Consider the following 72,089-nt stretch of genomic DNA (forward strand, 5'->3'; position numbering starts at 1 on the left):
GGACCTGGGCAAGTCATCATTCTCTCTAAGCTTCCGTTTCCCATTAGTAAAATGGGTATCAGTTCAGTTTAGTTCAGTTCAGTCAGTCATGTCTGACTCTTTGCGACCCCATGAATCACAGCACGCCAGGCCTCCCTGCCCATCACCAACTCCTGGAGTTCACTCAAACTCATGTCCACTGAGTCGGTGATGCCAGCCAGCCATCTCATTCTCTGTTGTCCCCTTCTCCTCCTGCCCTCAATCCCTCCCAGCATCAGAGTCTTTTCCAGTGAGTCAACTCATCGCATGAGGTGGCCATAGTATTGGAGTTTCAGCTTCAGCATCAGTCCTTCCAATGAACACCCAGGATTGATCTCCCCCAGAATGGACTGGTTGGATCTCCTTGCAGTCCAAGGGACTCTCAAGAGTCTTCTCCAGCACCACAGTTCAAAAGCATCAATTCTTTGGTGATCAGCTTTCTTCACAGTCCAACTCTCACTTCTATACATGACCACTGGAAAAACCATAGCCTTGACTAGATGGACCTTTGTTGGCAAAGTAATGTCTCTGCTTTTTAATATGCTATCTAGGTTGGTCATAACTTTCCTTCCAAGGAGTAAGTGTCTTTTAATTTCATGGCTGCAATCAGCATCCACAGTGATTTTGGAGCCCAAAAAAATAAAGTCTGACACTGTTTCCACTGTTACCCCATCTATTTCCCATGAAGTGATGGGACCAAATGCCATGATCTTTGTTTTCTGAATAACATCCCCAAATTACAACGTGGTTGAATGTTCAGTAGACAATGTGCAGGAGAAGCAGGAGAAGGCAAAGTTCATAAGGATGCTCTTTGCAGTAGATGCAGAATCTCAGATCCACCTCAGGTGACCAGATGTCCCGACTGGTCTAAGACAGAGATTTTGAAGGTGTGGAACTTCCAGTGTGAAACATGGGAAATTCTCAGACAAACCAACATGTCACCCACCACATAGCAAAATGGGAACAATACGAGCTCTTTGCTTACAGAGTGGGCTTGGGTCTCTATGAAAATGTATGGAACGTGCATGTTTCATTTCCTTCTGTTACCATAGTTCTCTGGTTCTGCCCATTGATTATCGTTATTTTCTAAACAAGGGAGTATGATGACTAAAGAAAGACCATGCTGCCCTTGTTAATCTCTGAAAGAAAGACTCCCTCCTGGGACTAGTGGCTGTGTAGGTGACTACCCTGTCCTGAGGACGCTGAGTGGTTCCCAGGAGTCCATAGGAACAGATTTCTGTGATGCTAAATTTAAGCTAACTTTACTCACCTGCTTCATGCCAATCTGGTACCTTGCAGCTGTTGGCTGGGAGAGGGCCAAGGCAGAACACTCATTTAATGACATGACGCAGGCCTTGAGCTGAGAGAACAGAGGAAGTAAACAAGTCAACTCTTCAAGTTGCTCCCAAGAAGGACACATGATTGCACAGCATCATTTATGGGTAGAGTTCAGGTTGTCAAGTCTGCTGACAATGCACAGTCAACAGGCCAGGTGCCTGGCACAGAGAAAACAGTACCATGTTAAATTTAAAGTATGTTGACTTTGAAATTATTTTGACCACCTCGTTTGAAATATTAAGCATTAATCATAGTCTTATTTCAAATGTATTTTCCCACCAATATCTCCTATTAACATATTCTTCTTACAAAATGGAAGGGCACAGCCTAGCAAGCTTTTACTTTAAAATTATTAAACCTGTTTGCAAATCCCCAGAATAGGATGAAAGCCTTCCTCACCTTGAATAAATATGTAAAACTACAAGTAAGTAATATCAGAAGATTGTGGTAGTATCACAGTGATTGGTGTATGAATGCTTTCAACATTTTTGTACATGTGATCGGACACGACTGAAGTGACTTAGCAGCAACAGCAGACCATTTTCATAATGAAATTTAGAGGGAAAGAAAGCAAATCCACAGATGCCAAGATAAATCCTCACCCTAATTCTTTTAAATCAGATCGGAAATGGCTGAAAGCTGTGACTTCATACACCTGGGTGGACAAGGGGACATTTGTCCTGAGAAAACCAGACCCCTCTCTGAAGTAGAAGCAAAGTCACACCCTTGCTGAGTCACTCCTGAGCTGTGACACTGCAGCATTAGGGAGTGAAAGTCAAGTGCATGTGATAATGGGCCCATGTGCCCGGGGGAGGCTGACATCACCACAGGCTCATCTCTTAGATCATCAGAGTGACCTGTTTGCTGGGCCTGGAAGGGAACAGTCAGCCAAGGGCTCCTCAGGCCAGCAGATGAGGAGCTCAGTCTTGGGAAATGATGACTCCATCCTCCAATGTGATCAGATTTTATCCTCTGGTTAACTTTTATTTGGTTAGTTATATTCAATAATCTCCTCTGGTCTGATCTCTGGGTAGCTTATGTTCACAATGATGTAACTGTCCCTTTTCTTTTCTTAGAACAAGAGCTGCTGGTCTGTGGACAAAGCCGGGGATATAATACCATATCATAGCTGGTTTTCTATATACAACCAGCTATTGACCCCATGTGAGTCCTTTAAATCACCTGGGCTCTGATTACTTCCTGGCACTCTGGTACTATATAAACACTGGTCATAGATTCACCATGAACTCCCCATGAGAACCGGATCTCCATCATATTTATACCCTCAGAGGCTAACCTAGTACCCTAAGACACACAAGGCTCACACAAAATAAGTATCGACTGAACTGAAATGAGGAACCAGCCACTACTGTGAATGCTGAGATTCTGAATGTGGTTTTTGTTCTTTCCTGCTTCCCAGGTGGCGCTAGCGATAAAGAACCTGCCTGCCATTGCTGGAGATGTAAAGACATGGGTTTGATCCCCAGGTAGGCAAGATCTCCCGAGAAGGCACGGCAATCCACTCCAGTATTCTTGCCTGAAGAATCCCCATGGACAGAGGAGCCTGCCAAGCTACAGTCTAACATGACTGAAGGGACTTGGCATGCATGCATGCTGCATACAGGGGTCTCACTACACAGCTGATGTTTGCTCTAACTATCTTTAATCCTTGTCACACCCTTCTGAGGCACTCACCATCACCCTCGTTTTACAGTTTGGGGAAACTGAGGCAGACAGAACTTTGTCACTGATCCAGGATCTGAATCCACACTGACTTGACTTCAAAGCCCACCCCTTCATTCTCATCACACTTCATTCTTTCCTCATGGGAGACTGTAAGTAACAACTTTGTCCACACTTGACAAAGCAAGAAAAACTGGTCAAATGCAGGCAAGGGAGCTCTTCTTAAGGTACACTCCAAACACCCTTTGCTTCCAGCTACCTAGAAAGAACAAAGAAACAAATAAATCTCCTCTTCGTTGTGGGCCTGCTGCAAGCTGCATCACAGTTTGGGGTCACCCAAGTGATGAGAAGTCCCTCCAAGGTGACACAAAAAGGCTGCAAGTCACTCAGAAATGGAAGCAGAGGGTCTTCAATACAAGGAGGCTGATTGATCGAGGCGTGGGGAGAAGGCACTGCAGACCATGACCAAACATTCATCTTCCCTGACCACAGCCTTTCTCCTCCCCAGCACAGAAACTGAGTTCTAATCCAGAGCGTGGCAATACCTGCCACATTCTGTCTCCATGGCTGTGGCTACCCTGAAATTACTCTTTGAAGAGGAGATAAAAACTTCCAGCTGGAAGAATGATTCCTAATATTATTATCCTTGAATAATAACTCTGATCTGTAAGAAAAAGGGTGAATCATGCAATGATGCCAGAAAGTTTATTCTGATCAGTATATCCCATTAGTCATACAATTGTCATGTCTCCAGCCTGAAGAAACTCATTTGTTTGTTTCTAGGCAAGTGGTATCCAGTCAGTAGGACCCCTCCATCATCTGGATTGTGCCAGACACGGTGCATGGTACATCTAGCCCTTTCTCCTCATAGCAATCTCCGAGTTAGGTATGCACACCCAATTTACAGATGAGAGAATTGGGGTTTAATGGGGCTTCCCAGGTGGCTCAGTGGTAAAGAATCCACCTGCAGTGCAGGAAACTTGTGCTCAATCCCTGGGTCAGGAAAATTCCTGGGTCAGGAAGATCCCTGGAAGAAGGAAATGGCTACCCACTGCAGTATTCTTACCTGGGAAATCCCATGGGCAGAGGAGCCCGAGGGCTTACAGTCCATGACTGAGCGACTGCGCACACAGAACAGCACCTCATAGCGAACTTTGAGCTTGATATGCACACCCAATTTACAGATGAGGAAAGTGGGGTTTACCTCTGAGATTAGGAGAGAGTATTTGTCTGTAATTTTGAAAGACGAATGCAACTTTTTCAACTTTTTGTTTTCTATTGGAGTACAGCCAGGAAACAGCGTTGTGATCATTTCAGGTGCACAGTGACATGACTCTGCCATACACACACGCATGAATCCTTTCTTCCTCAAACTCCCCTCCCATCTAGGCTGCCCTTAACACTGAGCAGAGTTCTCTGTGCTTATACAGTAGGACATTGTGGCTTATCTATTGTAAACAGAGCAGTGTGGTCATGTTGATCCCAACCTCCCTAAGTATCCCTTCCCCCTACCCTTCTCTTCCGGTAACCATAAGTTCATTCTGCAAGTCTGTGAAGGAAGCAGACAATTGAAATCGACTTCATAAAAGTAGCATGGCACCATGTAAGAGGACCCTGGCCCTTGGCTCAGTCACTCTGGGTTTGAAGTCCACTCACCAACTGTGTGACCTTGGGCAAGACAAAGAAACTCATTTACAGCAGCAACAGGCATGATATTGCTTTTATCCCTAAAGACTGATCTGAATCCCACTTTCCTATATTGCAGGCAGATTCTTTACCATCTGAGCCACCAGGGAAGCCCAATATGTGGGACAGTGTTTGATACACTGAAGGCATTCAGTAAAAATTTGGTAACTCCTAAGAAGAAATGGAATACAAAATAAGCAGAATCAAAAGCAAAGGAAATGAAATAACACTTCACCCGCAGAAGGTAAGACCTCATGGATCAGCTGAGCTGAGACTGGAATGGCATGGAAAGGGATTTGGACTTGACTCAGAGAAGGAAAGATGGAGCCATCACAAGTTCTCAAGCAGAGGAGTGGTCTGGTGAAAGGAGATGTATTTGGAGACCCCCCTGGTCTCTGGGACGTGATGATAATTTTGGCATCACTTTGGTTGCCCAGCTGCAGTATTGAAGCATTATCATTGTCTGATGCTTATAATATTATAACAGTTTTTCTTAAAGTAAGACTGGCTGGCAGTAGAATTCCTTAGGGAGCCTGAGAAAATTACATGATCCTAGGACCAGCCCAGACTTAAGAATTCAGGCACTCTTGGAGATAACACCCAGGAATTCACAGCCTTTCAAATACTCCAGTGGTTCTGATTCACACTGTCCGAAAGCCATTCATCTAAAACAAGGGGTTTTAAACTTATAGAAGAGTCCTCATCAGAGCGAATCATCTTATCATCATCAGAACTCTGGGTTTTCAAGGACCATTCATAGTATAATAATAAACCAAAGACAGTTGTAGCCCTCTTTCAAACTGCCAGACACCTAAAAATAAAGTCAGCAGGCAGTGTGAGCCTCAGAAAAGTGGCCACAGGAGGAATTACAATTAGTAGCTGATCCCCTGTTACAGGGCAGGACTTTTTTTAGACCTGCAGCTCATGCCAATTCAGTGGCCTAGGAATAGGCCCAACTGAAGTGCCGCTTACGCTAAACGGAGTCCTGGAAAGTGACCACGTCTCTCGCCAGCTCTGAGATGTGAAGCAGGACTGCAGAGCCGGTGGAGAGAAGTGGGAAGAGATTCAATCAGTTCAATAGCATTGACTCAGCACCTCTCAAGAGGAAGACATTCCAGGTAAATTGGAGGACACTCAGGTGAGAGCACTAAGGCCCAGCCTCAGGGAACTGCGATCCAGGGGGATATAAAAACCCAAGAATAGGATATTATAGTTAAAAAAAAAATGAATGATTAGGGGAACAGAGAAAAATAAGAAATTGATTTTAAATAGGTTAGGAAAGAAAGGCACTGTGGAAGAGGTTGATAATTGAGCAGGATCTCAATACCTTGATTGGGACTGTAACAGTGAGAGACAAGAATGGGCATATACAGGCAGAGAAAAGGTTCAGTTCAGTTCAATTCAGTTGCTCAGTCGTGTCCGACTCTCCGCGACCCCATGAATCACAGCACGCCAGGCCTCCCTGTCCATCACCAACTCCCGGAGTTGACTCAAACTCATGTCCACAGAGTCGTTGATGCCATCCAGCCATCTCATTCTCTGTTGTCCCCTTCTCCTCCCACCCCCAAACTTTCCCAGCATCAGAGTCTTTTAGTCAGGAAACTATGAAATGCTGAAGATTCTGATATAATGGATGTGTTGCTTTCTTTCTCAGAAATAATGGGGCAAGTGCCTAGAAAGAGAGATTGGGGACAATTCATGAAAGCTTTGAATTCCAGAAGAAGACATAGGAACATTAATTTGTAAGCAACACAAGAAACCCTATTAAAATAACCTTGAAAAAAAATGAAATAACCTTGATGACAAGTTGGAGAGCAATTTACAATGAGAATATGGAGAGGCATTTATCCATCTTTCTTATAGGTCAGATAAACCTGTACCTCCTTCTAGGCTGGGGTAAAGGAGAGAAGGACTGTATTCTTAGAATGTCTGCTTCTTCTGAGCTTTACAGCCCCAGAAAGACAGAAGGCACTAGAAAAATATTTGCCAAATTGGTTTGAAGGCAGGCAGATGAGCTACATTTATTGTCTAGGCAGCAGAGATCATGAAAGTAATCCTTCTTTGGGCAGCACTGATGGCAAAGAGATAAGAGAGGAGAGAATCCACATTTTTCTTTTCCTTGGCTTACAGCATAACTTCCCTAGCTTAGCCCAAAGGTTATGTAAGTACTGATTGCAAACACATGCTAATTTCTATCTTCCCTGTGTCTATAGCATTTTGACATGTGAAGTCTATATTTCTAAGCCAAAAATTTAGGCTAGCCTTATATCCTTGCTCTGGAAAATAGAATGTGGATGAAGTGGACCGGTTCTGAGCCTAGATTTCAAGAGGCCTTGAGCAGTTCTACTGTCTATTGGAAACATGCCACCTCCACGAACAGAAGCCCAGAGCAGCCTGTTGAAGAGCTGGAGACTTCCCATCAGATGGCATCTTATACCAGCCCCTCCCCAGCTGACGCAGCAGTTGGCATCTGATGCATGAGAACAGATAAGCCCAGCCAAGCCCAGCCTAGATTTACAGAAATATCCAGCTGACCCATAGACTCAATAATAATAAATAGTTGGGGTTTTTTTTTTAAATATATATTAGTGTGACTGTTTGGCAAAACAATAGTTAACTGACACAGTGTTCCTCTCGAGTTTCTCATGGTCAAGGAAGACAGATCCTCTCCGGAGATACACTGTAAATCAGGTTATAGAAAGAAAAAGCAGAATTTTGAGCATCTAGCTGAAATTGTTGAGAGAAGGCAATGGTAATCCACTCCAGTACTCTTGCCTGGAAAATCCCATGGACGGAGGAGCCTGGTAGGCTGCAGTCCACGGGGTCGCTAAGAGTCAGACATGACTGAGCGACTTCACTTTCACTTTTCACTTTCATGCATTGGAGAAGGAAATGGCAACCCACTCCAGTGTTCTTGCCTGGAGAATCCCAGGGACGGCGGAGCCTGGTGGGCTGCCGTCTATGGGGTCGCACAGAGTTGGACACCACTGATGTGACTTAGCAGCAGCAGCAGCTGAAGTTGTTATTTAGTCGCTAAATCGTGTCTGACTCTTTGGGACTCCATGGGCTGAAGCCCACGAGGCTCCTCGGTCCATGGGATTTCCTAGACAAGGGCACTGGAGTGGTTGCCATTTCTTACTCTAGGGGATCTTCCCCCAGGGATCGAACCCAAGTCTCCTGCATTGACAGGCAGATTTTTTTACCACTGAGTCACCAGGGCAGCCTGTCCAGCTGAAGAGGATTTGCTAAATAACAGAACTTTTTTATTCTTTCACCAAGCACGTTGACCATCAACCATGTGGTTAGTAGGCACTTAGTACTTAAGTATAAGCACTTGATCAGTGGTAACCAAAACAGACCCCACCCTTGCAGAAATCCCTTCATAATTTACAAAGTGCTTTCATAGCCACTAGTTCATTAGATTCTCATACTTCTGGAGAAAGGCATTCTTGTTAGCTCCCATTTACAAATAAGGAAATTGAGGGTGAGAAACGCCAACTAATTTTCTAAAATGATGCAACCTGTTAGTAAGTTTGCATGCCCCACTTCTCATCACTATGGAATGAGAAGACAGCCTATGGTTGCCCCAACTCCTAGGACCAGAGCTGCTGCTGCTGCTAAATCGCTTCAGTCCTGTCCAACTCTGTGCAACCCCATAGACAGTCTCCCACTAGGCTGCCCCGTCCCCGGGATTCTCCAGGCAAGAACACTGGAGTGACTTGTCATTTCCTCCTCCAAAGCATGAAAGTGAAAAGTGAAAGTGAAGTGGCTCAGTCGTGTCTGACTCTTAGCGACTTCATGGACTGCAGCCTACCAGGCTCCTCTGTCCATGGGATTTTCCAGGCAAGAGTACTGGAGTGGGGTGCCTTTGCCTTCTCTGAGGACCAGAGCAGTAGATCCTATAATCAGATTGCAAAGGGACCAATACAAGGACAAGGCTTCAAACCCACAGCTCTAACTCCAAGTCCTCCACTTGCCTTATAACATCAGCTATGCCTCCCCAAAACTTCTCGGGGTCTTCCCTACACAAGTCAAAGTCAGAGATAGGAAAGGAATTCATATTCCCCACATTGCCAGCTCCCAACTCGAGAGCTGAATGCAGAGAGGGTGTCTGCTCCGTGAAGTTACAAACGTCTAGGGATTCAAGCATGGCAGGATCCAGGTGAATGAATCTTAGCTTATAATGATTCAAATATAGATCCACTACTTAGAGACCAGCCAACAACAATTTCCCCCCTGCATTCCAAGAGCTGAGTGTCATCTAACCAATAACCCATCCTGGGAAGCGAGATATGGCCTGCAATTCTAGAGGCATCTGTGCCCTGAGCATATAATTAAGTCAGAGGCAAGTACAGCTGGTGAAAGTAGGGAGGCATGCATAAACTCTTCAATCTAGGAATGTTGGTGAACCCTGTCATTACATACCCCGCGTGCTAATCTATCCCACCGGGACTCCACAAACTCTGTGACTCTAACTGTTCTCCAGCTGCAAATGTATGAGTCTTCTTCTGAAAGACAGTAGCTTCCATCCTCACTCCCCTCATTGAGGGCCTTTCAAAATCATCACCAAGAAGATTCCTGAGTCATTGGTAAAGGGACTGAAATAGGTGATTTAAAAGGAAGAAAGTTAACATTGGGAGGTGGGGGGAAAGAGTAAGTTTTAAATTGAAAAACTCTATTAACTGTATTCCACATACGCACTGTGTGATATTTAGCAGGTTACTAAACCTTGAGCCTCTGTATCAATAACAAAATCTGCCTCCTATGACCACTGTCATTAGGAATACAATGGGCCTAAGATTGCTGGAACATGACAAGTGTTTGATCGGTGTCAGTCCCCCTCTTCTTTACAGATATGAAGTGCTCTGATTTTGCCCTCAAATAAAGTTAAAGCCAACAAGCCAAAAACTCAAAAGAAACATGTAAAAGGAATAAGTAAGTGAAAGTCACTCAGTCGTGTCTGATTCTTTGTGACCCCATGGACTGTCTATGGAATTCTCCAGGCCAGAATACTGGAGTGGGTAGCCTTTCCCTTCTCCAGGGGATTCTCCCAACCCAGGGATCGAACCCAGGTCTCCTGCATTGCAGGTGGATTCTTTACCAGCTGAGTCACAAGGGAAGTTAGGGAATACCATTAATTTGAAAGTACAATTTCATTTTAGCTGATGAACATTACCCTTAAATTCTTGATTGTTACTGAAATTCTGGACTTTTCGCTCCATCTCTCCAAATAAACCAAAAGCTAAGTTAGGGAAAAATTTTTAATGCTTTCCACAGTGTAAAATAATTGCAAATATTTTTTAAGTGATTTGAGAAGTAGAGATTGAAAAGGAAGTGTTCTTTTCCTTTTTCCTCTGATTATCAATATTCTTGTGAAAAAAAGGTTAAATTAAGGATGGCCAAGTTCTGGGATTCTTCTTTGAGTGTAGCCACAATATCACACTGTCCACTTAAGTAAACCGTAGCACTGTATCATGGAGAAGGAAATGGCAACCCACTCCAGTGTTGTTGCCTGGAGAATCCCAGGGACGGGGGAGCCTGGTGGGCTTCCTTCTATGGAGTCACACAGAGTCGGACACGACTGAAGTGACTTAGCAGCAGCAGCACTGTGTCATGGCTGTTTAACCCATTTGTAAAACTGACGTTTTAGTACTTTTCCATCTTAATCACATTGTGAATGTTTGTGACCCATTCAAAAGCAGGGATCTTATTTCATTCATTGTGTTCTCTGCATTTAGCAGTTTTTGACACATGGTACATAGTCAGTTCATGGCAATGGTGTAAGCAACAAACATTTCTTATTTATCTTGAGCCGGCAGGTTTGGATGTGCTGTTCTGATGTCATCTGGGCTCAGTTCATCTTGACTGGACACACAGATGCATCACTAACCAGCTAGTGGGGAAGCAGGGGCCTGTCTGGTTCAAGAAGCCCTCAGTTGTGATCATTGCGTTTTGCTCTCGGAGATGATGGAATCTTCTGAAAAGCAAAGGTTTAGCAGGGCAGCTTTAAACTTCTAAAGCAGGAGACACGGTTCGATCCCTGGGTAGGGAAGATCCCCAGGAGGAGGAAATGGCAACCCACTCCAGTATTCATGCCTGAAAAATCCCATGGACAGAGGAGCCTGGAGGGCTGCAGTCCATGGGGTCACAAAGAGTCAGACACGACTGAGCACACGATAGCATTAAGAACTATCCTGGGAAAGTGACTCCATCAGACATGTCCACAGGAGTAAAAAGGAAAGAGATAAGAAATCAGATGTTCTCTTTCCACATTCCTTTATGTTCTGCTAGAGGAAATATGCAGCGTTTCTAGAGGGCAACTTGGTGATATGTGTCAAAACGCAGCCTGGCTACTCATTTGAGCTTATGGCTGAAAGGTTGGGGAAAGGCTAGATAGAGAGTGGCAGGGAAGAGGCAAGGGAGGAAAGTTAGGGGGCTGGATAGGAAGGGGGAGGAGGTAGAGACCTGAGAAAGAGCCCTGCATCCTCATGCCCTCTGACCCCTCAGTCCTGAGCTCTTGCAAAGACAGCTGATGCCCTGACCCCAAGCACTGCGTCTCTCCTCACTTCCTGGAGAGAAATTGTGGGCAATTAAACACTTATGTAGGAATCCAGGTGGAGCAAACACAGGCTGCCTCCTGGTCATCTCCAGGGGATGGAGGTAGAGGGCAAATTCCATGGGACAGCCCTGACCCTCCTGGCAAGGAAAAGAGCTATTGAAACTTGCTGAGCACTGAGCGTCAAGAACAGATCATACTGAAACCATGAGGTGGGTGTGTAATGCAATGTTCAAACCTAACTGGATTTCTTAGCTTCCCATCTCTGTGAAATCTCCGCAGGGGGAAAAAAATGCCTGTTTTTGTTTTTTTTTTCCCCTCTCCCTTATCTGTTCCTGTGTCTGGTGGCTGGGGTTGGTAGCAAGCTCTGGAAAGCCTGGATATGTTCTCCATTGTGTTCTTTCTGTGAAGAAAATTACAACGTGAAAAGGAAAGGGGGCGGAGAGGAACATTACATTCTAAACAGTCTCAGGGAGATAATTGCAAAGTCTGTTAAGCTCTGTCATTGCTCCCCCAGCCCCCCTCCTGGGCTTCTCTGAATTTCTTCTGCTTCTAGAATCCGGTGAAGGACACGCTGCAGAAACTGCTGCTGCAGGTGGACCAGAGAGCTTTGGCCGGTGCTTCCCCGTGATGTACCAGCTGCTTCTGCTCATCTTCCTGGGGCAGCCTGGTACCCACCCCTTGCTGCCCACAGGGAAGCTTTAGAAGGTCCTATTTAGGGAAAGATAGGCTGTCCTGGTTTTGTTCTTTTTCTTGGTGGTTTGGGTTATTCCTTTAGTACTGTTTGGCTAGGATTCAGTTTAGGGAGTAGGGGGTAACGGGCGTGGGTCCAGAATTATTGTGTAACTACCTCATTGTTCTGGGAATTTCCATGTACATAATATCTGTCATTTATTGATTCTTTACTATGTATTCAAAAGCCTGTCAAGCATCTTTTTCTCTGATTTCCTTTAACCCCTACAGACCTCCTGGAAAATTGATTGTACTCTTATTTCCAATTTCGGGATGATATGTTGGGTCTCCAGGAATTCAAGTCACTTGTCCAAGTTCACAAGCAAAATAAGTGGCATAGCAGAGATTTGAACCTAGTTCTATCTGATTCTGACCTTTACATTACCATGTATCTGAAAGATTGAGGGCGGGAGGAGAAGGGGACGACAGAGGATGAGATGGTTGGATGGCATCACCGACTCAAAGGGCATGAGATTGAGTAGCCTCCAGGAGTTGGTGATGGACAGGGAGGCCTGGGGTGCTGCAGTCCATGGGGTCACAAAGAGTCAGACACGACTGAGCGACTGAACTGACTGTCCGCATACTTCCAAATTGATAAAAGGCCGTCTCAGCCCTCAACATTCTTGAAGTCTTAAGAAAAAAAAGGGCAGATACCTTAAGTGAAGATGGTTCTAGGGGTAGCAGAATGATCCTTTTCTGCCCAACGAGATGCAAGCGGAAAACATTTCCAAGGGAATGAAGGACTTCCCCAAGGTCACAAAGTTGTAGATTGAGGATGGAGGAAGAAAACCATAGAGTTCCTCCCAGCACAGAGATTTAAGGAATTGTGACTACCAGGTCACTTAGAAGATGCTTGAAATTGTATTTAAAATGGTCATTCTCCCCACCCTTCTGAGCACAGCTTGGAAGAAAATGCTGCAAATGAACAAACAACAGCAACAACAAAACAAATCCAGAAAAAACATTGTGGTTTCCTTTTTCCCTTCTTTTTTCTTTCTTTATTTAAAATCTGAGCCCTGGGTTTGTTGGGTCTGTATTTCCCCATTTCACAGATGAGGAAACTGAGACTCAGAGATACTGAGTCACCTGTGATCTGAGGGCCAGGGTCCTTCCTCCACACCAGTGTCTTTTGAAGTGTGGTCCTGGGACCAGCACCATCAGCGCCACTTACCAAGGAACTGATGGGAAATGCAAATTTTGAGCTCCACCCCAGGACCACTGAATCAGAAACTCTGGTGTTGAGGCCCAGCATTCCAGATTTTAACAAGCCCTCCTGGTGTTTCTGATGCTGCTAAAGATTAAGAACCACTGCTTTACAGTGGTTAGTAACTAAGAGCTAATAACAAATCCAGTTGTGAAATCTGCCATTTTAACATGTTATTACTTTAAACTACAGATGTTCTGAATGTAGTTTTTTTGTTGTTTTTATTTTTTGTTTTCAAAGTTTTACACTGTTGTGTTGGTTTCCACCATGCAACAGCTCCAGTCAGCCACAATTCAAAGTATATCCCCTTCCTCTAGAGCCTCCCTCCCCTCCCCCACCCCAACCCCCTAGGTTAACACAGAAGCGCCAGATTGGCTCCCTGTCTTATACAGCACTTCTCACCAGCCATCCATTTTACACATGACAGTACATATATGTTGATGCTACTTTCTCCATTCATCCCACTCTCTCCCTCCCCCACTGTGTCCACAAGACCTTTTTCTCCATCTGCATCTCCATTCCGTTCCTGAAAATAGGTTCATCAGTATCATTTTTCTAGATTCCATATATATGCATTACGTCACACCAGTCAGAATGGCCATCATCAAAAACCTGAATGCCCTTTTATTTTGGCCTTGGAGCAATCAGTTGCAAAAAAAGATGCTAGCAAACTTTCAGAAAGCTGCTGCTGCTGCTAAGTCACTTCAGTCGTGTCCAACTCTGTGTGACCCCATAGTCGGAAGCCCACCAAGCTTCCCCGTTCCTGATGGACAATAAAGAAGGCTGAGCGCTGAAGAACTGATACTTTGCAACTGTGGTGCTGGAGAAAACTCTTGAGAGTCCCTTGGACGGCAAGCAGATCCAACCGGTCAATCTAAAGGAAATCAACCCTGACTATTCATTGGAAGGATGGATGCTAAAGCCGAAGGTCCAATACTTTGGCCACCTGACCACACAACTTGCAATCCATTGGTGTGTTAGGTGTCTAGCACAGAAGAGCATCTTGCTGCATTAAGTACAAAGATGTGGTTAGGGGAGGCTGTCCCAAGTTTTTATCCCTTCTTAAACTGTGCTCAGCTGGGGCTGAACAAAGTGGAGTCCTTGCCAGCTGACAAGGTATAAAAAGCCCTGTTCGATGTGTTCCTTTCAAGAGCCCCATACTGCTGAGAAACCACACCAGAGGTGAAATGACTTGCCCAAGGTCACCCAGCTGCAGAGTGAGGTTGGGAAGGCAATCCATGTAGTACTTTCAGCACCAATACGTAGCGAGATGAGTCTGACTGCCAAGTGGTTTTAGCAGATGCTGCAACACAGTTTGCAGTCATCACTCATTCTGCCTCCCTGCAAGGACTGTCACACAATTTGGAGGAAAATGTCATAAAAAAAAAAAACTAAATCAAAGAATCACATTGGAGTAGGGTGTTTTGTTTTTCTCCTATTTTTAAGCTTTGGGTTTATTGTGTTTTTTTAATGTTTTCGAGATTTTTCAGTGGTAAAGTGATAAAGTGTTATTATAAGAAGACTTACAAAATTCTTTCATTTTTCATAGCAAACAAAATCTGAGCAATGTTCAGTTAACCTGGAGAGCAAACAGCTACTTGCAGTCTCATTGCTCTCTGTCCTTCTGCATCTGAGTTTACCGATAGAACTGACCCCCTTCCCACCCAGCTCCACCTTCCTCTCTACGCTTTCGAGTTTCTGCTCCACACCCTGTAGCTTCTCTCCAGCAGGCACCAGCAGTCTTTCAGTCCAACCACTCACTGACTTTGAATTCTCCTCTTGCCTTCAGGCTAGCGCTTCACGTTTCTCTTTCTTCTCCTCCTAGAATCCACGTTCTCTGCCTGACTCCCAAACACTACTGACCTCCAAACACTTGGCCTCTCCAAACCCTTCAGACTTCAGTCCACATTCTTCTGGGATGATCCATCTGAGTATACCAATAACCTGTATATCGATCCTGTGCTGGCTTCTTTTCTGGACCTCAGACTGGAAGATCCAACTCTTTGCAGTATTCTGAAGTATTTCAAACTTCACATGGTCCAAACTGAACTCACATGTCCAAAAGCTGTTTCCTCCATAGTCTAAGACTGGATGTCATTGCTATTGTTTAGTTGCTAAGTCGTGTCTGACCCTTTTGCAACCCCATGGACTGTAGCCCATCTGGCTCCTGTGTTCACGGGATTTCCCAGGCAAGAATACTGGAGTGGGTTGCCATTTACTTCTCCAGGGGATCTTCCCAATCCAGGGATTGAACCTTCATCTCCTGCATTGGTAGGTGAATTGTTTACCTCTTAGCCCCTAGGAAAGCCCAAGACTAGATGTACCACATTGCTAACTATCCAGTTACTTGGGCCAGGAACTCGGAGTCATTGTTAATCCTAACTGATGCTCACAAGTATCACCTCCATAACATACACACACATACATGACCTAAACACACACACACAAACCACACACATGCTTTCTCTCTTACACATATTTGCACACATGCGTACTGCATACACATGCTTCATTCATGCACACACATGTGTACCCATACGCTTTCTCTCCTACAAACACATGTACACACGTATACACACACACACACACAAACCCCATATGCAAAGGCCAAGTCCTGTCAATTTTGCTTCTCTATCCTCCCCACCTCTCCAGCCCTCCTATCATAGCCCTTGAGCCGAGACCCTCATCATTGCTTACCTGACTATTGGGAGAACTTCCTAACTGTTCTCCCTCCTTCCTTTAAACCTAAGCTTGATATCAAAGCCAGAGGTATGTCTCTAAAATGGAAATCAAGCATAGTTCTCCCCTTTTGCACATTTCCACATGTCCTATTTTCTGTAGAATAAAATCCAAGCTCATAGACATGGCCATCAAGAGCCTCCTTGACCTGACTCTGAAGTCCCTTCATTAATTTCCACAAGAAATTCTCTACCAATGCGCACCTTGATATCAATTACTTCACTGAAGATCCAGGCATAATTTATGTCAATAGCAAACTAGTAATTCCATAAAAGTTTGATGGAAAGGTGATCTGTGAAAGACATTTAAAACACATCATTTAGTCATACCAAACTACCCTACCCTCCATTGTCATAGCATTTAACTAATTGAATGACATTGGTAAGAGAGGATATGCAACTACAGTAAAGAATTGGGAAATTCTTTATGCAGTGACATAGATATACAGTAATTTATTTAACCAGCCCCCTACTGCTGAAAATAAGCTTAGTTACCAAGCTTTCCAATCAATATTATTAGAATATCAGTGCGTCCGCCCTAGGGAGAAGGGATTAAAGAAGGGTGAGGGTGAAAGTGGGAAGATTTTTTATAAAGCAATAGATCAGCTAAGAGACAAACTTGTGAAAATGGAGATGGAGATGAGATATTTAAGGACCTAGAGGCCTTGACCTTAAGAAATGTAGTACTCTGGAAGAGATACAATAACAATTTCAAAGCGTTCATTTATTGAACACACATGCATTGTCCACCTGCTATATCTCTGGGGGTTCTGTCAAGCCATGCAGATCTAGTGTGGAGTAAACCTGTAGCCAGTCTCTGCCTGTATGGAATTTCAACCTAAAGAAGAAAGATAAGCGAATATGTCAAGAGCAGCTAACCTGTCTGGAGTACAGGGTGGGGAGGGGGCTTTTCAGTAAGGAGATTCACTAAGCAAGTGGTTCCGGAAGGAGGAAAGTCATTGACTCTGTGGTCCTCTGAGTGTGGTCCTGACCCGCAGCAGGCATGTGATCTGGGAATTTGTTAGAAGTGCACAGCTTCAGATCCCACCCCAGATCTCATGAACGAGAAACTCTGGAGCCAGGCAGAGCCCACAGTCTGGTCTTTACAAGTCCTTGGGGCCATCCTTACATAGCTAGCCTGGGAACTACTGCCTAGAAAACCAAAAGATGCAGGAGCAACTTTGCTTGTCTGATGCCGGCCTAGAAAGGTTTAAGACAGGAAGTGACCTTTGAACCAGGTCTTCAAAGGAGAGTGAGAATTTTTCCACGGAAGAAGCCAAGCTGGCCAGGAACATTCTAGGGATTTCAGGAGTTTGTACTTTTGAGCCAGCTTACAGTACCACCACCATCGTATTTCCTAAATGAATTTGGCATGAAGTGACTTAGGCACAGTTATTCATTGCATGCTGCAAAGAATTTAAATGTTCATCATCAGATGACTTCTTGAATAAACTCCAAGTCATACATGTAAATGAGTTCTATCCCTCTCTTTAGAAAAGGAGAGGGCTGTGTCTGCTAGTGTGGGGTTGAACTTCAAAATCTAGTACTGAGTACCAAAAAGAAGGTGCAAATCACATATATGTCATGCTGTGTGTGTGTGTGTATGTGTGTGTGTGTGTGCTCATTTGCTCAGTCGTGTCCGACTCTTTGCAACCCCATGGACTGTATCCCACCAGGCTCCTCTATCCATGGGATTTCCCAGGCAAGAATGCTGAAGTGGGTTGCCATTTCCTTCTCCAGAGGATCTTCCAGGGATTGAACCCGCATCTCCTGAGCCTCCTGAATTGGCAGGCAGATTCTTTGCCACTGAGACACCTGGGAAGCCACTGGTAGATCATCTAAATCATGCTACTTTTGCATGAAAAAATGTGACTGTGTTCATGCTTGCAGTACTGCAGACAGACACAAGAACCAGGAAATTGGCTCTCTGGTGGGGAATTCAGGATGCAGGACAGGAATGGGAGGGAGATTTTCATAGGATACAACTTGGCATCTTTTCATTTTTGATCTATGTGCATAGGTTCTAAGAAATGGGCAAGGTAGTTCATCCCAGGCACGAACAAGTAGTGGAGTCAGGGGAAGGCTCTGGTCTGTTCTGAGGGCCTCCAAGTAGTGTCCCCCCATCAGTCTCACCCCTTTAACACCTCCTGGGGAATTTCACAGGTGGGGGATGTGACAGGGAGGGGTGTTCGGTGTTATAATTACTGCTTTCGGTACCTTTTTTTTTCTCTAACAGGATGTGCTGCTTGGGGCCAAAACCCTGGTCAAAGTCAGAATGAAGCTGCTGTTCGCGGTACTCCCTCTGAGTTCCCGGTATTTGGGAAATGGTCAGTGAACAGTACCGGCCAGTGTGCAAGAGTTGAGAGGAGAACCCAAGAACCATTGCGGTGGGAAGGGGGGCCCGGGGGGCTCCATTCAGAAAAAGAACAATTGGTGGTTTCAGGCAGCTGAGGTGAGAGTAGGCAGAAAATGAAACAGCCTATGGTGGTGGTGGGGGGGGTGGGGAAACACTGACCCTTGCCTCTATCCAAAAAAGGAAAAAAAAAAAATAGGTGCAAACCAGTGGTCTTTAGTACACAGTGCTTCTTCCTTTAGCAGTTCTTAGCACTCTCAAAAAAAGAGATCTCACCACCTCTTGTCTGCCCCAGCTTCCTCACTTCCCTGGAAGGAGAAGGAAGTCAGCTTTATCAAGTGCCAAGTATAAACCCAGTTTATTTTAAGACCCCTCTTGGATAGCACACTTAATTGTCTCCAAAACCCTTCTAGGATAACATCCCCCTTTACAGACATGGAAATGGAAGCTTAGAAGAGCAATGTGACTTGCCCAAAGTTGCAAGAGTGAAACCATGTTTAGAATCCAAGTCTGAGGCTACAATTTCTACCACCCTGATTTTATGCTACCCTGGGCTATGGAACGATCCCTTCCAAGGCTCAGAAGTCACTCATCCTTGAGCTCCATGGGCCCAGACTTGGACCCCTGGATTTGAAAGCCGCAGAGTATACAGTGATCTTTGCAAGCAGACAAAAGAATTCACCCAGGAAATTCTATTTAAGATAGGGAAAGGATTCCCATTTTATCTGCTTGGGTAACCACAGTTTGTATTTGATTCTGTAAAAATACCGGTTTATCAAGTCAATGGACTTGATGGTGACCTGATGGCAATCTCCCATCCATCCATCACAAGAGTGTTCTGTTTGCACATTGCCCAACAGCTGGGTCCACACGACTCCCCAGCTCTATGAACTGTGTCAAGACAAAGGCTGGCTTGGAAAGGATCTGACCTTCTCTGGGGCTTAAAAAAGGGGGTGGGGGGTTTTAAACTAAAAGGCACCTTGACTCCAGTAAGAAAAGGAGTATCTCAGATTTGCTTGTTGAGTCATTCAGCAAGGTTCATTGAGGACCTACTATGTGCCAAAGATATCAAGATGACCAAGAGACAGTTCCGGTCTTTACAAGTCTTTCATGGTTTCAATATAACACATGTATAACACTGAGAGATAAATTGTAAAAAGAGATACCTCAACAAGAGCTAGAGAGCACAGAGGAGTAAGTGGTGAATCCTTCGTAAGATTGGAGAGGTGGGACAGGGAGTGGAAGGGAAGGAATTGTGAGAAGTTTTAACAGGAGGTGGGCTTGGTGATGAGCCTGGCAGGACATAGAGAAGGACACTCCAGGTAGAGACAAAAGCAGGACCAAGCTTTTGGAGGCTTGAAAATTCATTTTTATGCAGGGATGATGTTCATGGAGCTGGAAGCTGTCTCCAATTCTTGTCCCTGCTCTGAACTTACTATATAATACTAGACATCTCATTTCGTCTCTCTGATTTGCAGTCCCGAGTGTAACTGGTGTACATTGTAAAAGCCGAAGAAAGAGAGAGACAGAGCCCTGTCTCACTGTCTCAGTTTGAAGCAGGAAGGGATACAGAATTACGTGTCCCAGAGGGTCCCGCCTGAGTTTAGCACCACGTATAGTCATCTCTGCCTAAAAACACTTGTGTTTGAGTCAAAGGCCACAGAGTAAGGGTTCCAAGGTTAGCTGGAGTCTGTCATTCACACTGCCCTGTGTCTCCTGTATCTGGTAAATTTCTTCAGAAAACAGGAAGTAAAATAAAAGGGGTTAGACAACTGAGAACAGCTGATTGCTGGTGCTCGGGAAGAGCTGGAAGAGGGACTTCTCCCTTAGCCTCATGTTGGCTTCTCTGACTGTACCACCTGCAACCTCCCTCTATTATGACCAGACTCAGCTTCAACATCAACTCTTTCTGCATCCCTTCCCCAATCCACAGAGACAGGTCAGGTTAGGGTCAGGTACTATGCATCTATGCTTCCCAGCCCTCCATGCTTCTTTCATTATAGCCTTTATCACGCTGAATTGTAATTGTCCACTAACATTTTAGCATTTCTCATCAGACTGTTGGTTTCACTAGGACAGCCATCATGTCTCCTTTCTACGCCCTCGTCTGTTTCCTAACATGGAAAAAGTAACTGTTGACTGTGAATAAGTGAATGAGAAAATGAGAGAATGGAGGATGGTCAGTTCAGTTCAGTCCAGTCACTCAGTCGTGTCCGACTCTGCAACCCCATGGAAGATGGTCAGCAAATGGCAATTAGCACAAAGTGGTCAAAAAGATTAGTTCCTCAGAGCATGAATGATACCCTGGGATTCCAGTGTGAGGGGGTGCAGAGGACGTCCTAGTCAAAGAAGGACTGTATTACAGCTCTTGTTGAGACCATATTTCATCTCCCAATGCTGGGATTTTGAAAATCCAGGTGGGTTTTTTGGCCATTTTCTATAAGAATCAAAAGGTATAATTTATTCCTATCCTCAACAGTTATTTTCAGATGGCCGGGGCAAAAGAGTTTTAGAAAACATGAAAGATTTTTTTTGTTGTTTTTTAAGAAAAAATAAGCCATTATTTAACACATGAGATGGCTGTGTTAAACGGCTCAGGGAAAATTGAGATGGACCTCAATTGAGCCACCGGAATAAGTGGAGAAGTCAAGGCAGAATGGGCTGATGAGGAAATTGATGATGTTCTTGATGATGATAATTATAATGATGGTGAGAGTCATCAATATTTTGAGCAAATGTTCTACATTCATTATCTTGTTTATCCCTCACAACAACCTAAAGAGGTGGGCAGTATTCTTATCTTATTCTTCATATGAAGAAAATCAAACTCAGAAAGGTTAAATAATTGCTCAGGATCACACAGTTCATAAGAAGGATAACCAGAAGTTAAACCCGAGTCTGACTCCAAAGCTCATTCAGCTAAAACAGGCTGTTCCACCACCCACGTTTCTCTTCTGGGTTAATATTCTCTTAGGTTCTTGACATTCTCATCCTATTATGGTTTCTATCCTGAATAACAGAGTCATTGCTAAGAAGAAATAGACTTCATATCAAACTTATTCCCTGGAAGTAGGTCAAAATACTCCTGACTACCCACACTGACTTCATTTCATCCTCATATTCCAAAATAAAAGACTGCTGTTACATAGCAGTCAGCACCCAAAACCTGATTTCAGAAGATAGAAGGTAAGACCAGATGTGCTAGGATTAATCTAGACTTCAGAGAGGGCATATCATAAGACCCATGAACAAAGGAATTTTCATATAAATCCCATCAGGTCTTCTCGCTGTTCTTTATCTAACGGTACCCTTGAAAGCCTTTCTTAAACTTTTTCAAATCCTTTCTTTGGAAAAGATAATTATATTAGGTGCCTGATCATTTCCAGGGAATGTAATCACTATAGTCTTAACTAATTGCCAGCTCTTCAAAGACAGGAAATATGACCATTAATTCTCATTTACCTAAAAGCCAGGAGATGGGATAGTCTCATTAATTTAATAGTCTGGTGAATTAAAAAAGACTAGAGATAGCAAAAGACGGATTTGTAGATTTCCAGATTGTAGACTACAGTAGAACACAGTACATTTAACCTCATATGAAATAATAATGTTTTACAGCTTACAGAGGACTCTGAAGAACACTACCAAATAGGATACACCAATACCATAAGGGAGATAACAGGATTATCTGCATTAAACATAGAAAATCCTAGATAGATTTAATTATGTTTCCCAGGTCACGCAGCAAACGGGAAGCAGAACTGGAATCTGAGCTGTGTCTCCTAACTCCTCACTCTGTGAGCAATGTCCTGCCCCATATTTTTTTATCATTCTTTCTTTCTAGCCAAGGCAAGCATAGTCAACATGGATAGACAAGCTGAACTTACAATGAGCAAGTCATACAGAAGTGCAGCTAGTCATCTGTCTTGGTACAAAGCAAATATGAAATCTTTATTACCGAATATAGATAGTTTAGAAGCTCTTTGAATGCAACGGCCACATCCTGTGGACTTGTTTATGCCTGGAGCTCAGCAGAGTGAATGTTTGTTGAATACAGCAACTAATATGTTACTATTCTATTTGGATAATAACGTGTTTAGGGGGAGTCCTGAGCTATGAGCCAACTCTCTTCCAATTAATTACTCTATCGAGTCAAATCAAATCAAGAGCTCCTATTTGGGCTGAAAACATTCCTGAAAAGAAACCTTCATGACCTTTCACCTAGCACCGTCATCTGGTGCTGTCAGGAGATGTCTCCTTGAGAGTAAGAAAAAAAGTACTAAGTGACATCAGGCTGAAGACATCAGAGCCTCATGTGGATCAGCCAGTGGGTACCAAACCAAAGTCTGGCTTCCAGCCACAGCTTGCATTTACATTCAGAACACACAAGATGTCCCTAAAAGAACCAGAGGATCAGTCTAGAGTTACCCCCAGCCTCCTGAAGATGCCCTCAGCCATGGAGCACTGACAAAGCTCCCGTGAGGACAAAAGACAAGACCACACTTTCAGAGAGGACCAGTTTCCATCCCTGCTGTTGACCACTGACCACAGCTCATGCTGGGTGCCCGTAGGTCAATACAAATGGGATGAATGGCCAAAGGCTTGAGTTTCAGACTTTCAGGTCGTGATTTTAAAATCTTGATTTTGCTAGCTGTATGACCTTGGGCAAGTTAATTAACCTCTTTGAGCCTTAAATTCTTCTTCTGTATAATGAATGGGCACAAAGATTACACGAGATAATGTGTGTAAAGCACCCAATGCATTGTAATGGAGCTGAATTGCATACAACATGTAGAAGTTACATATAGTTCAAATTACCATTGAGAATCCCTTAAATCGCCCAGAAAGGGCAATATATATTTTCTTCTATATATAACTTACCACAGTAAAATAAACATATAAATATATGATATATGTAGTAGTCAGTATATATGTAAGAAATGTGTAGATATATAATTTTACAGTATTATAACTACATACAAAAGAGTACATGGTTGAATTTGCATGGGTTAAGTAGACATAGGGGAAAACTCTACTCTAAATAGAAGTTGAGCATTTATGATGTTACTTTCCTGGGGGGGGGCGGGTCACAGAAGCAAAGAAGCACAAATGACTAATAATAGTGAATTAAGCATATTCCCTAATCAGGGCTCTCTTCTAAGTTCTATTTCATGTTTCTTCATTTAATCTTCACAACAACCCTACAATGTGGTTTCTATTATTATCCCCATTATAAAGATGAGGAAACTAAAGAACAGAGAAGTTGAGTAACTTTAAAAAGTCAACACAGAGTCTGGCCCACAGAGGAGATTGTAGCCTAGGTATATAGACGAACTAAAACTAAAATTGATACTACAGAAACACGTGTAGAATGACAGTCTGAACGGATAAAAATGAAGGACGAAGGAGTGACACAGATGACAATCCATAAAATTAGGGTCTCAGAGCTAAAAGGACCCTGAATACACCTAGTCATGTAAGGGAAGGAGAGTTCACTGCAGGGTCAGCAGTTCAGAAAGGACATTCTGAAGGTGAGCCCTAAGCTGTGCCTTGAAGAATGAACTTTCCTAATCAGGCAGTAAGAAAATGGAAGCAAGAGCATGTATGTTGATTATGGGGTGCAAAACTGGAGGCAGGGACATGACACTTTGTTTTGTGGACATATATGAAAATCCTGGTTGTAGCTATGAAGGGAAAGGACAGGGGTGGTGTGGAAAATAGACCAAGGTCATATTATGTTGGCCTCTGGGGTAACACTGCAAGGAATTTGACTATGGACCTTAAGGACCCTCTGAAGACTCCTGAATCATGGAGCAAAAAGATAAAAAAGGTATTTGGGTAGATCAATCCTGCTGCTGCTGCTGCTAAGTCACCTCAGTCGTGTCCAACCCTGTGTGACCCCATAGACGGAAGCCCACCAGGCCCCCCCGTCCCTGGGATTCTCCAGGCAAGAACACTGGAGTGGGCTGCCATCTCCTTCTCCAATGTGTACCCCTAGCCTAATATGTTTGGGCCATCAAGCCAGTTGTACTGGCCCTCCCCAAGACACAGCTAAAAAGAGTTCTTTGGAGGTCATTTTTACTCAGCAAGCAAATAGTTAGACAAATATGTCTTCTTTCAGGATGAATCTGGACTTTCCAAGCCCCTGGCGGACATCTTCACACACAACCCACAGGGCTTCTGCTGAATGTCCTTTGTAGCTAATGACACAGTCATTTCTGGCATCTTACGGTGGCGCTTTCTTTTCATTGCGCCTGGTAAATTAAGTCTCCTGGAAAACACCTTCCCTGAACCTTCTCCCCTACACTTAACTCTCCATTTTCACTGTTTCCCCAAATTGAATTTATATGTGTACTTGGCAAATGGTTGACAGAGATGTAAACCTTGTCTACAGAGACATCCTGACTCCTGGTACCTGGAGCTTTCATACTAAAATAAAGTGTTTTGTCCCCAGTATCTCCTTAGTATAGTCATCCCACTTTTAAAAAGATCCACCAATTTAGGCAAGTTTATTTTGCAAAGCTAAGAACACAAAAATTTAATCAAATGGATCCCAGGTCATTTTAAAGAAATCGAAGGTAACAGCACTAAATAGCTCCTGTGTTGCACTGCAATGCCTGTTGGCAAAGTGTGATATTTTCATCAGCCCTGTTTATTTGAGAAGAAAAAGTGTAAATCCTTTGGCCTGGAATTTCAGGTTCCTTATATTCGATTCAAAATTACCTCTGTAAAACTTCATTCGTTCCCACATGTGGCACATGGGAAAATCTCAACAAGTGGTATCTTTGAATTTCAAATACATAGTCAGTGATTATTTAGTTATTTTACATACCTCTTAGCACAGTACATAAGAATAGCTCCCTGTAAACACACACGAACTTGAATTCTCTCATTCTAGTTCAAATAGATGCATATAAGCACGATCATATTAATTAAAACTATATCACAGATATTTCTTTTGCAAAGCAGTTTTTTTTTCCTGACCCCAAAGCTCATAAAGAAATAGCATTTAAGGTTGAAAAAGCTAGAGCTTAATCATCTGCCACCTTCTTCATAGTTTATCAGTTACTAAACAAGTAAGCCTAGTAAGTGATTCATTGTTGTCAAGTGCATGGATGTGTGGCAGGAGGCGGGGTAGTGTGGGATAGGAAAGTCATTTAATCAAAGAAAGAAAAAGAAAAAAATTAAAAGAGTCCAAGCTGAGTGAAAAGTTAAAATCGTGTTGTTCTTTCTAAGCAGCAATCGTGGTTTGTTCTCAGTTTAGATGGTGGGGCTTTTAAATTACCCGAGATACCGGAACACCCATCAAAGAAAGAAAATCTCATTAAATACGCTCCAATTAACCTCCTTAACTCAGGCTAATAGAGAGGGACGAACAGATCATGAATTTGAAGGATTTTCAAAAATGCCATTGTAACACCTTCAAGTTCACATGGGGACCTCAGTCACCTCAATACTAATTAAACAGATTCACACTGAAATTCTCTGAATAGGATATAATAGAATACTGAGCACACAGTCTGCTCTATACCACTCTAGGGGGTAGGGGAGAATACACTCATGAAAGAGACCCAGGGTCTTCCCTGGGTGAGAGGCATTCAGATATCCATCTTCATTTTAAGATAGCATGAAATAACATAAAACGGAGGAAAAGTTTGCAAGCTGTATGAACTTCCAGATTGGAGCCATTATTGTGGTTGCAAATAACCAATTTCCTTTCATAGAGGAGATAATATTGTAGCTGGGCTTTGAAGATGAAACTCACAGGGAAAGTTAAGGACCTCATCTTTGTCGAGTACTTACTCTGTGCTATGTATTTCATACACCAAAGTTAACTGAATTCCTAAAGGTCTCTAAAGTGTGTGGTAGTCACTCAGTCATGTCCGACACTGCGACACTATGAAGCTCGTCAGGTTCCTCTGTCCATGAAATTCTCCAGGCAAGAATACTGGAGTGGGTTGCCATTCCCTTCTCCAGGGCATCTTCCCAACCCAAGGATCGAACCCAAGCCTCCTGCATTGCAGGCAGATTCCTTACCCTGTGAGCCACCAGGGAAGACCGGTCTCTAAAGTAGTTATCAGTATTATATTCTCACTGTAATGATTACAAGAAGGTACTTTTCCCAAGGCCACACCACCGGAGATTACGATTCAGGATCCTAATAGGGGCCTGGATTTTCCCAGAGCCTCTGTTTTTACCTCTTCTTTGGTCTTGTGTCTTCTGCAAGCCATTATGAGGTCAGTTGTTGCATAAGAGACAATGGCTGAAACCAAAGGACCAGAATCTCCATCATTGTAAGCAAACAGTGAATGTATGAAAGCTTTGTAAGCAGTTTATTCCTTTAAGTAGATTATGCTCACTGCCAATACTACTTATACTAGCCATTACCCAGTATAGATTAACTAATTTACAGCTAACTTACAGCTAATTTATAAAATGAATGAGGATGATTGGAGTGAACTGAATGAATGTTTCTCTCCTCAGAGACAGAGTAAAGGTTAACTTTAGCCCAGTTCAAGGCTAATTATAATACATTTTGGAAAAGACAGAGTTAGTCAGAGGTCTAATGAGGTATTCCCAGGGCTTCGATTAGGGCATCAAGCTGCCAGGTACTACCATATGCTGACGTCTGTGTGAAAGACCAAGGAAAATCTAAGAAAGCTATTAGAATGTGGGTAGTAGAAATGTTAGAGTGCTTATAGAAATAACAACTCCATGCCTTTCCCCCACAGAATGGCTAAGGAAATCATATTTCCTCCATACAGTGGGGTGGCACGCAGCCATTAAATACATCACTCTATACCATTTTCCAGTCTCCTCTACAGGCTCCTCCTCATCTCTCCAAAGAGAAGTCCTTGGTCCTTTCTAAGCTACTCTCACCTACCTAATTACATGACTTTTAACACAGTTCAGTGCTCAAAACCTCTGAATTTATATCTCCATACCTCTCTCTTGCAAACTAGACTTACTCCTCCAACCTTTAGCTTGACATCTCCACTCAAAAATCTGATAAACATCTCAGACCTAACATCTTCTCAACTGAGTGATTATTCAATAATTATTCTGTGATTATTCAATCGGAAGTATTAATTTTGGCCTCTCCTTGCCTCCCCTTTGCATCCCTGATCTGTTCTTCCCACTGTTTTTCAGCCTCGGTTTGTGGAACATCAGGTACCATTGCTAAAGCTCGAAGAACTTGAAGTCAACCCTTGACTGCTCACCCTGTTTCACGTGCACTTTCAATCCCTCTACCTTTGCTGTTATCTACTATCCAATACTGTGCTCTCATCTCAACCTATAAAACAGATGTAGGGAAGGAGCACTGCTGGCTGTCTCTCTACTACCACCCTGGCCTGAGCCACCACCGCTTAGGTTTGCCTAGATGTCTTCATGGCCTCCAATGGTCTCCCTGCTCCCTCTCTGGCACCCTACACTCTATTCCCACAACAGCCTGAGTGGCACTGATGGCTCTCCATCTCATCAGAGTAAAAGCCCAAGTCCTAACTAGTAACCCTGGTGCTTCCCTGGTGGCTCAGAAGGTAAAGAATCAGCTTGCAATGCAGGCGACCCAGCTTCCATCTCTGGGTCAGGAAGATCCTCCAGAAAAGGAAATAGCTATCCTTTCCAGTATGCTTGCCTGGAAAATTCCATGGACAGAGGAGCCTGGTGGGCTCCATGGAGTTGCGAAGAGTCGGACACGACTGAGTGACTAATACTTTCACTTCCACTTCTTTACTAGTAACCGTGAGACCCTACCTGAGCACACACACATTTTCCCTCTGTCCTTATGTCCTTGTGATGTATGCCTCCCTTGACAACTACAGTCTCCTTGCTTCTCCAAAAATGACGCACACCTTCTTACCTGTGTCCACCATTACATAGGTTACTGGACCTGGTCTCCTTATCTACAAAACAAGGTAATGTTATCAGACGATCTCTCAGGTTCCTCCACAAAGATGTTATGACTTTGTAGCTATTTTCATCTGCCAAGAGTGAAGATCATGATACCCCAAACTAACAATGGGGCAATACTATGAGCTCTGACCAATGGCAAAGAAAAATCTGTCTTTCCATATCTCTTCACCATTGGCCCTGCAGACTGAAATTAGATTTAACATAAGCTATTTTTTAGTGAGGAGTAAAAAATTAATAATAGTCTGTGGAAATAATATTTAACAATTAAATATTATGACCATGGTTACTGTATTATAGAGGCTTCCCTGGTGGCTCAGAGCATAAAGAATCTGCCTGCAAGAAGCCTGCAATGCTACAGTCCAAGGATTGCAAAGAGCTGGACATGACTGAGTGACTAACACTTTTACTGTATTATGACAATAAAGAAATTTTTTCTGTTAAGATGCAAAGGGAAGGAAGGGAAACAGTTTTTACTAATACTGTTATAATGAAAATGTGAAAATAAGGAAGATTTGTGGAAGAAAAATCATCAATATGCTGAGTAATAGTACTAAAGTCATGAAATTAAGAGTGATTCTTTATTTTTAAACTTTTCTGAATTTTCTACATATGGTTTCTATGGTTTATTTTATCACCATTGTAAATAATGAAGATATAAGTGTGTATGTGTATTTAATCTTTCAAACATTTAAACCTGGAGATTGCTTTCCAGCCAGAAATAATATAATACACTCTTCCAATTACTGAGTCCATGCACTACAGGCAAATTGGAAACAGTGTTCTTTGAACACTAACACGGTAATAAAAGATTAACAGGCAGTTTCCCTACATTGATGTGGGTCAGCCATGCAGTCAGCTCCGTTGGCAGTCAAGAGCCCAAACACAGGCTTGGGTATTTTCTCATTACATAGACAAGGTCAGTAGCATACTCACTAATTCAAGTTGATGGATATACTCAGAGGTCCTCAGAGGGATTCTATATTCTTTTTATTTTCAGTGATGCCAAGATGTTATTCGTAGGTAAAGCCTCATCATTTAAGAACAGTCATTGAATTTTCCAAATTGCAATCAAGTCTATCCAGTATGTTCAGGCTATATGGATTGAGGAATGCAGAGTCCAAAGTTGTAGATTCAAGGTCTTCTGTACGGAAACTGTTGACTTCGGCCAGGTTACTTAATCACAGGTCTCAGTCTTCTCATCTGTAAAATGGGGAAAGAAAGACCTTTGTCATTCTAAAAGAAAGAAAAAAAGGAAAGAATAGGGGAAGGAATGTTTTCCACATTATGGGATTTTTATGTGCATTCAATATTATGCCAGGTTAGCAGAAGATTGGAGTCACAATACACACTCAAAATTTCAATCCTTTATCCATTCAACGAATGTCTGTTAAAAACAAGATGTACCAGGAGATGTGGATACAACAGTGAACAAGGTTTACTCCTCTGCTCTAAAGATGTATCTATCTGGTAGGAGAACTCACAGAGAAAAAGACTATCACTATCCTGTAAGATATGCATTAGACGTGCAGAACACAGTGTCATGGGGGAGAGGTGAGGACAGGGCAGTGGGGTAATAAACAACCCCTAAATACACTGAAAAGTGCTGTTAATATCAACAGCAACTTGGGTGTTGATTAAATGCCAGACCCTGTTCAGAAATTATCAAAATGTTTCATTGCATTGTTTCATTGATTCGATTCTATCATTAATCTTTATTTTAAGATAATTGAGTGACTGAGTGGTTAGGTAACTTTCTTGGAATCACACAGCTAGTAATCAATGGAGCCAAGAATTTGAAGCCAGGAAGTCTGACTTCCATGTGCATTTCTAAGCACGGCCTTCTTCACTGCCTATTGCACTCATCAAATGAGGTAACAAGTGTAGAGTGTATAGAAATATTGTCTGTCACACAGTAAATGTTCAATAAAGGGTAGCTAGTGTTAGTAATAGCAGTAGTAGCAAAAGCAGCAGGAGTAATAGCAAAAGTGGTAATGAAGTACTAATAGCAGTACTAGCAGTACTAGCAGTGGCAGCGGTAGTAATAACAGCAGTAGCAACAGCAAAATATAAAGCACTCTATAAATGCCAGTACTTATTCTTAGTTTGGGCTTAGAAGCATTCTAAGAAGGAAGGTGAAAAGTGTTCTTTACTTCGGTATCACATGGTTCTGTTCTCATGAAACCCGCTTCTTGGTACAGAAAAAGGACTCACACACATCCATATCAGCCAGCTAGAGATTTAGAATGAAAACAATTGAAGTCTCAAATCGAAAAGTTGCATTTCCAAGAACGAAATTATTTATGAAATTGCCATCTTTTAGGGTTATTGCAGAAGAAGCACTGCAGTTAAGTCTTATGAGACAGTTAGCATGCACAAAGCCCTATACAGCAAGCACATCACAAGGACCAGATCATTTATTCCTCACAAGTGTTCCGTAGGATAGATATTGTATCAGTCCCTTTCCAGACATGAGAACACTGGGGTTCAGCAAGGATAAACTGCTGACTCAAGATGACATTAATTCCCAGAGCCATTAATTCTGCTCACCTGGCCACTGGGATGAGGGGAAGGTAGTACCCAGGTGGAGATGGCTCAGACTTGGACAAGGGAAGAAGGCAAGCCAGGGCACACAGAAAAAGGTGGAGTGCTGGGGCAGAAGGCTGGATGGAGGTGGGTCTATAGACATGCAGGAGGTGTGAGCTAGACCAGCTGTCAAGAGGGACCCAGCCCTGCCCTCTCTGGGTTCCCCACCCAGGAAAAACCACACAGCAAGACACACTTGTTTAGAATGTCTTGTTGGGTTCTTTTTCAAACGTCTTGTTTTTAAGCTGCATTTTGTTTTGTCATCTATACCAAAATCAGAATACCGAGAGAGCTTTTGGGTTTTATTTGGTTTCTTCCAAAATGCACCCAAATGAGCTGAACTTTTTTAAAATGCTGCTTTGGGGTTGGGATAATATTTGCGGCTGCACTGATACACACATTTGACTCCCTTCCCCATTAGTACTCACCTGAAGCAATCACAGAATTTTCAGAATGGCAGCCACTCATTCAGTCAACAAATATTTATTGAGCATTTACTCTATATCAGACCACCCAGTCAGCAACGTAGGCAAGGCAGTGAATCAGAAGAGACACGACACTTGTTCCCCTGGAATTCACACTCAAGTTGGGAGAGAGACGGGTGTTAAATCCAAAACCAAATGACTAAGATGATACAAAATTGAGACACACTCTTGGACAAGCGAGAGTGACATGAAAGAAAGCTATCCAAGTAGAAGACATATAATAGGTTGGGTGGTCAAGGCTGGCTGGGAGAAAGTAATGTTTGAACTGGGGAGAAATAGGGAGAAGGAACCCTCAATGTGCAGGTCTGAAGCCAAAGGAAGCCAGGGGGAGGGAAGAGCTAGAGCAAAGATGCTTCCACTGATGAAAGTTTGGAGTATCTGAGGAACACGAGAAAGCCAGTTCAGCTGGGTCACAGTGTGCCAGGGAGAGAATAGTAGGAGATGAACTCCACGAATCAAATCAGGAAGAAGTTTGTTGACGTGGTACGAGGAGCTTGAATCGCATTCGCAGAGATGTAGACGCTATTTGAGGACAGTAAGCAGGCCAGAGAAGGAGCTTATTTTTATTGAGAAAAGCATCCACATGATAACTGTGTAGAGAGTGGATTACAGGGTGCAAAGGAAGGTGTGAAACCACTTAGGAAGGTATTACAGAGCTTCAGGAGGGAGAGGACGGGTCATGGACAAGAATGGTTTGGGTTTACTCAGAGCAAAGCAGACAGATCTGAAAAATGTTTTCAAGTAGAGGTAAGAGGTCTCACTGACTGGGTGGATGTGGGGAGGATAAGGGGATTGGTGAAATCCAGGAAGATCCTTAGGTTTGGGCCTGAAGAACTGGTGTGTTGGTGTCAATCAGCAAAATTGGAAGCTGGGTGAAGAGCCAGTTATACTGACACTGGGAAGGGAATTCAAGGGTTCAGTTTGGACATAGTAGGTTAGAGACGTTATTAGATAGCCAAGTATGAGTGTCAAGTAGGCATTTAGATGCAGGAATCTACAGTTCAAAAGATAAGACAAAGCTGGAAATGAAGATGTTGACTTTTTCACCTTATAGATGGTAAGTTTGGCATGTGATTGGATAATCACCTTGGGGAGAGAGAAGGAGAAATTATATTTGAACCATCTCAAGATGACCACTGTGAGTTTCTGTCTTTATTTATTCCTTATTTATAAAACAGAGATAATAATAGACCCCCCAAAAGGTAGTTTTACAAATTAAATTCTATTTGTATATAAGGTCTTAGTCTGTATGACCCCAAATCTTGGTCCAGTCCAATGTTATATGAAGGTCCCAGAAAGGCCAGTTCCATAGAGTTAGACTTTCTCAAGAGACAGGGGTAATTAATTCATTTGCAAAGCCAAGATTCTGAGGTCCTATGGTATCCACCCACCCTGCCTTTTTTCTTCTTTCTCCTTGACCAATTGCATCTCCAACACATTTTCACCTAGCACACAGACACACACACACAGACACACACACACACACACACACACACACACACTACTTTGGGGCCATTTCCCTGGGCAACTGAATCCCAGGAAAGAAAAGATCTTTAGAAGGGCTGACCCAATGGTACATGACCCTAGGGAGTTGTAACTGGCATGGGTCAAGTCCCATTACACAAGGTCTAGTGGCAGCTAATTCCCCTTGGCTGGAACAAACCATGGCTTTCCTTAGAGCTCTGGGTTGGTGCCCAGTAGGGTGTGTGGCCTTCAGTCGGAGGAGTACTCTAGGACACCACCATGCCTATTCCCCCAGCTGCCCTCTCTGCCTCAGCCCATTGTCCAAAAGAGAGTGTCAGAGTCCACAATACCACCAGCTAACTTTTGAGTACCTATTCTGTAACAGGTACTTGTGCAATCACTTTCCACATATAACCTTATTCAGTCCTTCCAAGATCCTGTAAGGTGGATATTATTATAACTCCCAAGTTACAGATAAGAAAACTGAGACTCAGGGATGATGAGAGGTCACCGTCCAATGTCAAACAACTGAGAAGGGATGGAGATTTGAACACAGGTTTTCTCTCAACCACAGTACTCTATCATTGCTTTGTGGTGTAGCGTGTTTACCCCTTTCAGTTTATGTCAGCAACACTGACCTCCCAAGCATACAGAGGGAAGAGTCCTGGATGAGGAGTCGGATGAGTTATAGTTTTAGGTCTGTTACTGATGAATTATGTGACCTGGAGTAAATTACTTACCTTCCCTAAGCCTTAGTTCTCCTATCTTCAAGGCCGAGGGAGTGATCTCTGCCTCCTCAGGAGGGCTGGGAACACAGAATGTGAAAAGCAACATGAAAATCATTTGCGAAGTCTCAAGGGAGGATTGTCCATAAGACTATGAAGAACTCACGGTGATGGTGATATTGGTGCTGATGCCGCTGATGATAATGGTGAACACACACAGGAACGAACACATCTCAGAAGTCTCTTTGCTAATTATTAAGACAGAATAGCACCTGATCCATAGGTAGTGTTCAGTGAATATTAGTAAATAAATAAGTCGTGAAGGGGAACGAGAGAGTTAATAAAGGAGAATCCAAGAGAGTCCATGCTCTTCAAACATCTGGGTTTGGACGTGAATCACCTGAATACATGTAAAGTTGGGATTAGCATGAAGTTCAAGGTGGATTCTATACCTCTATTCAGTTGTATCCTTCTGGGACTTCAGGAAGGTTTTGGGAAGGAAGGAAGAGAGGGAGGAAGGGAGGGAGGAAGGAAGGAACTGTCCAAATCACGTATTTATTAATTTATTACAAGGAGAACATAGAGTTCAAGGTTCCCTGACTCCATTGGTGTTGGGAAGGCACAGTTCAGTTCAGTCACTCAGTCCTGTCTGACTATTTGGGACCCCATGGACTGCAGCACACCAGGCTTCCCTGTCCATCACCAACTCCTGGAGCTTGCTCAAACTCATGTCCATAGAGTCAGTGATGTCATCCAACCATCTCATCCTCTGTCGTCCCCTTCTCCTCCTGCCTTTAACCTTTCCCAGCATCAGGGTCTTTTCCAATGAGTCAGTTCTTCCCATCAGGTGGCTAAAGTACTGGAGATTCAGCTCCAGCATCAGTTCTTCCAATGAATATTCAGCGATGATTTCCTTTAGGATTGACTAGTTTGATCTCCTTGCTGTCCAAGGGAATGCACAGATGAAGCCCTAAATCCCTGCATAACTTCCTGAAGATTCACTGTCAGAGTTATTCAGCATAAAGAGAGTACAGGTTAAGATTGTGAAGTCAGATTGACCTGGGTTCATATCCTAACTCTAGGACTCACAAGCTTGGTGATTTTGGCAAGTTATTTAGGCTCCTTGTGTCTCATTTGTCCTAAAGAAAAAAAAATCTTCCTTGTAGAGTTAAATGTGACAAGGCATGTAAAGTCTTTCAGAGAGCCCCTGGGAAATAGTCAAGGAAGGTTAGCCATTGTTACTGTAAAGTTTTGATCCCCAGAGAAGATGATCACTTAAGTCACCATCAGAAGAAAGAACATGAGAGGTCAGGATACAGACTGGAGGGTACCCAGAGATGAACTTGAAGTAGAGTATCCTCCCACCTGCTTGTGCAGAAAAAGAATAAATTGAGGAGAAGCAGGCCCTTGTGTTCCTAGATGTGTCCAGTTCTCTAGAATCATCACAATGGCCAATACCTGAAAGTGTCTTGTCATGGTTTTCCAGAAAGTCTCACTAGAGCTAAAGATAATGTGATCCAGGAATCCCTGGGCTCAGAGACAGTCATCTCAGGGGATCAGTGAGACTCAGGCCTGGGGAAGCCTGGGTTGCTTGCTTCCTGCACCAGGGCCTGGGAGTCTTCAGAACAGTTATATCATGGAGTCAGAGAAGGGCTGGCATCACCAGCCTTATCCTCCTGCTGATTAGGAGGTGGACTGACTACTACCTCGTGTTCATTGTCTACAAAGCCTACAGATATAACTGGGGGTTGGATCAGCTGTCTCAGACACCCTCTGAAAAAAGCATAGATTCTGAATGTTAGAACTAAGGAATGACTTCACACTCTTCGCATTTCATGTCCCTGACAATGCTTCCTAGAAAGGGACTCAAACGAATCTCACAGCTTTACCTGACAAGTTAAATCCAAAAGTTCAAACACGGCACAAAGTTTTAAGTGTCCTTGTGGGTCCTTCAGCCATATCCATCACACTGAAGCCTTTTATTTCTTTAGAGTATTATAGCTACCATGAGCAAGGCATTATGGTAGTTATTGAGTAAACAGAAATGCATCATCTGCCTCAGTTGACCAGGAAGCTTGTGGATGATAGAAACAGCATTTTGGCTTGGTTTCTTTTTCATAGTTTTCTCCAGAGTTAGTTGAATTGATCTCCAGAGGGATATGTCTCCTCTCTCCTAAGATCCTTCCATGACCCTATTCTCAATGTGACTCATTGAGAAGCTCATGGAACAGGACTTTTGGAATATTGGCAGTTGCTTTTTGTGTAATTGTTATTCTGTTCAAGGTCACAATATAGAGTTCCTTCCCCTTCTTAACTCAGACATCACCATGTTTGACTGGTATAAGGTAGATTTCTGGCAATCTCTTGGTTGCTTTGAAATCTTTCCTCATATTCTTTTCCTTTTGTTTTTTTTTTTTTGGAGTATACTTGATATACTACTTTGTGTTGCTTTCAGGTGTACAGCAAAATGACTCAGTTATATACATTCTTACATATTTATTCTTTTTCAGATTCTTTTCTCATGTTGGTTGTCACAGAAAACTGAGCAGCGTTCCCTGTGCTGTACAGTAGTTCCTTGTTGGTTGTCTGTCTTACATAAAGCAGTGTGTGTATGTTAGCCCCAAGCTCCTGTTTATCCCTCCCCCCGACATTTCCCCTTTGGTAAGGGTAAGCTTGTTTTCAATATCTGTAAGTCTGTTTCTGTTTTGTAAATAAGTTCGTTTGTATTGAGTTGGCCAAAAAGTTTGTTCAGGTTTTTTCGTAACATGTTACAGAAAAACCCGAATGAACTATTTGGTCAACTCAAATGTCCTTTTCTAAGTTCAATTCCACGTATGAGTAATAACGTGTTATTTGTCTTTCTCTGTCTGACTTACTTCACTTAGTATGACAATCTCTGCTTCTTTGTTGTTGCTATTAGGAGTCAAAAGAAGGCAAAGAATCCTAGAAAACCCCTATTCTGACATCTTCCAACCAAGTCTCATTTTCAAGTTAAGTATATGGGTCCAGAGACAGAGGCAGAGTCAAGAAGCCCTGAGCAGCTGCTGCTGCTGCTAAGTCACTTCAGTCGTGTCCGACTCTGTGAGACCCCATAGACAGAAGCCCACCAGGCTCTCCCGTCCCTGGGATTCCCCAGGCAAGAACACTGGAGTGGGTTGCCATTTCCTTCTCCAAGAGCAGCAGATTGCACCAACTCTAGGTGTCTTAGTTTCAACCGAGTGGTGGGTAGCAGTGATGAGGGTGGAGAACTCCATGGCTTGATGCCACGATGTTAACTTAAAGAGGAAGTGTTGTGCTGAGGGTGTATTGCCTCCAGTGCTTTTTCCCCTCAGTCTCATGGTTATCCCCAGGAGACCTTGGCCGGTCTCAAAAACTTGGAAATGTAGCTTGGCCAGCAAGTTCATTACATGTAATTCACTGTCTCATTTGATGTGGAGAATCAAATTTGGTGAGAGAATCATGGTTCCCAGTCAATTAACATTGATTAAGATCCATCTGTAAGATAAGTTGATTCATTTATTCACTCAGCATAATTGGTGTCCTTTTCACATGAGAGAGGCAGCAGCGTGTGGTAGTCTTAAAGTTCCAGATTTAAAGTCAGGCAGCTTTAACTTGCCCCAGGGATTGGTTATTTACCAGCCAGCTGTTTGATTTGGGTGTAAATCCTTTAATCTTTATGAGCTTGACTTTCCTCAACATTAAATGGGAGCAAAAGTTCCTACGATATAGAACTTTTAAAACAAAATCATGATCAGATAATTTACGTGGTACCTGGAACATTAATTATAAATAATAATAATGATAATGATAAAAATCATATGTGCTAATTAGGACTAGACTATTTGTATGAGCAGACTGTTTTCTATCTCATTTAAGGAAAACTTTTGAGAAATCCTTCAGCTGTTTATTTTGCATCTGAAACAATGATCTGTTAGTAAAAGGGTAGCATGTTTGCCTGCGTGTCCTACTTAGGCCAACACACACTGACACAGATGAGTTTCACTCTTGAATCTGCTCAGTCTTGTAATTTTCTTCTCACTCACAAAAAAGATTCTGACCTGACCGCAGTGTTTCCAGTAAATCATTCACAATGAAGACCTTTTTGGACAACATCTGTGCCTTCATCTCCTTTTCGCCGAATTGGAAGTACAGTCCATTGGAGTGGACTCTTAACAGTGTTTTTCTGCTGCATACATCCTGAAATGAATTTACATCAAACACAGAAAAGATCACTTCTTCCAATTCAACAGCCAGAATCGAAGAGGAAATGAAATGAAGTCAATGGGTTTTTTAAGATAGAAAATGAAATTATAAAACAAGATGTACAATGTAACTTCATTGTCTCTCCCTTCTGTAAAGTGTGCTTTTACATAGCAAAAACCCTGGAAAAGATACCCATTCAACTACCAATAGTGGTAAACTCTAGAAAGTGAAACTGTAAGTGATTTCCTCTTATTATGTCTTTTTTGGTATCTTCAGAAAAGACTCGATGACCTGTGTTATTTGTGTAATTAGGAAAATAGCACAGTTAAAAAATAGATTGAAAAAGCACTGTACTTAGTGTTGTGGGGCTCAGTGGTAAAGAATCCTCCTGCCAGTGCAGGAGACGTGGATCTGATCTCTGGGACAGGAAAATCCCCTGGAGAAGGGCATGACAACCCGCTCCAGTATTGTTGCCTGGATGCAATCCCATGGGCAGAGGAGCCTGGCGGGCAATAGTCCACAGGGTCACAAAAGAGTTGGACACAACTTAATGACTAAACAACAACAACAGCTTAACACAGTACCAGGCAAATCTTAGATGCTCAATGGTTGTCTAATGATGTAACGAATGGTCCACAATCTGGGCATTTCCTGAGGAGCTGACAGTTCAGCTTCTCTGGCATATCCAGCATCCTGACTCCACCACCGAATGATCTCTCCAAGATAACAAGAGCAAGAGGAAGGAGAAAGAAATGGACAACAAAGATTTAGGAAGGAAAGTGTAATAAGTAACAGGTTACATCCCTTGATCATAGAATGTTGCACCTGGAACACAGGCAATGAAAACCCCATTTCCTGGGCACTGTGCAGGCACCTCAAGGAGAACTCAGTCTCCCACTCTTTTCCAGCTCTCATCATGCAGATGGGGAATTACTCTGACCCATCACAAGTGTAGTTAGTGGCAATGATTTGAATCAAAGCCTCCTAACCCCAGTTCAGGGCTGCTTTGATAAAGAAATACATCTATGAAATATATGTATGCTGCTGCTGCTGCTGCTAAGTCGCTTCAGTCATGTCCGACTCTGTGCGACCCCATAGACAGCAGCCCAGCAGGCTCCCCCATCCCTGGAATTCTCCAGGCAAGAACACTGGAGTGGGGTGCCATCGCCTCCTCTGAAATATATGTGTATATATATACAAATTCATCTTAATGGAGAGGCTCAGATGGGTGATGGGAAATCAAAAACATCAAGAAGAACCAGAAGACTGAAGAAAAAGAAAAAGGCATATTTATGAGCTTCAGTTAAATATAAACAATCTTCAGTAAATAGTATTTATGAAAGGCATGAATGTTTTCAGAGCTATGAGAGAATCAAGCCACAAAGACAAAAGAAGTAACTCACCCAGGGTAGAGAACACCTCATCAGCCCATATTTAAAAAAAAAAAAAAAAACAGAGCCATTCAGCAACAATTTGTGGGAGAATCTCCTTTGTGCATTTAGGAAGTCGTTCCTTGCCCTGTCAAGTTTTTTTGTTCAAAGAAATAAGGCAAAGTTTATTTGTCTTTTTAAAATCTTTGGATCCTTGCCTTCTACCCTCCCCCCAAAAAATCCCTACATTAAAATAAATTGGTAGCTGACTCTATTATTAACTCAAACCCCAAACTGTACCCCCAAATGTCAAAGGGATGATTCAAACATACACTGCAGATATACCTAGAGACCATCATGTGCAGTCCATGAGAAGAAGGGGAATTGAGCCTCTTACATTGCAATTCTCTACTTCAAGGCTGTCCCTTCTTCCAGAACACGCTTTTTTTTTTTTTTTTTTTTTAAATCAGACACAGGATACTGCATTTAGCCAGGATCTCAACGTACTTCATGGATGTTATCTAAAAGCCAGTATTAGTTTTATCTGTTCTTTAGACACTTCTTGTACACAACAGTTTAAATAATTTAAATATGATACTGAGATTTCATATTTTGACAGAGATAAAGGTCAAAAATGGAGATGATATTCATTCCTCTCTTTCCCAGGCATCAGATCTCTGGCTGGGAAAGGCTTGGAACATGCCATAAGAATTTTGGAATCACTTGATCCCACCTGCTGAACCTCCATCTCCTCCCCTGCATTGGCGCTGACTGATTCTACAATCTGGGAGACAACTCTAGGCAATGATTGTCAGTAAACTTTAATTCCTTGGGAATCAACTCATTATAAAATGAGTTCATTGAAATTTGGGTTTTGACCTTACTATTATTAATAATAACATTAATAATAACATTAATGAAAGTATCATTATACTCTTATAAGCAATGCTCTGCTCTTATACACAAATTTCAAAATTTTATTTTGTCCCAAACAGTAGAAATTTTCACACATGTCAAAGCCAAAATGGGTGGCACTGATCACCCATAGTCCTCGCCCTGATTCTAGCAAATAGGCTCCTCCTTCTCATTGCTCTATCACCTTCAACACGGGGCTCCCTGTTGAAGGTTAATGGCTTGTCTATGTCTGCACCAAGCAGGTCAACAGGAAAGAACATGGAAGAGGCCATGAGAGAGCCTTATGTGCTGGATCAGGAAGTGAAACATTTCACTTTGGCCACACTCCATTGCTTAGAGTTCAGTCACATGACCACACTTAACACAAGGGAAGCTGGGAGATGTAGGCTGTATGTCCGGAAAGAAGAAGAAACAGACATGTTGTGTTGCTAGCCAGTCTCCATGACAAGAGGGAAATAAAATCAGTACAGTAATAGCAGTTTCCAGAGGATGCCCTGGAGGCTACAGAAGTGAGACCTACTCCAATAATACATCTTCAGTCCTATGCAAGATCCCTGTGTAGAACAGAGATCTGGGAAGCTTTTTTCCTCTAAGAAAATATCACCATAATGGGAAAACTTCTGAGAAATGAAAGCGAAGAGATATATTATAGTGCAAAACAAGAGTTTCAACAAGAGTTGAAGGAGAAAACAAAAACCAAATAATGAAATCTCCCTAATTAGTTTGAAATTTTAATTTACCAAAAGTTACATTCCTTATGCAGTCTAGTTAATTGGGAGGTTACCCTAACCAGTTAGTAAGCCATGGCTCTTTAACAGTGATATTGTAGTATTAATTATCCTAGTGAATTCTCTGTATGTACAATTCACCAGAGATTAAACAGAAGCCAAGGGAAAGAAAGAGGAGGGGAGGGAGGGAGGGAGGAGAAAAAGGGGGACAGAGAGAAAAAAAGAAGAAAGGGAGGAAGTGGGGAGTGAAGGATGGAGACGGGAGAAAAGACAAGGAAGGGAAGGAAGCAATTTCCCTGTTGGGCGGTGTTTTCTCCACTGTTTTCTGACTGGACAAGGATGCTTGGGTTTGAAAGCCAGTCTCCCCTGCCCTAATTGCAGTGATGAAAAGTAGCTCTGAGGAAAGACACCCAAAAGTATTTGAAACCAGGTTACAGCCCCCTTTGGTAATTTGGTTCTATAAGAAACATACATGCTAACAAATTATCTTTAACTCCTCCAAGAAGAGATCTGGTTCTTATGGGAATTTGAATTTATTTGAAGGATGGGATGGGAAGGAAAGCATTCATGACACCGGTTATTAAAACAGATTTCACAACTGGAAGCCTGAAGAGTCTCTGGCAGAAAAACACCTTAACTCTAATCAAAGCGAACTGATGTTCTTGATGTTGGAGGTGTACAGGATGAAAGATGAACGGGTTGTGTCTGTTCAAAAGTATCTACCTCAAACCAAATACTCACAGTGACTTGTCCCCTTGAATCTGATCCATCATCCGAGAAATGCAAACACTGAGGTGTAGGTTCACCTGATATTAATGAAAGTAAATGAAATAAATGCACTCAAACATCACAAATGGAAGTGCAATTTGGAAGGTAGTTCCTTTGGAAATTGTATCAAGGTTAGATACACTCATATTTTTTGAACCAATCATTGAATTTCTAACCTGCAATGCTCTTAATTTCAGGGAAACAAAAATTCTTAGACATAAGATGTATATTGCAAAGTTAGTTATGACAGCAAATGCTAACAATGGGGTTGTTTCAATCAATTTGGCATATAGACCATAATAAAGGTGTGTGAAATTATGCTGTAGCTTTGGTTTTATGCAGTTTATTACATTTTTGCTGTTGTTGTTTAGTGGCTAAGTCGTGTCCAACTCTTTTGCGATCCCATGGACTGTAGCCCACCACCCCCTCTGTCCATAGGGTTCCCCAGGCAAGAATACTAGAATGGCTTGCCATTTCCTTCTCCATCCTGCACTGCAGGCAGATTCTTTACCACTGAGCCACCTGGGAAGCCCTTATTACACATTGCAGATCAGTAAACTCGTAATTATTGAATTTTTAGAGATCTGGTGTCAAATAAGCTGTGACCTCAGTCTTTAGATTTAAATGAACACTTTAGTTTGTGCTTTCTGAGTGGCTAGAATATTGTATCTCTCTTTCTAAGTTTGGGACATTTTGATGACTTTACATTTGGGAATGAATTGAAATTGAATACTGGGGTCACTTTGAAGTGGATACAGTTTTGCAAAGCTTGGAAACAGGCTTAAAAGATAGCATTAAGTGATAAAGCATGAAAGAAACTTATTGGTAGAGTCTGGTAACAAAAAATGAAGCAGAAATTAACACTTTGAAGAGAAAAAGTCCTACTTTTTTCCAGTTTCCTTCCTCTTTTCAAAATTTCTTCAAGAAGGAGGAGCAGGAGGATGAGAGTCAAGCCTGGACAGCAGTAGAGTCAACCCTGTAGCAGTCTGGGGGCCAGAGGGACTGGAGTCCTGGGGACAAGAAGTCCAGAAAGCACAGCCAGCATAAAGAAGCCTGCTCAGTGTACATATACAAGGTACTGAAGCAGGCGCACCTCATCATCGGCATCTCCGCCAAAGCCATGAGCATCATGAACTCGTTCGTAAACCATGTGCTTGAGCAGCTGGCCCAGTGCTTCGGCTGAACCATCCTGACATCCGGGAGGTCCAGACAGCAGTGTGTCTGTGGCTGCCTAGTGCGGACGCACACTATGTCCGAGGCCACCAAGGTCATGACCAAGTACACCAGCTCCAAGTGACCTGGGACCTGACCCTAATAAAGGCTGAATTGCTGGGGAAAAAAAATCTTCAATAAAAAAATTAAAGTGTTCTTTGAGAAAAAAAAAAATATATATATATATATATATATAAAACTTAAAGAGAAGGTAACTGCAATACCTTCTATGTAGCTGGGTGGGCTTCATTCCTAGAAGCAATGTGAGCCCTTGGAAGGACAGATGTTACATAGCTAATCAAGTGTCCCAGGTCCACAACCACTTCATATGGAGCAAGGACGATGACATTGAGCATCTATTTACGTTCTTTCTATGACGTTTTTATGTGGACCATTTTTAAAGTCTTCACTAAATGTGTTACAATATTGCTTCTGGTTTTGTTTACTTATTAGTAATTTTTTTTTAATTTTAAGGTTTTTTTTTAGCATTTTTATTTTTCACGGCTGTGCTGGATCTTCGTTGCTGAGCATGGAGTTTCTCTAGTTGCAGCAGCTTCTCTTGTTGCAGAGAACTGGCTCCAGGTCTCTCAGACCTGAGTAGTTGCGGTACACGGGTTGAGTTGCCCTCCGGCCTGTGGGATTTTCCCAGACCAGGGATTGAACCGGTGTCCCCTGCATTTCAAGGCAGATTCTTAACCACTAGACCACCAATGCAGCCCTTCTTCTGTTTTTATGTTTCAGATTTTGGGCCATGAAACATGTGGAATCTTAGCTCCCTCCGACCAGGGATCAAACCCATACCCACTACATTGAAAGGCAAAGTCTAAACCATTAGACCACCAGGGACGTCTCCAAGCATCCATTTAGAAAAGGAATTCAAGCAAGAATCCTCTTCAGTTCTGCCACAGTCCTTTACCCTGGATCTAGAAATGACTTTGGTACATATACACAATGGAGTATTACTCAGCCATTAAAAGAATGCATTTGAACCAGTTCTAATGAGATGGATGAAACTAGAGCCTATTATACAGAGTGAAGTAAGCCAGAAAGAAAAACACCAAAACAATATACTAACGCATATATATCGAATTTAGAAAGATGCAAATGAGAACCCTGTATATGAGACAGCAAGAGACACAGATGTATAGAACAGTCTTTGGGACTCTGTGGGAGAGGGTGAGGGTGGGATGGTTTGGGAGAATGGCATTGAAACATGTATATTATCATATGTGAAATGAATTGCCAGTTCAGGGTCGATGCATGTTACAGGTTGCTCGGGGCTGGTATGCGGGGATGACCCAGAGGGAGGAAAAGGGAAGGAGGGAGGTGGGATGGGGGTTCGGGAGGGGGAACTCATGTACACCCGCGGCGGATTCATGTCAATGTATGGCAAAACCAACGAATATAATATTGTAAAATAATTAGCCTCCAATAAAAATAAAAATAACAATAAAACATTAAAAAAAAAAAGGCAGTAGAAGCGCCAGAACCTCCCTCCCCCCTCCTCCTTGATGTGACTGTACCATCAACACAAAGGCCAGCTCCTAGAAGGAGCGCTGAGTCAGGTCTCCTAGCTGTCAATCTCCTTAGTGCTCTTGCAGGCAGAATGAGGTTTTGTTTCTTTTTCGGTAACAGTGGCCTATCTGAGCCTATCTTGGTCAGGACCTGCTGCATCATCCTAAAAAGACTGCTTTTTATTTCTCCTGCATTTAATCAGATGCTCTGCCACTAAAACTTTAAAAAACAGTGCTTAGATCCTGTTGAGCTGGGCACAAAAGATTCCCTTTGCTCCAGGGTTCTGATGGAAGAGATTTAACCTTCAAACTGTGAAGAATCTCAGGAATCCTACTTGCCTGTGATCCCACTTTACCCCCAAGTCCTTTCTCCTCCTCAGTTCCAGAGCTGGGCTTGAGGAGATAATGGTCCAAATTCACTACTTCGCTTCATCGGTACAGCTGTATTTCCTGAGAACCAGCTGAGCATACTGTCATATGTTACCTGCCAGTTTATGACAGCAGAAGCATGCCTTAAACGAATGATTCCACTAAGTTGCTAACTAATTAACCTCAACGGTCCAGGATGCCATAGGTGTGTCTCACAGGGAGGCATACTTCAGTCTAAGGCAGTGATTTTTCAACCAGGGGCAATTTTGCCCCTCTTCCCCCAAGGGGACATTAGACAATGTCTGAAAACATTTTTGGTTGTCACAACTTGGAGGGAGGTGTGGACATGATCAAGAGTATCAACCTTGAATAGGCAAAAGCTGGCATGCTGCTAAACACCCTACAATATCAATAGTGTCCAGGTTGAGGAACCCTGGTAGTTTTCAGACATGCCTTTTTGATTCAGAATGTGTGGGGTGAGCCTTGAAATTTGCATTCCATATAAGTTCCTAGGTGATGCTACTCTTTCCTGGACTAAGGACAACATTTGGAGAACTGTTGGTCAGTATTTCCAGAGACGATATCCCCAGGAAAATAACATGTAAAGGCTTAGCAAGAGTTAGCTGGAGAAAAAGGGAAAGATAAGCTTTTGCAGGCAGTATGTGCAAAAACACAGAGATGGGATTTTTTGACATGTTCAAGTAATGAAACTAACAAGCATGGGGTTGAATAAAGCTGGAGAGGAAGCCAGAGACAGATTGCACTGGGTTACAGTAGAAGTATAGAACTTCTTAGGTGACTCAGTGGTAAAAGAACTCGCCTGCCAATGCAGGAGACACAGGAGAGGTGGGTTCCATCTCTGGGTCAGCAAGATCCCCTGGAGGAGGAAATGACAACCCACTCCAGTATTCTTGCCTAGAAAATTCCATGGACAGAGGAGCCTGGTGGGCTACAGTCCACGGGGTCGCAAAGAATTAGACATGACTCCATTGAAGGCATTGGAAAGATATTGAAGAGACTTTCAGCGGGGAACTGGGGAATCTTGACCAGGCAGTTGAGGGTAAAGTAGAACTTGTTGCTTGTTCTTCAGTAAAAGAGCATGGCCCTTGGAGCCAGACAGTCCTGAATTTCAGTTCTAGTTCAGTTCAGTTCAGTTTAGTTCAGTTGCTCAGTCGTGTCCGACTCTTTGTGACCCCATGAATCACAGCACGCCAGGCCTCCCTGTCCATCACCAACTCCCGGAGTTCACTCAAACTCATGTCCATCAAGTCGGTGATGCCATCCAGCCATCTCATTCTCTGTCGTCCCCTTCTCCTCCTGCCCCCAGTCCCTCCCAGCATCAGAGTCTCTTCCAGTGAGTCAACTCTTTGCATGAGGTGGCCAAAGTATTGGAGTTTCAGCTAGTTAAGCCTCTTTAACAAGTTACATGATCACCGGCAAATGATTTCAGTTTCTATGAACCTCCATTTCCTCATCTGTAAAATGAGACCATTCGGACCTGCTCCACTAGATTGTTATGAGAATAAGTGAGATCACATTCATAAAAGTGTCTGGCACACAGGAGGTGTGTGGCTCAATGAATGTTAATTCTCTTCTATTAAGCATCATGATGAAAGGACCAGGGGCCCCTCCAGGACCTAATTTGCATCTCAAAGAGCACTCAGCTAAACATGATGTCAGCAGCCCAGGTCTGTCCAAAGAGTGCTTGCATCACCTGTGTGTGCCAAACGTATGTCAGGGCCTGCTGCTGGCAAGTTTAAAGGCAAATGAGGCAACCACCAACCCACACAAAAATGCTGCAAAACTAATGCTAGGTTTTCAGATACCATCACAGAACTCAGGCCAAAGTTACCTAATTTATTGACATTTGGATACTTCAGAAGCTCTTTTATCAGGCCCCGTATTGTTTTGTAGCCTGACAATGGGAAAGGGAAACAGAGCTTAAAACCACAATAAATAATAATAATATTTAGCACTTAAGTAACCTCCACCAGCTTCAAAGCCACTTACAAGCACTCACAAATTAAGACTCACCCAGCCCCAGCCTTGGGAAAATGTCATTATCTTGGTTTCTTCAACACAGCACAGAGGATGAGACAGTAGAGTTGCCCAAATTCTGGTCACATGGTTTCAAAATCAGCTGCTTTAATTCAATCCAGGCATCCCTAGAGGGTCCATTCTAGAAGAATCTGGATATTTCCTTGGATCGTAGTTCGTTCAGAATGTTTGATAAGAAGAGCAAGTTCCACTTTACAAAACTCCTTTAAAATAATAATAAAATAAGATGGAGAGACACAAATATAGAGAATGGACTTGTGGACAGTGAGGGAAGAAAAGAGTGGGACACACGGACAAAGTAGCAGCGACATATACAGACTACCATGTGTAAAATATATAGCTGTTGAGAAGTTGCCGTATAACATGGGGAGGCCAGCTTGGCCCTCGGTCATGACCTAGAGGGTTGGGATAGGGGATGTATATATATATATATATATAATGGTATTGATGAAGCTATTGGCAGGGTATGGCTAGAGATGCGGACAGAGAACAGACTTGAGGTCATGGCAAGGGGAGGGGAGGGCTGGACGGAACTGAGAGGGTAGCGTTGACATATATGCAGTACCATATATAACATAGGTAGCTGGCAGGAAGCTGCTGTATAGCACAGGGAACTCAGCTTGGTGCTCGGTGACCTAGATGGGAGGGATGGGGATGGGTGGGTGGGAAGAAGGTCAAGAGGGAGGGGATGTATATTTACAGATAGATGATTCACTTCATTGTACAGCAGAAACTAACACAACATTGCAAAGCAATTATACTTCAATTAAAATGTTAAAAAAAGAGTTCCTTGTGTATCTAATTTTGTACAGAAGTTCCCAGCACAAGCTGAATTAGACTTAATTGGAAAGTTGGTTTTCTTAGCCAAAGAAGTGGTATCTCCGAATCCCCAACTCTCTCACTCAGCCATCTCCCAGAAAACTGAGTGAAAGTCAGGATTTTTTGCATGTGTTTGGTAATTATATGATGATGATAATAACGATAATATCTCAAAGTTTCCTCATCCTCAAACTAGAGATAATGGACCACAGGGTTCTCATGAGGACAAAGTACGGAGAATGCCAGGATAGCAATCAACACAAGAAAGCTTTCCTTATCATGTAAGTGGTTGATGCCATTGCCACATTTATGTGACTTTATTATTTTTCATATATTTCTCATATGCTCCGTATTACAAGTTCGTAACAGTCCACTTGTAAAGATAAGCAGGTAACATTACCCTCTGTGGAAATGTAGGCTCAGAGACAGCAAATCGACTCATCTAAAACCACACAGTCGGTCACTGGCAGAGCAGGGAGGACCCACAGGTTGTCCTTCCGTCAACCCTGTTTCATTCACAATCCTTCTCCTCCTGCCATTCCAGGCAAAGAATGCTGTCTCTTATCTCTGCTCCTAAAACTCCACGGCAACACAGGATATTAATTGAGCCCCTATTACATGCCATTCACTGTAACCACAGACTACGGAACATCTTCAAGGACCTTGTCCTTCAAGGAGCTTCATATCCAGTGCAAAAGAGGAACAACCAAGAGTCAGAAAGGACCCTCCAGAATGGCTATTGCTGGAATTCTGGATTTCAGAAATACCAACCACCCCCACCTTCACCCCAATCTTGTGTCACCAAGGGCCTGATGCTTTAGAAATAGCACCTGACAACTGCACAAGACGATCCTCACTTGTCTCCAAGTGTAAGTTTCTCCTGTCAGGGTACTTGGAGGTCCCATGTGCTTGTTTCGAAGTGGATGATGTTTTCTAGTGTATTACACTGATTAAATGTCCAGGCTTTAGGGCCAGATGGTTGTTATTGTTCAGTTACTAAATCGTGTCCGACTCTGTGACCCCATGGACTGCGGCATGCCAGGCTCCTCTGTTCTCCACTGTCTCCCAGAGGTTGCTTTCGGACCCAGATCCTGAGATCCATATTAGTACTACCTATACATCTTAGTTAACGTCTCAGACACTGGGCTTCTTCTAAAATAGAGATTAAATATAGGGGGTGGAGGATTTGAAGGAGAAAATGTAGCAAAATGCTTAGCACAAAACTGTGTGGTTTACATGGTAGCTTTCCACTGATGGCAGCTATTATTATTATCACGTTATTATATATTATTGTTGCTGTTATCATGCTTCAATATTATTTGCACAAAAATGTATTTAATCTGAATGCAAGTATGATGCTGCTAATATCGCTCCTGTAGATAGTCTTACTGGTTATCTTACCAGTGGGCAAACTCACTGGTTATCTATGGTAAGAAAAATGAAGTCCTATAGAATAATACAACTACCCATGATCTAGTTGCGGAGAGTAATTTCTTAAATTCTTTGTGTTTTTGGCAGTAATTACAAAACTCAGAAATAAGAAACCAACTCAAAGGAATAGAGTCATTCGCATCAGAGAGAGTGTAAAACCCAGCTCTATTCCTCACCAGCTGTGAGACAGTGGGGCACCCAGCTCTTCAAAGACTCTGTTGCCTCATTTATAGGATGGGAACAATAAGATCAACTTCCTAAAGAAGCTGTGGTACATATATACAATGGAAGTTTACTCAGCCATATAAAGGAACACATTTGAGTCAATTCTAATGAGGTGACTGAACCTAGAGCCTGTTACAAAGAGTGAAATAAGTCAGAAAGAGAAAAATAAATATTATATATTAATGCACATATATGGAATCTGGAAAGATGGTACTGAGGAACCGCAGGTCAGCAATGGAGACGCAGACCTAAAGAGCAGACTTGTGGACACATTGGGGAAGGAGAGGGTGGGACGAGTTGAGAGAGTAGCATTGAAACATACACCTTGCCAGGTGTAAAGTAGATAGCCAGTGGGAATTTGCCTTAGGTCTAGGATGCACAGAGCTCAAACCCCTTGCTCTGCGATGAGCTAGAGGAATGGGGTGGGGTGGGAGGTGGGACAGAGATTCAAGAGGGAGGGGCCATGTGTATACCTATGACTGATTCATTTTGATGTATACAGACACACACACATAGGCAGAAACCAACACATTGTTGTAAAGCAATTATCTGCCAATTAAAACATAATTTTAAAAAAATCAACTACTTGGGTTATTGAGGAATTAATAAAATAGATAGATAATTGAAAAGTTACAGAAGGGAAGAGTTGGCTCGAACTCAAGAAGAAATTCTGAGTAATATCCCAACCTTGGTGGGCTCCAAGGAAAGAGAATTCCTCTAGGAACGAGAGGTTGAAAAATGACCTCTGACATCCCTTCCAGATCTCAGATTTTGTGACCCTCTCCAAGGAACAGACATGGTGGTGATTAACATTCCTTTTTTCCCAAGATGGGTGGTGCACGCTTTCATCTTTCAATGTTTATAAATGCCTTTGAAAATGGAATGTGCCACATACATACTAAGAGCTATTATTAATATGGTGTCCAAACACCTCTCTCCACATGATAGTCAAGGAACAAAGCATTAGGGGTGAGAGTAAGCTTGTGTGATGCACACACCCCAATTAAGGAACGTTCTTTATTCTCATCCTGCCTTGGGAAAGGCAGGACACTTCACAGAGGCCAGAGATGGAGCAGAATCAGGGACAGGCAAGGCTTGAGAGAACTGAGTAACAAGGTTGGAACATACTTAATCAATGAAGTTTTTATTTCTCCTATTTGCTATAAGATACAAGCTAAGCACTATAGAAAATGTAAAAACATCATGATACAAGGCCCTGCACCAAAGGACAAAAAAGACAAAGATGCTGACCCAGTATTTTCTGACGTTTACCCTCAGAAGATAGACTTACAAGCCGGTAGTTGCTGTTTAAGTTGATAAGTTAGGTTTGATTGTTTGCGACCCCATGGACTGTAGCACGCCAGGCTCCTCTGGGCGTGGGCTTTCACAAGCAGGAATACTGGAAAGGATTTCCATTTCCTTCTCCAGGGGATCTTCCTGATCCAGGGATCAAACCTGCTTCTCCTGCATTGGCAAGAGGATTCTTTACCACTGGAGCCACCATGGAAGCCCTAAAAGGCCAGTAGACCAGGCTCCAAATGCAACGCTGAGCAAGGAGAGGATATCTTACTTGTAGAACACAGTGTGTAGGTCATCTAAAAGTTTTGCTGCAATTACAGAAGCCATGTTTCTAAATTTGTTCATGAAAACTTGAATCCCATTAAAGTTATGAATCCCTCTTCCCAAAAATATGCACATGCAAATATAATCTTGCATGATATATCTCGTGGAATCCCCAAATTTCCTAAAGCTTTATCCTCCTGGGCCCTTTTCCATAGCTCTTATGTAGCTATAGCCCTTAAGTAGTGAAATTAACTAACTCTGAACAGATTCAAAGCAGAGAACAGATCTCCAACTCTGGGTTCTGGGCATGTAGCCCAGTGCCCAGCATATCATACACCTAAAATATGTACTTGCTAAATAGATAAACACAGAATTAAAGTATTTAAAAGAACAATGAATCCTACTTTAGCTGTATTTCCAAAGGTTTTTTTTATTTGTTTGGTTTGGAAGTTGTTGTTTAATACTTCATACTTCTCAGGCATTTGACCCCCATAGGCTAGCAAGTCAAGAATAAATAAATGAATAAGTGAATCACCCATTATCTTTTCTCGAACAAAGGAAGATTGAAACAACTGTTATCTTAACCCCAACATAGGATGCAAACTCTGTCTTTAAGGGCTCTGAGAAACTATGTGTAAATTGCAAAATTCACACCTAAATGGCAAAATCGATGAGGGTAGAGCTTCCCAGGTGGCGCTAGTGGTAAAGAATCTTCCTGTCAGTGCAGAAGACCCAAGAGACTCAGGTTCAATCCCTGGGTTGCAAAGATCCCCTGGAGTAGGAAATGGCACCCCGCTGCAGTCTTCTTGCCTGGAAACTCCATGGACAGAGAGGCCTGGTGGACTATACAGTCCGCAGGGTCGCAAAGAGTAGAACACGACTGAGTGACTAACACTTTCACTTTTATCACTTTCTCTTTGTAAATCCCAGAAAAATAGCAAACCAGCATGCAAACGAAGCCCTTAATCAATCTGAGCAGAATCATCCTCAGTATGCATTTTTAGAATTAATTATCCGAGTACAGCTTTTTAACGACGTTGTGTTAGTTTCTACTGTTCAGCAAAATGAATCGGCTATATGTACCTTATCCTCTCTTTTTTGTATTTCTCGTTTAGGTCACCACAGAGCACTCAGTATGGTTCCCTGAGCTTTAGAGTAGTGTTAGTTATCTATTTTATACAAAGTATCAGCAGTGTATATATGTCAATTCCAAATGCTCCTGCATGGTGAAGAAACAGCAGCAGGTCACAGCTTCAACTCACCCTGGCTGTGACTGTTGCCAGGATAAACCCCTCTACAAGACAAACGCCCCTGGCAACCATTCACCTGAAAAAAATGAATCCTGTCACTCATGCAAGGTCTTCATTTACAAAAGTCACGATGGCAGGAGGGAGGGAGGCAAAGACGAGAGGGAGGGAAGATGGAGGCTGGGAGGATGGGAAGGACAGAGGAAGGTTCAGCAAGTCCAGGTTTCTGGCTTCCCCTCCTTCTACATCAGTCATTCCCCTTCAAGAGATAAATAAAACCACGCCATACGGGTATGACAGGATGCAAATGAGGAGCTGGAGAGAAAACATAGCTGCCTAGAGCCAAAACCCAGATGAGAAGCTGTGTGGAGCCCCGCCTCCGGGCGCCCCACCCCCAGCCCAGCGCCTCTCTTTGCATGCTACTCCAGAGCCTCCAGCCTTGAGGGCTTCCAGCTTCCGGCCACCTTGAGGGGCTTTTTAGTAAAATGCCACAAAGACAAAATTAGAAACCGGGCTTCCTTTTTCCCTCCCTCACTCTATTAGTTACGCAGAAACCAGCATCAACTGAGAAACACACCCTCCCAATTTTCAGACACAAGACACACGAGGAGCCTGGGTTTGATCAGCTACAGCCACTCTTGCCTCTCTAGACCCTCTCCACCTGCCTCTCTCGAGCGAAAGAAAACCACGCCCTTCACGCCTGCATTCTCACCGTTCTCCTCTCTTCCCTCTCCTTTCTAAACGTGTGATCCCACGAAAATGGCTCAAGCTCTTTGACCCTCATTGGTGAAATGAGAATTAAAAAAGAAGTCTTGTCTGCAGGAGGTACATGAGAAGATGCTCAACATCGCTAATCACCAGGGAAATGCAAATCAAAGCCACAAGGGGATGTCACCTCACACCTGTCAGAATGGCTGTCATCAAAATGAACACAAATAACAAATATTGGTGAGCATGTGGAGAAAAGGGAAGCCTTGTTCACTGTTGATGGGGATGTAAATTGGTGCTGCCACTGTGGAAAACATTATAGAGGTTTCTCAAAAAACTGAAAGTAGAACCACCCAGCAATTCCATTCCTGGGTATATATCCAGAAAAAAGCACTAATTGAAAAGATATGTGCACCCCAGTGTTCATAGCAGTATTATTTACAATTGCCATGATATGGAAGCAATCTATATGTCCATTCACATTCGAATGGATAAAGAAGATGTAGTGTATATATATTGGAGAAGGAACTGGCAACCCACTGCAGTATTCTTGCCTAGAGAATCCTGTGGACGGAAGAGCCTGGTGGGCTGCTGTCCATAGGGTCGCACAGAGTCGGACACGACTGAAGAGACTGAGCATGCATGCACGCATTGGGGAAGGAAATCGCAACCCACTCCAGTATTCTTGCCTGGAGAATCCCAAGGACAGAGGAGCCTGGTGGGCTGCCATCTATGGGGTCGCACAGAGTCGGATATAACTGAAGTGACTTAGCAGAAGCAGCAGCAGCAGCAGTGTATATATATAGACAATGAATACTACTCAGCCATAAGAAGAAGGAACATTTGTCATTGAACATGGGTGATCTTAGAGACTACTATGTCAAGTGAAATGTTAGAGAAAGTAAAAATTTTTTTAAAGGCTGTCCACCTGCAGAGGCGCCCTTATGGCCAGTGTGAGGTTCAACAGCAAGCTGGTCACTCAAAGCTTAGTGGTTTGTTGTTGGCAAGTCACCATGAGTCCAGCTGCTTTATAACCCCCAAATCCAGCTTCAGACATAACCCTCACGGACAAGGACCTGCTGCACTTGTCACTTACTATAAGAGCTTGCACACTTGCAGGTGATCAAAATATGCTGCACACACCAGCATTGGGAATAAAAGGATTCATTGATCCTTTTCTTTCCTCAAGGCTGCTTTTTTGTGACATTTATGTTTATGGAGAGAAGAAATAAGGGAAAATGATTCATAAGGGGTTTTTTTTGTTGTTGATTGTTTTGTTGTTTTTTTCATCAGAGCCAATGCTTGGTTCATTTGTATGTAATTTACATTCAAATTTTGGAGGCCATAACTTTGTCAGTTAACCTGAGATGGAGGAAGGTGGATCCTGGAAGCTGCAGCATCTATGCAAAGGCTGCCTCTGACAGGTGAGGTCTGCAGAAAGCCCTGCTCAGTGTGTCAAGTGTGACCACACTCGGGAGGTGATTCTAAATGGTGCCTAGATCAACGTTATTCTTCTCCTGTAAAATTTTGAAGTGTATTTTAAATCATTATGGATAAGTATTGATACTCGTCTTCCATTTAAAGTAGTAAGATCAATTTTTCTTCTCTCATGTTTCTATTTAAGCTTTTTAAAAAGTTACTCCAAAGAAAATATAAGATGGACCGTAAAACAAGTGGTATCCAACTGAGTCAAAACTCTGGTTCTCCAATGATAATTTATTTTTGAGACGCCATGGGTGGGTACAGAAACTCTGAAACAAAGACAAGGTATCTGGGCTTCAGTTCTAGCTTTAGTGATTTTTCTGTGAAAATGTAAGCATACCATATTACATCTCAGTTCACAGATTTTTCCAATCAATGACAGTGGGGATAATGCTACATAGTGGGAGAAACCCTCTCTCTCCCTCATTCCACTCATGAAAAGCATCCTTATTCTTTAAGTTTTACCCTACCCTACTACTCTCTGTTTGAAAATGTATTAACTTACTTACTTCAGTAATCATTTTATAATATACACATACATCAAGCCATTATACCTTAAGTTGCATAACACCTTAAAATTATGCAATGGTATATTTCAACTTTATTTCAGTACAGCTGAAAAACTTTTTTAAAATGTACACACACACACACACTCACACACATCACTTAGTAAGGGGTTACATGACTGAATAAAAGACTCGATTTTCCAAGAAAAACACACCATCAAGTTTCCAGAAAAGAGGAATTTGTTGGAAACTCAGAAACCTCTGTTGCAAGGAGACTGTTGCATCAGTCTCCATCAGAACAAGATCGGTTTTTATCAAGGAGCTGCCATTTAAAGCAGAGATCTGTAAACTACAGCCCATGGGGCACATCTGGCCAACCACCTGTTTTTGTAAACAAATTGCTGTTGGAACACAGTCAAATCTGTTCAGTTACTTATTGTCTATGGACACATTCATGCTATGATGACTGAAGCCTGACTCAACGAATACAACAGACAACATAACTGTTCTCCCAAGGCAGGATTCAGTCATCTCCAGCCTGTGAATTCCTCCTACATAGAGGCAAGATAAAGGGTCAGTGAGTTTGGAGTACTTTATTCAGTGCAGGACTCCTCATTTTATCTCTTTGACAGTCATGAACCAATGTGGTCAAAAAGAATGTCACAGCTGGTATGGGAGCAAGATATATCATTGGACTGACCCCACTCAGAAAATACATCCTCCCATGTAAATGTTTTCCTAACACCATCAAGATCACAGTAGATTACTAATGCTACAAGTCAGTGTCATTAAAAATATTTGAATCATTAAATTGTGTGAATGATTAGTAATGCTGAAGGCTCTCAAAGGACCTACAGTTTGACTTCCGAGTCTAAAAGAGGCATTAAGTTTACCTTTAACAGCCAGTGAACCCAGGGAGAGGATGAGAAGATAAGGAAACTGGAAGTTAGTAAATCAGTCTCTTTGACTCTTAGATCCAGCTACCTAAAATTTTCTTAAAGTCTCTGAGGTTTCACTCACTGCAGATTGCATTATCAGTCAGGAGACCTTCACACTCCCAACACCAGGTCAGGGCCCGATGACCAACCTCCATGACTCTGAGCTTGGCCGCATGACTTGCTTTGCCCAGTGGGCTACAGGTGGGAAGTGATAGGAGCTCAGTTTTGAGCTTTGCGTATTTCCCATCTGTCTCTCCCTTCCTGTATTCACCATGAGAAGTGGATGTCCAAGTGTCTGCTGCTGCTTCAGCCTGGGTCTGGGAATGAGGGACACATGGAGGACTCTTGAACCTGACATGCAGACAAGACCCAGCCCACAGACCAAACCTGACCCACAGGCCCATATACAAGAAATAAAATTCATACTGAGGCCACTGATATTGGGGGTAATTTGATGCTACAGTAAAGCTGAATAATACAGTTCCATCTTTGCCAATGAGCCTGTGGAAATGCTATGTTTATTAACAGATTCATAAATTAAATCCTTATGAAAGCTTGAAAAGTAATTAAATATCCATTACTTCATTTTTCACATAAGGAAGCTGAGATCAGAGAATGAGTTGCCAGAGTCTGTGGCAGAGCAAAGAGAAGAGGATTCCTGCCTTGTGAGCCATAATTCTTACCCTGATTGGCTTGATTCATCACCATGTCTTCTTAACCAACTGTGAACTTAAGCATTGTAATCTAATAAACACTCCACGCTATGAAAAAGTCCAGAAATTGTCAGCAGAAAAAAAAAGCTGAATTATTTTTGGATAAAGATAGGAACCAGTATATCAACAGTGCACCAGATCTCCTCAGAAATGTTCCATGAGATCATGGCCAGTTGAGTCTTAACACTAAATACAACCACATTTTAGTTTTCAACCCAAGAGGTGACATTCACATGCTTCAAATGATGTTCCAGATTATCTTTCCAAGCAATCTAGATGGTCAGCAGTGGTGCTACTCTCCAAATAGCTCAGACATATGCTCAGATGAAGCAACAGATATCTGATTCTAATCTGCTAACTCAACTTCAGACAGCTGATTTTCCCTATATTCCTAGAACTTCAAATTAGGAGAAACTTTTTTAGAATATTGTTCTATGTTCTAACAAATAAAGCTGAAGTTTGAGGATCTGAAAGATCTGGTTTAAGACCCCACCTCTGCAAACAGCTAGTGCATACCCTTGAGAAAGTCACTGAATCTCTCTAAGGCTTTGGTTTTCCTTCTGGAATATGGAGAACTACCATGCAAAAGGTAGTTCTAGAATTAGCACAGATAATCAGCACCTGGCGCAATATTGGGGACAGTGTGAGCATTCAATAAATATTATCTATTAATATCTTTGTTGGGCTTCCCTGACAGCTCAGTTGGTAAAGAATCCACCTGCAAAGCAGGAGACCCCAGTTCGATTCCTGGGTCAGGAATATCCACTGGAAAAAGGATAGGCTACCCGCTCCAGTATTCTTGAGCTTCCCTAGTGGCTCAGATGGTAAAGAATCCACCTGCGATGTGTGAGATGTGGATTTGGAAGACCTGGGTTGGGAAGATCCCCTGGAGAAGGAAAGGCTACCCACTACAGTATTCTGGCCTGGAGAATTCCATGGACTAGTCCATGGGGTTGCAAAGAGTCGGATATGACTGAGAGGCTTTCACTTTCAGTATCATTATTATTATTACTAGATCCCCAAAGGATGGCCATTGCCCTATTTTTTGAAAATTAATTTTATTGAGGAAAACTGTGCATATAATAGGACTTCCAAGGTGGTACTGGTGGTAAAGAATCCACCTGCCAATGCAGGAAACACAGTGCAGGAAACAAAAGACGCAGGTTTGATTCCTGGTTTGGGAAGATCCTCTGGAGGAGGACATGGCAACCCACTCCAGTATTCTTCCCGGGAAAATCTCATGAACAGAGGAGCCTGGCAGACTATAGTCCCTGGGGTCGCAAAGCATCAAACCCTACTGAGAACCTGTTAAAAACATGGCAGAGTTTGGTGAGCTTCGGCAGATTTATACAGTCACGAAAGCACCACCACAATCACGTTATAAAACGTGTCCATGATACTAGAAAATTCCCTTGTAACCATTTAAAGTCCATGAGTCCCAGCCCCAGCCCCAGGCAACCACTCATCTGTTTTCCACTAACATGGGATGTCATTATAAGTAATTGTTTCCTGTTCTAGAGCTCTAAGTATTTTGTGTCTGAATTCCCTTTCTCAACATATTTTGAGATTCTTTCATGCTGTAGAGAATATCAATAGTTTATTATTTTTCATTTTGAATAATATTCACCATTACATGGCAATATTACCGTTTCATCATCCATTCATTTGTTAACAGGAATTTGGATTGCTCCATTTGAGGGCTATTATGCATAAAGCTGCTCTGAACATTTGTGTACAGGTCTTTTTGTGGGAAAGATTGAAGGCAGAAGGAGAAGCAAGAGGCAGAGGATGAGATTGCTAGACAGCATCACTGATTTACTGGACTTGAATCTGAGCAAACTCTGAAAGATATTGAAGGACAGGGAAGCCTGACGTGCTGCAGTCCATAGGGTCACAAGAAGTTGGACATGACTTAGTGACTGAACAGCAACAATGTTTTGTGGTCACATGTTTTAATTTCTCTTAGTTAAATACCTAGGAATAGGATCTATTGGTTGATGACATGTGAACATTTGATTTTATAAGAAATTGCCAAAAACATCTTCAAAGTGACAATAACATTTCATACTTTGACCAGCAAAGCCCAAGAGCTCTGCTTGCCCACATTCTTATTTACACTTGATAGGGCTCAGACTGCCTGTAATGCAGGCAGTAAAAAATCTGCCTGCAATGCTGGAGACCCGGGTTCAATCCCTGGGTTGGGAAGATCCCCTGGAGGAGGAAATGGCAACCCTCTCCAATAGTCTTGCTTGGAAAATTCCAAGGACAGAGGAGCCTGACAGGCTACAGTCCATGGGATAGCAAAGATTCGGACATGACTGAGTGACTAAGGCCACACACACTGTCAGTCTTTTTAATTTCAGCCACTTTAATGAGTACATTGGTAATTTATATGGTTAAGTTTGCATTTCTCTGAAGACAAATTAGATAGTGTATCTTTTTTGATATTTATTTGCCATCTTTATATCTTTTGTGACGTGTCTGTTCATTACTTCTACCCATGGGGAGTAAAGGTCGTTTTTTATTATTATTGTTGTGTTGTAAGAGTTCTTTATATATTCTCAATGTAAGCCCTTATACACACACACACACACACACACACACACACACACCAACAAGAGAGAGTATTTTTGTCCAACCTGTACATTCAGCCTATTTTAAACATACTAAGGAAACATCACTTTTCTCTAAGACTATTAGTTCTGAAGTTTATGATGGCTCTATGTATTGGGTAGCTTGGATTTATCTAGGGAAAAAAAAAAAGACCATTTCTTTATAGCAAGGATTGAAAGACTATTGACAAGAGTCAAACCTGGCCCAGCCAAAGCTTGTTTTTGTGAATAAAGTTTTATTGGAATACAGCTATACTCATTTGTCTACATATTGTCTGCTTTTTATTCTGCAAAGGCAGGTTGGGTTGTTGCAACAGAGACCACAGGGCTTTAAAGCCTAAAGTATTTACATCAGTTCCTTTACTAAAGGAGTTGACCAGCTGGTATTTTATAGCATTAGCATGTTTGTTCTCATCCAGCTGTTGGATAACAGAAAAGAAATCTGTCACTTCCTTCAAGAATTTGAAACAACTCTGTTTCCCCTTATATTCTTCAGACTAAATAAATACTGCTCACCTTTTCCTGAAATGGGTTTTCAAGCATCAACACAATCTTTGCCCCGCTTCAGCTTGTCAATTCCCCTGAAATTGCCTCCCCAAAGCTGTCAGCCTTCCTTATGATCAAATCATTACAGGAGATAAGAAAAACATTTATTCCTCCTTTAACTTGGACTGCACATATTTTTAACAACCTCATCCTATGAGTGACTTCAATTAGCAGTTTAGTCAATAACAACCCCGAGTGTGATTCTGCTGAGAAATATCTCTCCCAGAGATTCTTTGCTCATTTGTTCATCAGTTCATTCAACACACATTTGTGAGGTAACTCTATGTTCAATGCATTGTATAAATGGTAGTTTGAATCCAAACATAAGATGCTACCTTCACACCCATTCAATTCTGTGAATGATAACTCACATTCCAGCATGTCATCTCTGGCACTGGCTATTGTTAAGATTATCTGTTATTCTGCAATGTGCTATAAGTTGCCTCAGTCGTGTCCAACTCTTTGCGACCTCATGGACTGTAGCCCATCAGGCTCTCTGTCCATGGGATTCTCCAGGCAAGAATACTGGAGTGGGTTGCCATTTCTTACTCCAGGACACCTTCCCTGACCCAGGAATTGAACCTGCATCTCTTGTGTCTCCTGTATTGTCTTTACCTGCATTGGGTTCTTTACCACTAGCGCCACCTGGGAAGCAAACTGCTTAAATGTGACATGTAAATAAAACAACCATCTACACAGTCCATGAATAAACAGTTTGGGCCAAACTCAATAGAGAAGCCTCAAATATCTCTGTTCTATGTGGCATCAGCTAGAGTACTCAGGCTTAACTCACTCCATGTGGACTCTACAGCATGGTCAGGGTCTCCATCCAAAATCTCATGTCCTAAGAGAGAGCCAGGCTGAAACTGCGTTACTGTTCCTAACCTAGTCTTATAAATGAGTTGGGGTCACTTCTCCCACACTTTATTTGCCAAAACAGTCATAAATTCCTGCCCCATTTCAAGCCAGAGAGAGAACTAGATTTCCCTCTTGATAGTATATGAAAGAAGATATAATCAGGTCTTAAAACTGCCAAACTGCCATCACTCTGACCTGAGTGATGGTTCTCAAACCAGGGCCATGAGGGGCTCTGAGAGTCTGGAAACTGAATTGAGTTTCTTCACTATAAGGACAGAACTTTAGCATTTATTCTCCTAATCATTTCTCTCAGATCAGTTCAGATCAGATCAGGCACTCAGTCATGTTCAACTTTTTGCGACCCCGTGGACTGCAGCACACCAGGCTTCCCTGTCCATCACCGTTTCCTGGAGCTTGTTCAAACTCTTGTCCAGGGAGCCAGTGATGCCATCCAACCATCTCATCCTCTGTCGTCCCCTTTTTCTCCTGCCTTCACTCTTTCCCAGCATCAGGGTCTTTTCCAATGAATCAGTTCTTCGCTTCAGGTAGCCAAAGTATTGGAGCTTCAGCTTCAGCATCAGTCTTTCCAATGAATATTCAGGACTGATTTCCTTTAGGATTGACTGGTTTGATCTCCTGCAATACAAGGGACTCTCAAGAGTCTTCTCCAGCACCACACTTCAAAAGCATCAGTTCTTTGGCTCTCAGCTTTTTTTATGGTCCATTTCTCTCAAGAGGTAACTATATATTTCTGTGTATCTGTATCCATTTATGAGGCTCAGAACCAAAGAAAGCATTCCAGTGGCCTGTGTAAAATAGGCTCCTTCAAGTTCCTTTCCTCCTGTCTGGAATCTGTCACCTGTAGCTCAGCCTCAGGAAGATGACCCAAGTGTCTTTATGTTTAAGTTAAATTCAAAGGGGAGGATAAATATTCCTGCTTTCCTTAGGTCTCTGAAAGATACCATAGATTTTTTCTGAAATAACTGGATAAAAGGAGCTCTGTATAATAACACTGTCTCCTTAAACACCTTCTCAGATTTGCAGGGTAGTAATGCATCCTGGGTGCATTTAAAGTAAACTGGGCTTTTCTATTTGTAACTAGCATTGCTTTCTAAATGCTAACTATGAACCCTATTGGGCTTCCCAGGTAGTTCAGTGATATCTGCCTGCCAATGCAAGAGATGCTTGCTCAACTCTAGGTCAGGAAGATCCCCTGCTGGAGGAGGAAATGGCAACCCACTCCAGTATTCTTGCCTGGAAAATTCCATGGACAGAAGAGCCTGGCGGGATGCAGTCCATGGGGTTGCAAAAGAATTTGACAGGACTGAGCGACTGAGAATGTACACATGAACCCTATTACACTACTCAGGGAAAGGCGGATGGAGGTTTGAAATAGACCCCGGAATAAAAGCAGTGAGAGTGCTAAAGAGTACAAGCACGTAAACTTTGAAATTAACATCCCAGCTTCCGTGACATCACGATGTAACCTGGGGAAATCATGTAACCTCTTCATGCCTCAGTTTCCTCTTTTGTCAAATAGGAAGAAGCCAGTGATAAATGCTCACCAATGTCCTAAGTGACTTTCAATGAATATGGAGGGCAGAAATGCTTTGGGCTTAATTTCTGCCTTCCAGGTGCCAGCAAGAAAAAAGAAAGCAAAATAGAGCAAACATGTGACTTAGAACTAAAAATTCTGCTTCCAAATAGCTTCACTTAATCTTTCTGAGCCTCTGTTTCCTCTATAAACTGCAGGTGGCCATCCTTATACAGCCCGTATCCCACGACTATTGGGCTAATCAAGTGAGATAATGGATGCAAAAGAGCACCATAAACCATTATAGCCTCTGCATCTACATCTGTCAATGGCAGTGTTAGACCAAAAAAAAAAAAAAACTTGTGTGAGTTGATCAGGTTCTAAGGCACTCGTGTTGAGAAAGTGTGAAGAAAGAGCAGGAATTAGAACCCAGTTGAGCTCTCACCTTTTGGTCTGAAGCTATAAAACAACAAAGATGCAACCAAAGTATCTGAAGCATGCAATGATGTGATTACTGGACACAGAGAGGGGAAGGGAGGAAGGGTACTGACTCAGATGGAGGCCCAGCTGGACAGAGAGTCAGGGATGGTGGCTTATGGTACAGATCGCCTTGCCTGGCTCTGATTCTGAATACAACACTTCTAAGCTGCATGAGGTTGGCAAGGTCACTGATCATTCTGTGCCTCAATTTTCTCATCTTTAAAATGGGGATAATAACAGTGCCCCCTGCATGGAGTTCTGACAATTATGTTTGCTACTGCAAGTGCTTAGAACTTGAACGCTTCCCATAAGTACTCAGCATGCATTATATTTATCCCACTCAGTTAAAATATTTATTGAGAGCTCAATCCATGCCAACCTCTGCTCTAGGGACTAGATACACAATCATGAGCAAAACAAAACTCCTGCCCTCAAGTAACTTGGAGTGTGTCCTCGAGCAGGGGTCCCCAACCTCTGGGGTCTAAAACCTGGTGATCTGAGGTGTAGCTGATGTAATAATAATAGCAATAAAGAGCACAATAAATGCAATGCACTGGAATTATCCCCAACCATTCTGCCCGCACTGTCCATGGAAAAAATGTCTTCCACAGAACCAGCCCCTACCCCAAAAATGTTGGGGACCACTGCTTTAGAACACTTCCAGAAAGGCAATAAATTCTTTTTTTAATTTTTATTGTATATTGGAGTATAGTTGAGTAACACTGTTATCTTAGTTTCCGGTGCAGAGAAGAGGGATTCAGTTATTCATATACACGTACCTGTTCTTTTTCAAATGATTTTCCCATTTAGGTTGTTACAGAATACTGAGCAGATAAATTCTTAGAAAGTATGTCAGTTCATGATAAACACAATAAATATCAGTCAGATGGGGTAGAAGAACATGAGATTAAGGGGTTGCCGTTTCAGTGGAGTGGCCAAGGACACTTCCTTGGTTCTGTGATATACTGAGAATGTAGGCAAAGGTACAATGGGCTGCCCAGGTACACCTCAGGATGGAGGTGTTCATTCTGCCTGCTACCAGGACCTCTGGCTGCTGCTCCAAGAGACAGTCAAAGAGATCTTTCATCTCAGACCCTTTCTCAGAAGACAGCCTACATCTATGACAGGTCAACATGGAAGAACAAACGCCTAACCATTTGTCCGCAACCAGAACAATTCTGAAGGCCATCCCAGCTCCCTGTGGGATTGCTGGAGGTCTCCATAGAAGCTACACCACGGTCCAACTTCTCCCTCTGCCCAGTCCTGCCTCCCTCCCCGTTGCAGATGTTGTTTCTGAATTCACTCCCTGATCAACCTCCTCCACACAATCCTCAGAGACGTCATCTCTTTTTCCCAGGAAATGTGACTTATGACGAAGGCTAAGTAACTTGGACCTTGTCTTTCAACAGAAAGTGGTGGAGCGAGGATTAGCTCCTGGGGCTGCCTGCCCTGTGGTTTGGGGCCTCTTCTGTTATCATCAGCTGTGCTGCATTCCAGTCTGTTCCAGTCAGTGAGGCAGCAGGAAATTTGGAATTTCTGAGCAACCCAGAGCATCAGGGTGGTTATGGCTGTGGATAAGAAAAGGAGAAGAGATGTTAATTTCAAGAGCAGAAGACATTGAATTGCCCCCATGGAAACCCAATGATGGTGAAAACACATCAACACATTTTGAAAAGAAATTTATAATATTTTTGAATTTGATTTGTTTTTTGCTATAAATCCTTAGGGATTTTGTAATAAATGTGCAATGGCTTATTCTATATAAAATTTTAAAAATAAACCTCTCTCCAATTAAATGCTAGCTTTAGCTTGGTTTTCTATCAATTCTGTTCTCATACATTTTAGAATGTCATTTATATCTTGGGATAAATTAACTTTGGGGAGCCCCCAAATGTGATCTTCTTCCTAATCTCAACAATGCACTTTATATCTAGGAGCGTGGAAGGATACACCTAACTTTGTCTTCACTCTGGACCCCAGACACAGTAGGTCCAGGAGCTGGCAAAATAGTAAGTAGAAATACCAGACTGGGAAAAGGAATAATGAAATTCTTTAGGTGTTGGGAAATTCTTCCTGGACCCATGTCATGAGCCACTGAAGAGGAATTTAGGAGACAAAAGAAAATCAGAATCACTATAATAAAACCTTATGGAGAACAAAAACCAGTAAAAAGCATCTAGTTCAGTTCAGTTCAGTCGCTCAGTCGTGTCCGACTCTTTGCGACCTCATGAATCACCGCACACTAGGCCTCCCTGTCCAACACCAACTCCCGGAGCTCACTCAAACTCACATCCATCGAGTCGGTGATGCCATCCAGCCATCTTATTCTCTGTCGTCCCTGTCTCCTCCCACCCCCAATCCCTCCCAGCATCAGAGTCTTTTCCAGTGAGTCAACTCGTCGCATGAGGTGGCCAAAGTATTGCAGTTTCAGCTTTAGCATCAGTCCTTCCAATGAACACCCAGGATGGATCTCCTTTAGAATGGACTGGTTGGATCTCCTTGCAGTCCAAGGGGCTCTCAAGAGTCTTCTCCAGCACCACAGTTCAAAAGCATCAATTCTTCGGCGATCAGCTTTCTTCACAGTCCAACTCTCACATCCATACATGACCACGGGAAAAACCATAGCCTTGACTAGACGGACCTTTGTTGGCAAAGTAATGTCTCTGCTTTTTAATATACTATCTAGGTTGGTCATAACTTTCCTTCCAAGGAGTAAGCGTCTAAGACCTGAGGAAAAAAAAAATTCCAAACTTACATAATTTTTATGAATATTTTGAACCCACTCTAGATGTGTATTTGTAAGCTGCATTCTCACAACACCTCTATATGGAAGGGGATATTAGATTTACTTAAAGGTGTGTAAACTGAGATTCATGGCAGGTAAGTGACTTCCCAAAGTTTACACTTGTAAATGGAGAGTGAGTGCTTCAATCTTGATTGGCCAACTCCTAGCGCCATGCCCAAAAGCAAGAATTCCTTTTTATGACTGTTAGAAATGAAACTCAGGAAATAAGTTCCAATTCTTTCACTGTCTTATTCTTTCCTGCTCTGAGATGCAACATGGTAACCCTTGTTAAACTTAATCCAGGCAAGTGGATTCTTTTGAGTTTATCTGCAAGTCTGTGGAAAAGTATCACCCTCTGAAAATACAGTTGTTCCCTTTATCTGTGGTTTTACTTTCTTCCGTTTCAGTTACCCACAGCCAAACTTGATTCAAAAATAGTCAATGAAAAATTCCAGAAATAAACAATTCATGAGTTTTAAATTGTACGCCATTCTAAGTAGTTTCATGAAATCTCATCCTGCCTGGGATCCCCAACCACCGCCGTCATCTGCTCCTGGCATCCGGTCATCAGCATCATCACAGATCAATGGTCCAGGGTCATTTGAAGCAGATGACCCACCTTCTGAAGCATCATCAGAAGGTCAGCAGCCTAATGCTGTATCGTAAAGCCTACGTCATTCAACTCACTTCTCATATGCATTTTCATGTCACAACTTCCCAAGAAGAAGGGTGAATACAGTACAAGATATTTAGAGAGGGGGAAAAAAAAGAGGTCACATTATAAGTTTTATCACAGTCTACTTTATGATTATTGTTGTTCTTCTCTTTCAGTGCCGAATTTATTAATTAAACGTTATGATAGGTATATAGAGGAAAAAACATGGTATATATATGGTTCGGCACCATCTATAGTTTCAGGCATCCACTGAGTGTCCTGTAATGTATCCCCTTGGTGGATAAGGGCAGACTACTGTATTTGTAAAGACTAAAATTCCTTTCACTCTCCCAGAATCTCTCAGACCTCCACTGTGGCACTAACATCTGTGAATGAACTCTGCCTTATCAGAGCTGATGCAGAAAATGCTACAAAAATTTTAGTTGCGCCACCATCTTCAGACAAGTCCCAGCCTCCCCTAGAGCCAATGAAAAGAATGATACGTTGGTTCTGAGTAAGAAATGATTAAGAGAGAGGCCAAATGATCTCTCTGCTAATGACTCTGAATTTTACTGAAGCAGTGTTGGCCTCTTTCCATTTTAGAATCTTGGATAAATGTCTAAACCCTGATAATGCCTCAGAGCAAATGCTATCTAATCCCTGACAGTTATAAGAACTCAATGGAATCCTGTCAGGCTTAACTATGAATCATGATGCTGAAATATTATTTTTATCTTCTGTATTCTTTGAGCAGTGTATCCTTGAGCATTTAATCTCTCCAAGCCTCAGCTTTCTCATCTGCTAAATGGGGAGATCAATGGTGGTTCACATATTGTGCAGGGCTAATGTGAGCAACAAGTGATTCCTTCAGTCTTATCGTGGCTGTCGACTGCTTAATGAAAAAAATTGTAATCATATTCCCTTCCCGCCTCCCCATGCTCAACAGCCTTTGGGAGATGCCCATTGTCCAGACCTGGCTTCCACCCTCTACCTCTCCAAGCTCTGAGGCACAACCTTCCTTCTCACCACAATCAAAGATGTACCATTCCTGAGACCCTTCACCAACTTTCATCTTGCATCACTCTGTTCAGTCAGCTTTCTCTGACTGGGAACCCCTTGCCCTTGCCTCTGTCTGCCTGGTGAAATCAAGGTCATAATTTAAAACCCTAGTCTCCAATGTCTCCCTAGAGAAACTTTCTCTGCCCCTCTCTTGCCAAGCTCGAAGCTCTATGGAAGTTTGTCCATACCACCAGCCAAGACCAAAAGCGTTCTGACCATACTCAAGGTTACCCCTGGAGTTACCAGAATCAGGACCCAGTAACTCAGGTCTCCTGACTTCCCTGCTCTCTTTCCACAGAGGCTACTGTGGGGAAAAAAAAAAAAAAAACAAGCAAAATAATTCTAGGAATTGTGGGAGACTCTGATGAATGCCCAAGACACTTTTCCGTGTTTCACAAAGCTAATCTACCCAGTCATTCTAATAAAATTGTAGAAATGTGATTGACCAGATCCTATGACTCACTCACAGCTGGCTCTGTCTCCTCAGATAAGGCAGGAGACAGCTGGGTACAGAGATTATCCAGATAATGAACCAGAGCAAAAATGAACTCATGGGCTGTTATCCCATCAAGGGCCTCTGATAGTGACCAAAACCCCCAAAGCAGGCTTCTGTGGTCACAGGAAAGACCACCTCAGTGAAATCCCTAGTCCTTGTCATATTTGGCTTTGATTCTGACAGTGACAAGACTAGACAGATAAGGCCACTGGCTGCAGTCACAGGTTGGGTTTGGGCAGCAGGGCTGTCCACAAATGAAGGATTCACTTTACGTCAATGAAGCAAATGAATCTGCATTTAGTGGCAACTCGAGCCCACAACCTCAAAATAGAATTGTGTCTCCTCCAACTAGAAACCGTTCCTGTACTCAAAAGCTGAAACACATCAGGACACATTTAAGTCACAGGGAGCGAGATGCTGCTGTTCTACCCAGGGAGCCATAAATTCTCATCGGGGTGGGACGCCAAGAGATTCTGTAGGCAAAGTGAAAGTGGGAACAAAGTGATGACTCTGCCTTAGAAAAATAACATGAGGTCTTTTGCATAACATTGTGCAACAATTATCTTGATAGAGCCTCACAAAACCCATAAATGTAGGCGAGCAAGCAACATAATTGTCCTCATTTCACACAGAAGAAAAATGAGGCTTGAAGACTGTGAATGAATTTCCCAAAGTCATGCAAAGGAGAATCAGGGCTGGAAACAGTCCCCAGTCTGACCCTTTTCCACTCCACTAAGCAGCCTTCTACCCAGGGGCTTTCGTGCCCCATCAAACAGAGAAATCAGAACCACTGAGCTTCTATAAAAGAAAATGGAAAGTTCTTTCATTCCAAAGGAAACCAGTTGTTTCCGAGGCTATCAGGTGACAAAAAGAGTTATTCATAGTTAGCAGTATTAATAACAAGCTAGACGAGATTTTCCTATTCTTATTTTTGGTCTCACTGTCTGCAGAATACACTTTAGTAGGAAGTGTGTGCATGCGTGCTCAGAAGCTGTCATATCTGATTCTTTGCAACCCCATGGACTGTAGCCCACCGGGTTCCATGGGATATTCCAGGCAAGAGTACTGGACTTGCCATTTCCTCCTATAGGGGATCTTCTCAAACCAGGCATCAAACCCTTGTCTTCTGCATCTCCTGCACCGGCAGGTGGATTCTTTACTACTGACCCACCAGGGAAGCCCACTAGGAAGAGAGCAAACTACATCTGGAAATGCATGCAATTTGGCTTCACACAAGGGTCCAAACTCCAACTCTGCTATATGTTACCAAGGGCAAAATCACTGACTTGAATCTGAATTTCCTTACCCTAAAAATAGGGATAATAAATTCATCACAGAAATAAAGCAGGAAGTGAACAAAATAGCATGTGAAAAGTTTTTCACAGGGTGTACCTGGCACTTAGTGAATCCTCAGAAACGTCTGAATCTGGAGAAACAAACTCCTTCACCACATCATGTCTGCTAGTGACGAATAGGACACACACAATCTCTTTCAAAGAGAGGCTTCATGCAACATGGCCCCACCAGGGCACTCTTCTTTGCTCAACTTCTCACACTCTGTGAAGAAGGGACATGTTCATGATCAGGGAATCAAATCCTTGTCTTCAGATCTCTGTCACTGGGAAAGGAATTAAATCAGTCTTTTAGCCACCAGTGAAAAGAAAAGTCATTCTCTTCTTTATTAATGGGGCTGCTGACTTACTGGTTCACATGAAACACATCCTGGCCATCTGAAAGAAACCCCAATACTGGGAAAATGCTAGATGTCAGTTAAGATTTTTGGAGCACCTACTAAGTGTTGGTCTGTCCACCTACAATGGCACATTTGAGCCTTGTAAGTTTCCTACAGGTAGACTCGAGAAAAATGATTCCTTCCACTTTACAAGTTAGGAAATGGAGGCTCAGAGAGTAGCTAAGCCAGGGTTTAACTCTGATGCTCTTTCCCTTTTCTTTGGGACAAGAGCTTGCTGCCATTCGATCCCCAAATCCTCATCAAAGTCAACATCCAACACAAAGTACCAAAAGTGAGCAGGGGCAGCTGAGAGCAGGAGAGGCCCCCACCATGGACTCATGACCCAGGGATCTGTGTCAGACTTTCGTGCACTCTGCCTCCTCACTTGTGAATGGAACAGCCCCTTACTTGGTTTAGATTTAAGTCAGTCTCAAGTTACCAAGTAGCCTGATTCATTTCAGAATTGCACAAGTGTGGTATGTTTCCCAGAAAGCCATTTGGAAGAGTAGCTTTTCTTTAAGTTTGTTTTTTCATTATTCTACTCAGAAAAAAAATATCTTTTTCACATTCACCCAATATTTATGGAGTGAAAGCTATGTGCCTGGCCTTCTACTAGATTCTAGGGATAAAGAAACCAACCCAATAGACTCCATCTCTGTCCTCATGGAGCTGAGAGTCTACTGGGAAGAATGGGCTAACAAACACTGATTTCTAAAAAAAGTTGGTGCTTGCTGGTGCATGCGTGCTCATTTGTGTCTGACTCTTTGTGATCATGAACTATAGCTTGCCCGGCTCCTCTGTCCATGGGATTTTTCCTAGGCAAGAGTACTGGAGTGGGTTGCCATCTCCTTCTCCAGAGGTTCTTCCCAACCTAGGGATGGAAATTACATCTCTTGTTTCTCCTACATTGATATGCAGGTTCTTTACCACTGGCACCACCTGGGAAGTCCCTAAAAGATATTAGGTAATCAAAATTCTGATGACTGCCCTGCAGGAGCTTAGAATGCAGTGAGAGAGTTATCAAGGGACATACAGTAATCTCGGGGTCAAGGAGGGCTTCCCTGAGAAAGTGATGTAGAAGGGGAAAGCAGAAGGATGAGAACAAGTCAACCAACTGCATGGGGGTAGTGATATTCCAGGCAAAGGAAATAGCACTTGCAAAGTCGTGGGGTCAAGAAGGAGCATGAGTTGTTTGAGGAACTGAAGACCAGGGTGACTAAAGCCTAGAGACCCAACATGGAAGGAAAGAATATGAAATCCGGGCCAGCGGGAGGACAGCACTGCTTTCAGAAGCACTCGTTGGTAACACAGTCTTTGTGAACACATGTGTCATCCCATGGACATGCTTTTTAATGCTTCTGATAGTTACAGAAGTCAGACCTACAAAAGAAGGATTCAGTCTATTAAGTTTTTTCTCGTTCTCTTCCTCTTCACTTTCTATTCTCCTGGATCATGATCTTGCTTTATAAGTGTGGATGGAGACACAGAGACAGGGAATTTCCTAAGAAAATGTAAGTGTACAAAGGGCGCAAACTTTAAGTTCTGAGGGTGTAACATACAATGTGATGACTGTAAGAAACAATACTGTGTTGTTTATTTGGAAGTTGGAAAAGAATAGATCTTGAAAGGGCTTCCCAGGTGGCTCAGTGGTAAAGAATCCGCCTGCCAACACAGGAGACACAAGAGACAGGTTCAATCCCTGTGTTGGGAAGACCCCCTGGAGGAGGAAATGGCAATCTGCTCTAGTATTCTTGCCGGAAAAATCCCATGGACAGAGGAGCCTGGCAGGCTACAGTTCATGGGGTTGCAAAGAGCTGGACACAACTGAGTGACTGAGCACACACACAGAAATCTAGAAAGTTCTTACCATACAGAAAAAAGGTAGCTGCAGAGGTGATGGAGGTGTTATCAACCTTATTGCAGCAATTGTTTCACAATATACACACACAGTAAATCATCCCATTGGGCACCTTAAACGTACACAATGTTACATGTCAATTACATCTCAATAGAGCTGAAAAGGAAAACAAAATTCAAAAACCATGAAAAACGTCTGCTTTGCACAGTCTTGTGTATGTCTCTAAGGAAACACAGTATAACCTTAAGCAAAGCAATACATTTGAGGGAGTTTTCCATTCTTCTGCAAAACAAGAGTGTTTAAACATCTCAGAACACTACAGGATTGAATAAGGTAATGCTCATAAATCTACTGAGTGCAGTGACTGACATGAATAGTTTTGTGCTAAACTATTTAGCTTTCCTATTCAGGTGACTTTGGAAATAGGAAAGGAGCCTAGGTTAGGTGGGGCTCACTGGTGTAACAAAGAAATGCTATGTACAACGGCTCAAACATGATAGGAATTTTCTTTTTTGCTCACTCATGTCTAAAATGGGTGTCTTGGCTGGTGGCCAGCTCTCCTCTGCACAGCAGAGAGGGACCTTCATTCCCTCTCAAGTCTCCATCATGTTCTTCTGCATCAAGTTGGCGGGGAGGACAAAATGTGGCCGAGTATGGCAAGGACAAGACAGGACTATCAGAGTCCTATTGCAGGGCCTCACCTAACTGTAGGAAGTCAAGTTTGTCAGCAGTCCCAGGAAAGAGAGGGAATGGGCTTAAAGGAATAGCCAGCCACCGGAATCACCCCACCAACATGAGGGGGAACTCTCTATTTTTAGATCAGCCCAAAGAAATCAACGTACCTACTAATAGGTACTGCACACCTCCTTCCTGCAACACCTCCTTGAGTCTAGGATAAGTGTGGCAATGAGATCATTATCTTCCTCCTAATCTAGGAGTTCCCAAGAAATATGAGCAGCCTGACTTCTCCCTGTCCTTGATCAATCACCACAAGCACCCAGTCAAAAGATTTTTTGGTTTTCTCTCCTAAAATATGTGAAAATCCTTCCTCTTCCCGGGATGACTTCTACTGTCCTTTATCTTCACCCCCCTGATTCATGATGACGGTTCACTTACTTCATCTTTAGCCAGACTGGCTCCCACTCATCCACCCCAACTTCTGGCTCCAGTCCACCCTCCTCACCAGGGCCACCAAAGGACTGGCCCTCAAATGCCACTCCCAAAT

At 42.7% G+C, this 72,089-nt stretch overlaps 1 long non-coding RNA gene across 3 annotated transcripts; it reads right to left on the reverse strand.

The window, feature by feature from the left end:
• Nucleotides 1–28,887: 28,887 nt before the first annotated feature.
• LOC148775260 (uncharacterized) lies at nucleotides 28,888–52,724 on the reverse strand. 3 transcript variants are annotated; one of them, XR_016039313.1, is made up of 6 exons: nucleotides 52,615–52,724; nucleotides 46,594–46,820; nucleotides 41,438–41,502; nucleotides 33,496–33,560; nucleotides 31,235–31,374; nucleotides 28,888–29,423 (listed from the first exon to the last, which is right to left on the reverse strand). It is a non-coding gene; the product is annotated as an uncharacterized LOC148775260 (long non-coding RNA). The 3 variants fall into 3 exon arrangements; XR_016039311.1 differs by lacking the exon at nucleotides 52,615–52,724 and adding an exon at nucleotides 51,982–52,129; XR_016039312.1 differs by lacking the exons at nucleotides 31,235–31,374; nucleotides 52,615–52,724 and adding an exon at nucleotides 51,982–52,129.
• Nucleotides 52,725–72,089: the final 19,365 nt, after the last annotated feature.

This window comes from Moschus berezovskii, chromosome 16 (assembly GCF_049115385.1).
Source record: "Moschus berezovskii isolate FMDL1 chromosome 16, NW_MosBer_1.0, whole genome shotgun sequence".
Classification (NCBI taxonomy): Eukaryota; Metazoa; Chordata; class Mammalia; order Artiodactyla; family Moschidae; genus Moschus; species Moschus berezovskii.